This window comes from Anabrus simplex, chromosome 4, assembly GCF_040414725.1.
Source record: "Anabrus simplex isolate iqAnaSimp1 chromosome 4, ASM4041472v1, whole genome shotgun sequence".
Classification (NCBI taxonomy): domain Eukaryota; kingdom Metazoa; phylum Arthropoda; class Insecta; order Orthoptera; family Tettigoniidae; genus Anabrus; species Anabrus simplex.
The window spans coordinates 69,421,168-69,493,256 of NC_090268.1; the positions used below are offsets into that span (position 1 = coordinate 69,421,168).

The window sequence follows — 72,089 nt, forward strand, 5'->3', positions numbered from 1 at the left end:
ACAGATTGCATCTTACATGAAATCTGTAGAGAACTACAGGTCCAGCAAAAACAATCTACCACTTTCAATGGTTGGTAGCATGTAAGGCCCTGCAATGGGGATAAAAATGAGCAGGGTAGCGTTTAGTAGGAAGGATGCCATTTTAGTTACCATGGAGCATTGGAATGCGACGCATCACGCTTTTGTGATGGAAGCGTATTTCAAAAGTAGTGACAGTGTGGTAGATACGCAGCGGAAGTTTCGACAGCAATTCAACATTGGGAGACATGTAAGAGTATCAGAAAGGCACACAATTCGGAGGTGGGTTGAGAAGTTTTGTGCTACTGCAAGTGCCATGAATAAGAAGCCACCAGGAAAGCCAAGGACAATGCAGACCCCAGAAAAACATTGAGAGAGTACGGAATGCTATTGACAGGAGTCCTAGGTGTTCAGTAAACAAACATGCTGCAGTTTTACACATGTCAGACAGAAGTGTGTGCCGCATTCTCCATAATGATTTAGCTTTTCATCTGTACAAAATGCAGGTGACTCATAAGTTATCGCAGTGTGGCTATGCCTCCCGGAAACAATTCTGTACCAAATTTATCAAGTTATTGGATGAGAATAGGGATATTCTTCTCAACCTGATAATGTCGGATGAGGTAGACTTTGAACTGACAGGCTATGTCAACAAGCAAAACATGTGATACTGGAGTAATGTGAATCCACAAGAACTCTATGAAAAACCACTCCATAGTGCAAAGGTCACGGTTTGGTGCAGTGTTTAGCCTTTCTAGATTATTGGACCATATTTTTTCAGGATCAACATGGAAATGCAGTCACAGTGAATTCAGAATATTATCGAGGCCTACTGATGACCTTCCTGAGTCCTGAATTAATTTGACATAATTCTGTTTCCAGCAAGATAGGGTAACTGGACATGCCGCTTGAGACATGATGGCAATGTTATGTACGGTGTTCGCGGGAAGAATTATCTCACGTTTCAGGGACATACCACAGCCGGTCAGACCCCTGATTTGAGTGTTTGCGATTTTTTTCTGTGGGGGTTCCTTAAGAGCCAAGAGTTTACATCACATATCCACAACTTAGAGACTCTGAGGCGATGCATTCATGAAAAGGTTCAGACAGTTCCATCTGAAATGCTGGTAAAAGTAATGGACAGCTTTGTTCATCAACTCCATGCTGCATCGCAAGGGACAGTGGTTATCTAAAAGATGTGCTTTCAAAAAAATGAAAATAAAACATGACTTGTGTTATTGTGTCATAAAATGGCATTATGTTACCTATCAATTACCCCTCTAGTCGTTTACATTCCCTATTTAGTGTTACTGTAGGACCTATACTAAAATGGTAAGATTGTTTATGCCAGACCCTGTATTCACAAACTTCTTGGAAGCTGCTGTCAGAATACAAAGGAATGGGATGTAGAACTCTCTCAAAAGAGAATGGGGTAGTGTAGACATCACTTGTACCAACAAGATACTGCGAAACAAATTTTGCTTTTAGGGGATGGTCAACATTTTAATTCTTGTCACCTTTCTGTCACTAGAAAATGTATACTGAAGTTGCTTTGTGAGAGTGTGTGCCCTATTCAGTTCATTTATTTTTAGCTATTATGTGAGTAGTTCATATTCAACATGCCAAAACATAAGTCTTTGAAACCAAGTCTGATATGGCAGTGGACTGAGGAAGGCACAAATTTCACTCATCATCATGTACTAAAGGCAAAGCCTTGTAACTGCAACCATTCTCCTCTCCCCTATGCCACTCTCTTCACTTTCTTGTAATTCCTGAACTTCAGATCTTCGAAGTATGATTTTCTGGATTGTCCTCCCTTTCTCTCTGTCTTTGTGAGGAACTTACAGTTTCTCAGCAGATGGCCTAGAAGTTTTATTTTCCTCTTTTCTTCCTTTCCATCTCTTTGATGTCTGGTTTTCATTAACCTCTTTTGAAATTTCAAGGTTTGATTTCTTATCACTCCAGCTCATTCTGGTGTCCTCCTTCACATCAACATCTCCATTATATCTAGTTGAGCTCTCCCCTTTTTCCCGACTTTCCAGCTTTCACAGCTATTCAATAATATAGTCCAAATGAAGGATTTTGCAAAATTCTTCCTTGTCTTAATGCTTAATGTGTCGGCTAGTCAAAATATTTTTCTTGGCCTATATTTAGTGACAATGTTTCCCAAGTAATATAAATTTTTTTTCCAAGTTGCTTTATGTCATATCGATGCAGATAGGTCTTATGGTGACGATGGGATAGGAAAGGGCTAGTAGTGGGAAGAAAGAAGCTGTAACCTTAATTAAGGTACATCGCCAGCATTAGCTAGTGTGAAAATGAGGGCTGTCAACAGTGGGGTTAGAACCCTTTATCTTCAGAATGCAAGCTCACAGCTGTGTGCCCCTAACCGCATGACTAACTTCCTTAGTAGCAGAATATTTACTGGTTATATTTTCAGTGGTTCTTGGTGTACTTAAGTTCACTATTAGGATCTTTGTTTTCTGAGCATCAGTTTTTAGTTTGTACTTTCTGAGTGCAGCTGCCAGCTCTTCCAACATCCTACTATGTCTTTGAATTTGTGACCAGTGCAATGCCATCAGCAAGTCAGATGCAGTGGATCTGTTATCTGTTTACTTTTATTCCTTCAGTCTTTTCTTTCACAGTACTATGTTGGATTGTACCCCCAAGGACTTTATTTGCTAATAGATAGCACCATCATTATATATCTATTTGAATGGCTACATACAGTTTATAAAATGCAATAAAAGTTTAATGTAATTTTGTGATGATAATAATAATAATAATAATAATAATAATAATAATAATAATAATAATAATAATAATAATAATAATAATAATAATAATAATAATAATAATCGTATGGCCTCAGTTACTGTGTGCAGACATATCAATTTGACTCCATCTGGCTGTCTGCTCGTCATTTCGACGTTCCGTTTTACTCTAGGCCTACTCGATGGCAGACCGAGTAAACTGAAACTCTCTTGGGTGTTTATGACTGAGATTTAATGAATTTTGTCAGGTAAACACCAAATGTGTCACCAGAGATCTTTTACGTGCCGACATCATACGACATGGAGTTTCGAGTGGACTTTTTTCTGCCCTTCAAAAATCCGACAACCTCTGCCGGGTTTTAACCTACTATCTTGGGATCTGGAGGCCGACACTCTACCACTGATCCACAGAGGCAGCTAATTAGAAATGGCTAATCTGTGGTAATAAAAGGCTAAAATTTATTTTATAAAATTCCAGGCCCTACATATCACTTATTACTATTATGGATAAAAGGGGTTACATATTTATCTAAATTGCAAAAAGAGATGATAATTAGCTTTCAGGACTTGCTTGGCAGTATTCCTGAAACAGTGCAGGTTAAGAACTTTCTGGTGGTGCTGTAGTAAAAAATGTACCATGAGCAAACAGACAGCATAATTGCAAATAAGCAATGTGGAAACCGTGGAGCAACACATGCCATCGATGTGAAAGGTGAATGTTGGCTTTGAAGGTGGAAGACTGACATGTTACAGTACAGCAGTTCACCATAAAATGAACCAGAGAGCTACTAGACTTGTGTTTAAAATGACAGTTTAGCAGACTTATGTATGGGGCTCCAAAAGCAAACAAATGATCCTTGCACTTACGCTAACAAAAGTGCATCAGTGAAAAGCACAGCATTATTAGAATTAGTCTTCTGATGATTGGCAAAGAGTTGCCTTCACTGACGAGTCCTGTTTTCTGTTTCAATGAACGGGTGAATGTTACGTGTCAGGCGAGAAACAGTGGAGAACTAATATCCTGAAATCATTGCTGGAAGAACATAAGCTGGTAGCAGGGTTAAGGTCTGGGAATGCTTTCATGGCAGTCTCTGGAACCACTCATCTATGTAGAAGGCACTCTCGATTGATTTGCTTATGAAACCATTTTTGCAGATTGGGTTCAACTGTACATGCTGACTATTGTCCATAGTATATGATACCTGAAGCCATCTCTTTTCAGTTTTGACTCAGTTAACTGATAACTGTTAGGATCTTCAGTCAGCCAAAACTTTGAATAAATAAATTTATAAATTACCAGAAAAAGAAAACATAATAATATTGTCTTTCAGCAACTGTTTTGGCAAACTGAAGAACCTAACAGTTATAAATTGTTTTCCATAGGGCAGATGGGATCTTCCAGCAAGACGATGCAACATGTCATACAGCTAGAAATGTCCGATAGTGGTTGGAAGAGCATGGGCAAGAATTTCAGGTATTTCCCAGACCCACTAATTCCACAGTGACATGTGGAGGATCTTTGCACAAACAGATATCTCATCATTTACCAATAGAAATGGGCAAAAGAATCAATATACTATATTGAATAGAGTCTGGGTGCAATACTGAAGATGAGTGGAGACATTGGTAGACACATGTGTCCGTAGTGGTTTAGTCTGCTTAGTTGTAATCATATCCCAGGATAACTTAATTTTTTTTTTTTAAATTACAATTTTATATATATATCACACTGACATAGATAGGTTTTATGGCAATGAGGGGATAGGATAGGGCTGGGAGTGGGAAGGAAGCAAATATGGCTTCAGTTAAGGTACAGCCCCAGTACTTGCCTGGTGTGCAAATGGGAAACAATGGAAAACCATCTTCAGGGCTCGACAGTGGGGTTCAAACCCACCATCTCCTAAACGGAAGCTGATAGCTACATGACCTAAATCTTACACTCACTTGCTTGGTCCAGGATGATTTGATATCCCACATTGCCACAAAGGCTATATACAAAACAAGACTACATAACTGGGACTTCTGCATTTCTCCTAACACCCAGTAGAGCAGGCTTCCACTGAACAGTGGCATCTTTTACAAACCTTGCAGCTCTACATTTAGGAGGGTGAGGGGGTGGTCCCCATCATCGGCTGTCCTGAGAATGGTTTTCCATTCTCCTGCACTAAGGTGAATGCTGGGACAGTTCCTATTATAGGCCACAGCCGCACCCACCTCACCTTCTTCACATGACACAAATCTCCCTGGCCTGAGAGATGGCATTACCATCTAAAAGATCCACCATATCCCATAAGAGTACAGAATGAAAACATTTTTATAGTAGTAGTTTCCCTAATTGTGGTTATGAATCTTCTTTCTATACCATAAACCACAGCTTGTCTGAATGTCCTTTCTGCTCATACCAGTCATCGAGAGAAGACTTTGTAGATGATCCTGGACCATTAGTCCAATGAAAAAAAATGAAATGGCATATCGCTTTTAGTGCCGGGAGTGTCCGAGGTCATGTTTGGCTCGCCTGGTGCAGGTCTTTCTATTTGACTCCCTCGGGCGACCTGCGCAACATGATGAGGATGAAATGATGATGAAGACGACACATACACCCAGTCCCCATGCCAGGGAAATTAACCAATGATGGTTAAAATTCCCGACCCTGCCGGGAATTGAACCCGGGACCCCTGTGACCAAAGGCCAGCAAGCTAACCATTTAGCCATGAAGCCGGACATTAGTCCAATGATTGAATCATTTAAAAATGTTAACATGCAACTGTTCTTGCAAGAAATGAAATTGCCGGGCTGAGTGGCTCAGACGGTTAAGGCGCTGGCCTTCTAACCCCAACTTGGCAGGTTCGATCCTGGCTCAGTCCGGTGGTATTTGAAGGTGCTCAAATACGACAGCCCCGTGTCGGTAGATTTACTGGCACGTAAAAGAACTCCTGCGGGACTAAATTCCGGCACCTCGGCGTCTCCGAAGACCTTAAAAAGTAGTTAGTGGGATGTAAAGCAAATCATATTATTATTATTAGAAATGAAATTCATATTTCAAGTTCCATATTGACTGTGGTAAGTTGAAGTATTAAGATTTCCACCTATTCAATACTATACATTATAATCTTATAGATTATTTAATCAACATTATATTTAAAAGTAGACATGTTTTGTTTCAGTTGAGCTATCATCAGCACTGGTAAGACATAAAATGGTTTTTACTTATTGAATAAAACATCTCATAGCAATACGAAATTGATATACTTAAAAATATATGTCTGTTAGGTCTCTGGTGAGAACGTATTGTACTCTTACACAATGTTCTACCAGACCATGAGGTGAGTAGACATTTAATACCACCACACATTCTGCAACATACAATTAATCATTTTCAATATTACATTTTTCATTCTTAGGTCTATTACATAAATATCTGAGGATCCTGTCCCAGACTTCTACTACTAAGAAGAAATGAAACAGCATAGGGTTTTCAGTGCTGGCAGTGTCCAAGGACATGTTCGGCTCACCAGGTGCAGATCTTTGGATATGACACCTGAATGCGACCAGTGCATTGTGATGAAGTTGAAATGATGATGAAGACGATACATATACCCATCCCCCGTGCCAGCGAAATTAACCAATGATGGATAAAATTCCCAACCCTGAAAGGAATCGAACCCAGGACCCCTGTGATAAAAGGCCAGCATGTTAACCATTTATCCATGGAGCCGGACTACTAGAAGAATAATCATTAGGCACCATTTCAATCCCATATTGACTACGGTAGATACAAGACAGTGTCAATACTACATCTATTCTTGAAACAAAAAGATTTTGGTGGATGGAACCAACAATTTGTACAATATTTTAATGTCATTTTCATCATATTTTATCTGTGCTGTCCTGAACACATGTTTTACAATAAGTTCTCAGCAGAGACCTAATTAACAGACATGTATTTTGAAGTATATCAATATCGTATTGTTATGAGATGTTTTATTCAATAAGCAAAAACCATTTTATGCCTTACCAGTGCTGATGATAGCTCAATTGAGCCAAAACATGTAAACTTTTAAATATAATGTTGATTAATATCTATACCATTATAATATGTAGTACTGAGTAGATGGAAAACTTAATAATTGAACTTAAATGCAACTGTTCCACATTCAGAAGTTGGAAAAGGGATATTTCCTTGTTACGTTTTGTATGAATCATGGCTGAATTCATCATCATCATCATCATCATCATCGGTTTGCCCTTCCAGCAAGCCGGGTACGGTGTTTGAAAACGAGTGTCTTCCAAAGTTGCCTATTCAAAAACATTTCATTGTCCAAGACAGATTCCCAATTCCATCCTCTTCTCTCCACGTCTTCCCTCAGTTGGTCCATCCATCTTCTTCTTGGTCTTGTACATGTTATTCTCTTTTCCAAATAAGCACATGGTAACCTTGTGCTATTCATTCATTTTACATGCCCAAACCGTTTAAGTCTAGATGACCTAAGTCATCGATTCATTTAGACCTAGGTTAGATCGGATCTCATAATTTTTCACATGATCAAGTCGGGTCTTTTGGAGGGCAGTTCTAAGAAATTTCATTTCACAGGCTTGAATCCTACTACAATCCTTTGATGTTAGTGTGCAGGTTTCCAGAGAATGTGTAAGGATGGGAATGAAATATGACTTGTACAGGGTCATTTTTGTCCTTTGTGTGATCTTCTCATCCCATAGTAGGTGTCTAACGATACTGTAAAAGTTAGAGCCTTTGGTTACTCTGTTTGTTATTTCTATCTCAGCTCTGTTATTACTAGCCATTACACTTCCTAAATAACTGAATTGGTGTACTACTTCAACTTGGTGGTCCTGTATTTTTATGTTGCATTCTCTATTATGTCTGCTGATTTTCAATGCTACTGTTTTTGATGGGTTCAATTTCATTCCATAATCATCAAACTTCTTACACCATGCATTCAGATTATTTTGCATTTCCTTCTCTGTTTCATCCCATATTGCCACATTGTCTGCAAACACCAGAGCCTGAAGATCTTTATTAGCTTTTCCTTTTAGTTCCTTTAGAATGGTATCCATAACTGCTATGAATAGAAGAGGTGGTAAGGCACTTCCCTGTTGTACTCCTTTGGTTGTATTGAACCATTCAGAGTGACCATCTCCAATTCTGACACAGATTTTAGAATTAGTATACAGCATTTGAATCTTCTTAATAAGGTACTCCAGTACACCAAGTTTTCTAAGATTTTTCCAAATAGTTGATCTAGGAACATTACCATATGCCTTTTCAAGGTCCATAAACACAATAATTAGGTCTTTTCCTCTTTCCCAGTGTTTCTCTGCCAACATCCTCAAAGCAAATATCAGATCTGTTGTGCTTCTTCTAGTCCTAAAGCCATGTTGTTCCTCTTCTAAGATAGGCTCTAGTATATCCCTTACTCTGGCTTCAATGATCTTCTCCATAATTTTAAGGCCGTGTGATAGGAGGGTAATGCCTCTGTAATTTTCACTTTTTCTTCTACTCCCTTTCTGAAAGGTAGGAACTATCACTCCTTTTGTCCAATCTTCAGGTATTTCGTTATCCTTCCATATTGTTCTGCGGACTCTATACAGCCAGTATTCCTGGCGGACCAGCAGCTTTAATCATATCAGCTGTAATTTCATCAGCTCCTGCTGACTTACCACTTCTCATCCTATGGAGAGTTTGCTCTACTTCTGACCATGTAATTGGGATATCTTCCTCTATTGTTTTCTGTGCTACATCCTCAACAGAGATCTCTTTAGGGCCATTTAGGAGCTTGTCAAAATACTGCCCCATTGTATCCGTGATATCTTTCATATTGTGAACTATATTCCCAACTGCTGTCTCCAGAGCTGTAATTGCTTCTTTATCTGATCTTTCACTTTTAACTATTCCATATATCATTTTCATATTCCCTTTCCTGTCTTCTTCCAGTTTAGTTGTAAATTCTTTCCAACTTTTCTCTTTTTCTTCCCGTACAATTCTCTTGACTTCCAACTTTCTGTATCTATATTCCTTTGCCATCTCTTCCAATTTATTGTTGTCTATTGGGTTGCTGTTGATTCTTCTGACAGACTTAGCCACATCAAGAACTCTTTTGACTTTATTCCTTTTCATTATGGCTTCTTTCACTTCGTCATTCCACCAAGATGTTATTTTCTCTCTCACTTTTCTGCTTGTCCTTCCATATATTTTATCTGCGCTACCAACCAGACTTGCCTTAAAATCATTCCATTCTTCATTACCTTTCTTTGTGACTGAATTCATTTAGCATATTACCATGTTCTTTTCTAGTATTTCAATATGTTCTCCTGTCTATATTTATGTTATGCCATGTACTAAACAAATAAAGAGAAAAATAATCATTTGAAATTGTAGACGAATATTTTGAGTTGAAAACGCATACGATTGTTCAAGATTTGAACCTAAATTTACCCAGTGGTACCTAGTTAGGGACAAGAGACCAGTGTAATTTTGCCAAGAGAACTAACTTTCAAAAGTATAGTCAGTTAAGTAAATGAAGCACTAAGTCGTGAAAAAGATCATCGGTCAATTGGCCCACAATGAAATGTCCAGTAGCAAAAATGTCCTTTGATATACAATGTCCAATTGCAAAAATGTGCACCAGTATTAAATGTCATGAAATGTCAAAGAAAATACAAATTACAAAATATTCCAGAATTTAATGGAGTTTTCTAATTTTCTTCTGCATCAGGATCAGCATGTATCTTCATAGGATAGGAAAGTGCTTGCAGATGGGAGTACACTCTCTTCATTTTGCTTTTGAGTTGTTTCTTATGTGTTATTTATTGGGTACCTTACATTTACATGGACATTTTAAATTTGATTATTGCTGTACCGGGAGGTACAACTCAACTCCGTTCATTTAAATAACTGCCTTAATAAACTCCTCTATCGATCCAAAAGTGAAACTAATAACACAAAAAGTTGGAACTTTAATCAGAAGATGTCTCTACTGAAATATTAAGTAATTTGGTTATTGTGAAATTTCCTAAACTGACTGAATTTCTCCTTGTTTTGTTTGCTATACATCAAGAAGTTTGAACACTTTTCCATAGATGACACTACCAAAAAACTCTGATCATGCACTCTGGTGCAAGGTGAAAGAACTTATAACTTAAAGACGTTTCGTATTCCTAGGTTTTCCATAACTGAATCTGTGTTCATTTATTTTTGGGTTGGCAACACTTCTTTTTCTTCCTGCCAGTTTTGAATCTAGCCAATCAGGAATTTTTGTAATTTATTTTCAACCAATCCCACATTTCTTGTTCACTTTGAATCTGCCAATAAATTTTGAGAGGGTGTGGCCAGTTTAATCTTGAATTCTCTCAAACCTTCCCTGAGGGTATATAAGCTGCGGCTTTTCATGTTTCCTTGTCAATTGATCACCGTCTCTCTCTTTCTTCGGTCGGCAGAACATCTACAAGGTAATGGCCACATAAAATTCTATCTTTCTTGCTGTCTCCGCAACTTCATCTGAGGGGAAGGTCCGAATCTCTAACTATTTAACATACTTTTCTAAAATGTAAATTTTCTTTCGGCTAATGTAAAACTTCATAAAGTCTTTAACTGTAAATCGGGGATAGAGAGTGAGTTACCCTCTCGAGCTCCCCTTCATCTTGGTTTGAGGCGACTACGTTTTCGTAACTGTGTTCTCCTGTAATGTGTTAAAGTAATTTCCATGCGAGCCACCTCAGTAGTTTGAGAATAGCCCCTGTTTCATCGGTCTAGAGCCCTGTAGGTTTTTAATTTTTTCATTATCTTGGAACACTGTGTACGCCTCCATTCAGTTTGTGTTTGGGCCGTCTACTTAACCTGTTCTTTTTCACAAAGGCCCTGTAGGCTGGGTACTAGATACCCCTGTTAATAACCAGTTCAATTTGTAAATTGTGGCTTGCGAGGCCAGAGATTGTAAATTTTGATATAATGTTGCCTTGAGTGGGCCGTAAGAAACTGAGAGCCTGTTAGCTCTTCTTCAAAGTTTTTTAAGAGTAACGAGTGCCTCTGGAAGGCTAGATGTTGTATTTTGGGAGCAAGTGCTCTTGACTTCAGGGATTTCTGCCCTAAGCTAAATAATCCCACTTTCAATTGTAAATTTGTAACCTAGGGGCTTGTAGCCCCTGTGGGTGGGGGCAGTAGAATAACACCCATGGTATCCCCTGCCTGTCATAAGAGGTGACTAAAAGGGGCCCCAGGGGCTCTGAACTTTGGAGCGTGGGTTGGCGACCACGGGGTCCTTAGCTGAGTCCTGGCATTGCTTCCACTTACTAGTGGCAGGCTCCTCACTTTCATCTATCCTATCAGACCTCTCTTGGTCAGCCCTTGTTCTTTTCCAACGCCGACGGTATTACGTATGGAGGCCTAGGGAGTCTTTCATTTTCACGCCCTTCATGGCCCTTGTCTTCCTTTGGCCGATACCTTCATTTTTCGAAGTGTCTGATCCCCTCCATTTCTTCTCTCTGATTAATGTTATATAGAGGATGGTTGCCTAGTTGTACTTCCTCTTAAAACAATAATCACCACCACCACCACTTGTAGCCCAGAATTGTCAAGGTCTGAATCTTGAATTTTCCAATTTTTGAAATTTTCATTGTACCTGATGTTTCATTGTTATGTTCATTCAGTGAAAAATTGTTAAGTTTGAAGTTTTTAAAAGAAATACAACCTTTAGTGCAAGTTTTAAATTAATTTTGATATTGTAGATAGACCCATTCACCCTGGCACTTTCTTTAACCTCTTTCTGCTCCAAGGGTATTCCCGTAACAATTGCATTCTCAGTTTTATTTTGTACCTTACAGACCTTGTATAAAAATCTCCAAATACTTACATGGCATCCAGAAATCTTCAACTATGTTGTTGGTTCTGTGGCTTCCTTGTAATGTTGTATCGTAAGAAATCCACAAAGGTGGATCATGGTGGTGTGACTCTGTGACACCCTTGTGCTCGATGGCCAGTGACATATATATGGCAATATAGTCCATGAAATGTCCTTTCAATGTCATCCAATAGGATGAAAGGCAGAGCTAAAGGTTCTTTCATTTTTCTCTTCATTGGGTCTACAATTTTTCGATTCTAAAGAAACAATGTTTCTGCAAACCAGTTGAGTAATATGAAATAGATAGCCTTTAATATTACTGTTAGGGAAACTACAATGTGCAGTGTTTAAACTGGCTGGTTCAAAATCCATCATTACATCATTCGATTCAAGTTGGCTACCTTGCTGAATGGCATTAGTCTTTAAAATCCCATGGATATGGCTGTATCTTACGTTTTCTTGGTGATAATAGCAAATATGAGTGGAAATGCAATGTTATGTATCAAGCCCTGTAATGTTATTCATATGAACTGAGGAGGGACTACCTTAAAGTTACCATCTGTATAAATGCATTTTGAATTACAAAGACGTGTAATGTTCGTAACTGTTAAGAATATTATCACCCTGTTTTTATCATCTTGCCAGGAATCAAACATCAAGAACCTTTCTTCCCATTGTGTGATGTCATAAGGTGGATATATTTCAAGATCTCTAACATTTCTGATATTTAGATGAAAACAGTTCTGTTCTCTGTTTATTTTCTTTACTAAATTATTCCACTCAGGTAGGTTTGTGAGAACCTCTTGATTTCTCATGACTGTTGTTTTTTCTCCTACTAAAAGAGATGGATTTCCATTCAGCTGATTCATTATCCATTCACTTACAGAACTAGTCATTATTTTTGCTTCAATTGCAGCTGCATTGATATCGTGTGTATGTTCCTTCATACAAATAAAAAAAATTCAATTAAAATGCTATCTAAGCTGTTGTTGGTTGTACAATGAGCTTTAAAAATTTGCCTTTTTGGCATTGCCAGTAAAATTTGTTACCATTTTTAAAATGATGACGATTACATAAAGGAATCACTCACCAAATTTTTTTTCCTCTTCTGAAAATTTATCACATACTGGTACACCATAATTTATATGAAATTTGATTACCATGGACACATAAACTAAATATATATGGTAATAATGTAACTGTTACAGACATTTCTTTTAACTTGTGGAATTATTTTCTATAACTCTGTTTTATATGTGGGATTTTTTGTATGTTGGACATTCTTGTACACTGGACTATTCTGTTTATTGGACATTTTGTACATTGGACTTTCTGACGGCCTTCATTGATTGGACATTTTTGTTATACACTTTGTACATCTTGGACATTATACTCTGGACCAACTGACCTGGAATGGTGAAAAAAAAGGACAAACTATACAGTATGGTATGAATAATTAAAACAACATGGTGGAGAAATTCGTGAATTTCATTATAAGGAAAGGAAGAGAAGGATCTGATTTATGAATTCAGCATGAAATACTTTTTTGCATAGTTGAAAATGATTCCAAGTTGTATCCTTGGTGAATACTAATCTTTCCTATTATTGTATGAAATGGAATTAAGCTCAATTATGATACATCAACTTATTGTCACAGTAACATCAGTAAAAAAATAGTTCATTAATAAACATAATTATCACCATCATTTTGTGAAGGATTTGGATGCATTCTAACAATAGATTCAACATTAATAGGAAATACTCTTGATTTCTCAATCATATTTTTTCTTGATGGCATCTCCGGTTGGGACAGGTTTTTGAAAGTAAACTGAACAGTCTTATTTAGTTTTGGCCAAGACGAGCTATATTCCACTTCTGGTACTGAATTTCCATCATCTTGTAATCTTAGTTCTTCATAGGCATCAATCATCTTCAAGTCTGTAAGCAGAAAAAATCAAAAAGTTGCTAGCATGAAACTACAAAATCATTGGTAGAAGTTAGGTTAAGTATAGTGTTATTTTGATAGTTGCCAGTCAGTAGATAATTTCATAATATTTGGTATCTGGCTTCATGGCTAAATGGTTAGCATGCTAGCCTTTGGTTCCTGGGGTACCGGGTTTGATTCCCGGTCGGGTCAGGGATTTTAACTTTAATTCCTATGGCTCAGGGGCTGGGTGTTTGTGATGTTTTCAGCATTAGATTTCATCTTAGATAGGGCCTCATCCCCATAGACAAGCAGGTCACCTATACAGCATCAAATCAAAAGACCTGCACCAGACCTATCTGGAGACTACACGCCATTATTATTATTATTATTATAATATTTGGTTAATGTGGTATTCATATCTTAACCTTTTAAACACTTGATTTAAAAATCGGACAGCAATAGAACCAGCTTTTGGGTTGTTAAGCCATGTGCGTTTGCGGAGTTTCACTCAGACATGCCATTTGGGTTCATCAGTTGGGCTGGTTATAAACATGTGGGATCAATCCCTATACTGAATTTTTCCTTTTCACTTTCAGTGAAACTAATAACTGTTTGCAAATCAATATGGTGCAATCAGTAGCAGGAGCTCCAGGCATGGTTATACAATCTACATGAAAGTTGTATAGCCTACTGTATATCATTCATTAACATCACCAAAAGACACAGCAAAGACAGTTTTTTTGTTTTTTTGTTTGTTTAATTTTACTATTTGCTTTACGTCGCACCGACACAGATAGGTTTTATGGTGACAATGGGATAGGAAAGGGCTAGGAGTGGGAAGGAAGAGACTGTGGCCTTGACTAAGGTTCAGCCCCAGCATTTGCCTGGTGTGAAAATGGGAAACCACCGAAAACCTTATTCAGGGCTGCCGACAGTGGGGTTTGAATCCAGTATCTCTTGAATGCAAGAGAAAGACAAATGATGTTGAATGTTGTATTATGGATATGCACAGCAAGAAAGCAATACTTATCTAGGTCCTCTAATAGGTAGAGTAACAGAGAGGCCTGATGCAGGTCTTTTGATTTGACTCCGTATAGGCAACCTTTGTGTCTCTTAAGATGGGGCCCTATTTAAGAGAAATCTAATGCTGAATATGTCACAAACACCCACCTCCCAAGCCATACGAATTAACTAATGAAAAGTTAAAATCCCCAACTCAACAGGGAATCGAACATGGAACCCCTTGAACCAAAGGTCAGTATGCTAACTGTTTAGCCATGGAGTGGGACAACTTATTGGTATGGGCATAGGAATTAAAGAAGTAAAACTGGATATATTTCTACAACTGTATTTTTACTAGTAATTTTAAATTCATAAATAGAATTGACAAAAGGTTTTATAGTCTCACTATTTAAAAAGGGGAACCATGCATGAATTCAGCAAATACAGGGGAATTAGCCAACAATTTTGTTGCATGGACTGAAAAAAGAACTGAAAGAATACTGGAAGTGAGATTGAAAATTATCATTGCAGCACTGCTTGAGGAGAAGCAGTATAATTTTAGAAACAAAAGAGCAAGAACTGACTTAATATTTGCAGTCAAAACGATTATGGAGAAATATAATGAGGAAAAGATGTTGCCTTTGTTTTCCTAGATAATGAGAATCTTTTGACAACATATACAGGAATAGGTTATAGGAATGTCTTGTAGATAGAAATGTAACACACTGTTAATGAGTAAGTTATTATTATTTCATATGGCAAAAGGATACAAGTTTACAAACAATGTTAAAAAAATATTTACAACTATATACGTATTTGAGTAGTCTTAACCCTTTTCTGTCACATGTTCCAACAATCTGGTCCAAAATAATTTTGCACATTTTTACCTTGTCAGATTAAATTTGGAACTTTTATCAGTAACTATAATTATATTATTATTATTATTAACACGTCATCACACGCCCCCTTATTTTTACATGAGAGCACGCCCCACGGCAATTTGCTCACGCATGTTATATATTGTTGCTCTGATTTTAAAATGAAGAAAACAAACCTAAAACGTTAACAACATTGTAAGAAAGAGAATTTACTTACCAAAACATCATATTTATAATTGTAAATCATTATTAGTAATTTAAAATATTGTACAACACGAGAACACGCAATGTTAGCAAACTGCTTCAATTCCAAGGCTGTGACCTTACATCATAGCACGCCCCGTTAGCAAATTGCCGCATACTATATTTTAGGCAATTTCAAATAAGTTGCATTATCAGTGGCCAACAGTGCTTGTAATTACCAACTTCGGGTGTACAAAGAATGACTTTGGAGCGGCTCTTCACTGGATTTCGTTTGGCGTCATCGGCCATGATACTACGGTGTAGAAGGCAATGAAAAACCACCACATTACCTTACCAAGAGAATCCTCGATGGATATGGCTGCTGCAGAAAGCAGCCTTACTGAACTTGATAACTGCAGTCGCTTAAGTGTGGCCAGTATCCAGTATTCGGGAGATATTGGGTTCGAACCCCACTGTCAGCAGCCCTGAGGATGGTTTCGCTGAGAGCCTACTGAAAGGTTCAGTCCCTCTTCGTTGGACGGTGGGGTGTGTTGTTCGTTACCAACCTCACACGGTTGCATTGTTTCTTCTGAAACACTCTCCTCTGAGTCACTATTAACATGCTCTAAAATATCTGTTTCATCAACGTCACTATAATCAGAAGTATCTTCACCTAATTCACTTGAATTACATTCTGGAACGCTGTCCACTAAATCTCTCACTGTAGCTTATTGTACGTCGTACGGATCTGTTTCCAGATAATGGCGCAAACAATAAAACAGAAATATTACAACTGTATCATATAAAATATACGCGAGAACTCGCCCGTTAGCAATATGCTCACTTATGTTTGTACGCGATAGCACGCACGTTAGCAATCTGCTCACACAACGTGACACCACCAACACAAATGTGAACTGTCGTAGAGGGGAGACAGCGACAAACTGGATTAGGCTACGGTCGTTATACATAGATGTGGGGGGAGGAATACCTGACAGCCTGCTCATTCTTGGAGACAACAAAGGAAGATATTAGCATTATTGTTCAAACGCGGCAAATTGCCGCGGGAGCGTGTGATGACGTGTTATTATTATATTCTATAAACATGAGTCTAGTGAGTTATTTACATCTTTACACAAAAGTCATCAGTGCAGGAGTGAAAAATAACATAAAGAACTGAAGTGAAGTGATGCAGCTAGGAGGAACCTGCAGTTTTCTGACCTGATGAATAACTTAGTCTAGGAGGCTCACTGTCATGAAATGTTACATTCCGGTAAACACTATTGTCGTTTCCATTCCCATTTGTATGTGCAGATGTATTTTCAGCATCACTGTTACTCAAATTATCAACACTGATCTGAGAAGCATCATTACCATGTGCCGTACCCCCTCCTCCTCCCCCCGGCCCATTACCTTCGCGCGTCTTCTTGCTTTTGTAGCAGTCACTGGATCTTCAGAAATAGCATATGATAGTCCAGGATCATTCCGTGCTTTTTTAAGCACAGGTCCAGTCGCTGAAGTTTCACTTACAATGCTGCAGTTCACTACACTTTGGTCTTCACTTGACAGTTCTCTAAACTCTCCGCCTAATTCAAATAAATAATAATCGTCACTGCTGTCTAAATAAACATGCATACATATTTCTTCTTCATTCATACTTGCCGCTTTTATATCGCAAATTCAACTGAGACAATTCGCATTCACAGATGAACACACCTAGTACAACACACATGCAGCACTACTCAATGTAAACACAGGTGACAGGCCGTGGGTAACCATGACGATACACAGCTACATATGTCTCATATTATTTCCATGGAAATAACAGAATGACTTCCTTTGTGCACAAAAATTTGCTCTAGAAACTCAGAGCAAAGAACCTCAATAAATAACTTCTGAAGCAGAACAAAACATAATGTTGAGGTGATCTCAACACTGGACCAGTTACAATAACCATGATGTCGAGGTCACCTCGATGTTGGACCGGAAAAGGTTAAAAAATACAGAATGAGACTTAGATCACATGATGTAGCAGTGTCAGAAATGAATGTCCAACATGCTTAACTGTTTTACAACTTCTTCAGTGGCCTCCTGGATGTCCTGCATTGTTCTGTTGATCTTCTGGAGTGGGCAATCCATAGCATAATGTTGGAGAATCTGGGGCACGTCGGCACAGTCACAGTAAGGGTTCATAGTTACCTTCTACTTATGCTTCTAGTATTGACATCTGCCATGTTGGGTTCTTATTCGATTTAATGACGTCCAGATTTTTCTGGGTAGGTCAAAACCAGGAGGACGGTTAACTGGATCCAGGATTAAGCCTAGTTTGTCTGGGTTTGAAGAGAACAACATATTGCACCATGTTTGATTCACGTTAAATTCTTCTTGGATCAGTCTCTCACCTAGTATCCATGATGGTTTCCTTGAATTTAACCTGAGCCATTGATATGAGCAGTCCTTATGTATTGGCAGATGAGAATTTTTACGGCATTTAAACCATTCTTTTTTCAGTGCCATTTGTCTTCTAAGATGAGGGAGAGGAATGTTAAAAAGTACTGGTAGCCATTTCAAAGCTGTAGACTGGATGGTCCCTGATATAGTCCTCATTGTGTCATTCAGCTGAGTGTCGATTTTCTTTGTGTGAGTACTATTAAGCCATACTGGACTGCAATACTCAGCTGCTGGGTAAACTAAAGCAAGAGCTGTTGTTCTTATGGTAGATGCAGTTTGCTACTATTTTGGTTCTTTTGAGTATAGACGGGAGTCTTCCATCCCGTAATGTTGCTGGAAAATATGGCAAGCCATTTAATTGTACATGAACCAAAATGCACTAGAAATTCCAGATATTTTCCATCAAGCCCAGCTGCTTTCCCCAGCTTAATTTCTTTTAATCCAGCTGAGATCTCATCAGCTGTGTATTCGAATGAGAATTGAGAGGCTGTTTCAGCGTGAGACAACATGGACTTTAGTTCCAGCTATATTTTGTTATCTTTGTTTTCTTGTCAGGCCAACTAACCTAATTTCCATCTTGTCTGCCTTTATCTTGGAATCCTTGCAGCTGAATATTGGTGTGCTGCTACCAAGTTTTCTTAAAAGTGACCATGCTTTTCTGCTCGAATGTTGGAAGTTCATGTTTTCCATGAGATAATTCCTTTCCTCTTTCCTGGCTGTATCCAGGGATTGTAATGTCCACAGGTTTAACCTTAAAGAACCCTACACATGATCCCTGGGTGGTGCTAAGAAAGCAACAACATTGGTTGCTGGACCTAAAACTCTGCTTTTGGATATCCCAGCAATTAGAGGATACACTGCTATGAAGGAGTAAAGTCAAAATGTTATTCAGACATTGGCAAAGTTGTGTCCAATGTAGGTGATAGATATTCAGAACGGTTTGATACCAGATGGAGGTATACAAGGCCATTGACTACTGCCTCTTTTATTCATGAGTTAACAGTTACACAGTTCTTGTCTTTGCAGATGGTACTAGGGATCATGGTGAAGAAAGCTGAACATATGGAATAATATGTTTAAACAAATTGACATCCAAACAAGGGTACTGACCATAATCAAAAAAAATAAAATAAAAAAAGGAACATACTAATCGGCATAACTTAATACTGGAAAGCCTAACTCACTTTTTATATTTAGGCAGCATGGTAACAGAAAAAAATTGACCCTATGCTGAAATCGCAGATGAAGTAACAGAGAAGAGCAAATTTTTACCATTTACAATAAGTCAGAAAACTCCTCAGGGATAAGCAAGTGCCAATAAAATCAAACTTAGCACTCCTAAAAAGCTTTATCTTCACCATTTGCCATGTATAGCCTACTAAACTGTACCCCTCGAGTACAGGTATAAGTGAGCCCCAAGCTGTTAAGATGAACCTCTTAATAACAGTGATACAGAAAGCAAAGGGATACAATCCTAAATGAAGTGCTTTTGGCACCAAGCACATACAGAGCAAGTGATTTCTGAAATTCAGCCAAAACTAGATTGAAAAGATTTGGCTATGTGAAGAGAAGTCAGGAAGAAATAAGCTGTCCAGATAAAACACAACTTCAAAGTATGAGGGGTTTGTGCAGCAAGATATCCAGCATGGAAGATTCAAAGGGCAAAGAAGGAGGACAGGTATGATTCAAGTAATATTACTGGAAACATTATAAAGACTGTTACTTATTGAAATTTACACAAAATAGAAAAAAGTATTATGACTATTTCAAATAATAGTACAAACATGGTTGACATCATCATCATCATCATCATCATCATCATCATCATCATCATCATCAACTGGATCCAGTAGGCCAGGTGATGCAAATGAACACTCTATACTTTTCTCTGCCCCGGTGTACTTATTCATGTTGGATCGCTTGCTGCACAAACCCCTTGTATTTCAAAGTCGTATTTTATCTGGGCACTCTATTCCACCCCATTGCCTTTAGTATATCCCCAGAAATCCTATCAGATCTACTGAGAGTTTTTAGACAAGGAAGCTGGAACATTTGTTAGAGATGTGAAAGTGCTGCCAGGAGAAAGTTTAGGTAGTGATCACAAGTTGCTAGTAACCACTTTAGAAAACATTATGGTAAAAAAAAAAGATAAATACCAGGCATAAACCCAAGATAAAACCAGATAAGAGGTCTGAATACCAGATGAAAGTTAGAGTATGAAGTGGGAACAGCAGAAGAAGAACAGCTGATTTAAGAAAACCCTTGTTGGCAAAACAAGTAGCAGAGTAAGAGAAAACGAAACCCCATGGTGGAATGAAACTGTCTGAACTGCAATAAAGAAGAGAAACGAAATGAGAAACCGAAGAGATAAAGAATGCCAGAAAGGTGTGGCAAGGAATGAAGTGAAATTAGAACAACTCAATCAGCTGTACCGAGACCAGAAACTTAAATTGAAAAGAATAATTTGGAATGAGAAAGAAAAAACCTGGACTGAATTTGCATAGAAACTAGAAAAGGACAACAAGAACAACAAGAAACTATTATATCAATCAAGTAGTGAAAAGCAAGAAAAGCAACTATGAAGAAATAAAGGCGTTGGAGAAAGAAGATCACTTGGCATGACAAAGAGATAAGAGATGAGAGGAGACTATTTTGAAAAATTATATAATAATGAAAATTTAAATACCAAACAGGAGACCACAGTGACAGACAATATTCAAAACAAGGAGCCTTATATAACATGGATGGCAGTGGAAAATGCCCTAAAGAACTTGAGTAAAGCCAAGGCAACAGGCATAGGTGAGGTAAGCATTAACATGATCAAGGCTGCTGGAGTGCAAGGATTGCAGTGGTTGTTTAGAGCCCTAAACACCATTTGGAAAGAATAAAAACTACCTGAAAACAGGACTAAAGGCATCATCGTCTCTCTATTTAAAAAGGGAGACAGATGGAAACTCAGCTACTACAGGGGCATCACTCTTCTATCTCATGGACTCAAAATAATGGAACGAATCATAGAACAGAGATTAAGAACCATCACTGAACCACAGCTTGAAGACGAGCAGTCTGGTTTTAAAAGGAATAGGTCAACAACAGATCTGATATTTTCTGTAAGGATGATCATGGAGAAACACTGGGAGAAAGGAAAAGATGTCTTCTTTATTTTCCTATATATTATGGCAGTGTACAGAGACAAAAATCTGGGAATGCACTGAGAATAGATCTGTACCATGTGCTTTAATTAGTAGTCAAAATGTTGTATGAACATTACCAGAGTTGTTTCCAAATAGGGGATGGATATTTGGAGTGGTTTGAGACTACGCAGGGTGTACAACAATGCAGCACATTTATTCATCATTGTAATGGATGAAATAATTAAAAGAGTTAAGAGACACAGTAACAACCCTGAGTTTAAAGCTTTGCAGATTATATTGTAATATGGGGTGATAGTGAGGCTGAAGTACAACAGAATCTGAATGACTGGAATGCTATATTCAGGCAATTCGCTCTCAAAATAAGCAAGTTCAAAATGTCAGTGTTCCCTGTGAGTCAACAGAACATCAATACTAACATCACCCTAGATGGATTAAAGTTGGAACAAGTACATCAGTTCCCTTATCTTGGTAGTGTAGTAACAATAGATAGCCCACCATCTACAGACATCACTAGTAGAGTACAGAATGGAGCACAGTTTTATCACCTTGTGAGCAAACTTCTTTGAGATAAGCAAGTTCCATTAAGATCAAAATTAACACTACAGGAGCTTCTTTGTACCTCATGCAGTCTAGAAACCTGCATCCAAACCAACAGAAATATCAGCAAACTAAAAACAGTGGAAATAAATTTCTTAAGAACTATGATTCAGAAAACAAGGAGGGCAAAATAAGAAACGACAAGATACGCCATCTTGTCTAAGCGAAAAAACCCTTTAGTGAGATCTGTGTTGAAGCCAAGCTGAAATGGTTTGGTCATCTCAAAAGAATGGACCCACAAAGAACAGCTTGAGCGTTGTTTGATAAGGAACTTAAAGGCAAAAGATCAAGAGATTGGCCAAGGAAGAGATGGATCGATCTGATCAGAAATGATCTAGCTGGACAAGGTCTGGATTTGCAGCACGTTATGGAAGACATCTACAGTACATGACCAGAAGTAAATGAGGAGTGCTCATTCACCACACCCAGGAAACTGGAGCTAGTTCAAGATGATGACGATGTATCTCTATGTAAATATCTTTGTTACTGTATGTAAATTTCAGTCCTTTGCTAGTACAGGGTGATTTATATAAACCGGGTGGTTTTCAAAAGATCGCATTTCTGTCCGACAGCACACAGGAAGACGTGATTGCTTTCTAAATGTGAAGAAACTCTAGGATATTCACTCACAAACATTTGCATTCATTTATAGGACAAGGAGTAAGGATTGTAATACATTATCAAGGGAAATGTTTGATAAATTTCTGAGTTCTTTGAAAACGTTTAAAAAAATTCTAGGTAAACAATTGATAGGGAATCTGCCACCTAGACGACAGCCCTAAATGAAGATTATTGATGACTGATTGACTGCCAACAATATGCAAGTTATTCTTTCTTAGGCGTCAATTGATTCCACAATTTTGCCTTTTGCTGGCTTGCTTGTTGTTTTAACGTACATTCGTTCAACATGCAATAAACATTGCCTCAGCTTGTGTTTCAGTGAAAAATTATTGTATTATGAAGTCCATGATAGCCATGCAAAGGGTGTTCAGCGGAGAGTATGGTATGTGTGATCTTTCTAAGAGAGACGCAATATTGACTGTAATGGGAAAATTGGAAACAAGTGGGTCTTTTTCGAGTAAGTCTGGCAAGCATTGGTTTGGTAGATGTGGCAGATGATGTTCAGTTCACGAGTTTCAGGAGCCAGATAAGGAAAAATGAGTCAATTACTGCATGAAGTTCTTGGATTTTATGAATGGCTACCAGGAATTGTGAACGTCACTTGGTTCACAGATGATGCCTGGTTCCATTTGACTGGTTACATGAATTCTCAAAATATCTGCATTTGGGCCACACACAACCCACACAGGATTTATGAAAGACCCCTGCACCCACACAAGGTCAGAGTTTGGTTAGCAGTCTCAGCAATCCAAATATTGGATCCATTCTTCTTCTTGTATAAGATGAACACACTCTGGTGAATGGATATTTTCCTGCAATTTGTTGAGCAACTAGATGACACTGAACTAACTCAGGGTTATTTTAAGCAAGACGGTGTGACATGCCACATGTCAACTGATTCTATCACTCTGATCAGCAGCTTCCTTGAGGACACAGTAATCTCCGAGAATTTGTGCCTGCCAAGATCATGGACTTCATGACACTAGATTATTTCCTGTCTGGTTATCTCAAGTATAAAAGGTATCATAAATCGACCATGAATACTTGAAGACCAACATCAACAATTGAATAAAACAATGCTGATGGTTGTATAGTTATTATTAAAATTAGACAGTTGTGTGCTGAAACAATTGTCGTCTAATTATAATAATAATAATAATAATAATAATAATAATAATAATAATAATAATAATAATAATAATAATAATCATCATCATCATCATTATCATCATCAACAATGAAATAGATGTGACATGCCAGGCATGTCTACAGGAAGATGGAGGCCATTTCCAACATCTGCAGTGATGGTAAGATCTCTCCCACAGTTTCTTCATATACAGAACATAGTTGCGTTTTCCTATCTGCTACTAGACAGAAATGGAGTTGTTTTGACAACCACCTAGTTCATATAAATCACCCTGTATTAGTCACCTCCTCTACCTGGATATTATCCTCATGTCCAACTGATTAACTACTTCTGTAAATCTTCACACATACACTCCTCTTGCTCTTTTATGATCCTTGGAATGTCCTCCCTGAAACCTGTTCATGCCTAAAGTACCTATACATACCCTCCCATTTTTTGGTAAAATTCATATGACTGTTAATTCTGCCTCCCTTACTTAGCTTAGCTTAACTTACGTTTCTGATAAATTCAATTTCCCAGTAAGTTCTTTAATAGTCCAAGCAGTAGAGGGTTTTACCTGCAAATGTTAAGGATGAGAAACATGAAATTCTAGATGTAAGGTTCATCTCTAGCTTGATGTTTTGGGGTGTACAGATCTTGGAAGGCATGACAATGATGTATTAGTAGTTAAAAATAAATGTGGTAAAGGAAGATTTTAAAATTAGGACTATTAAACAGTACCATATGGTTGATGAGAGGTACGAGCAAATTAAAAAAAAAGTATGTTCGGTTGAAAATGGTGAATGAAAATGGAAACAACTTATGGAATGGGTATAAACCAGTTCCATCCTATCTCTACGATGTACATTTCAGTTCCAGGAGAAAATTTCTGCATCCATAATATCATTTCTCAGCCATGACTGAATTCCTATTACAATATCTGATATATATTTATATTAAATTACTTCATTCTGTACATTTCCTTACAATATTTCCACAACTCTATGTCATCCTATTTGACTTCCAGCTTCCTTTAGGCTACCCTCATCACTGCTCCCTATTCCACCTGTTTCACTGAGTGTTCCTTCCTATAACCCTTCTAAACAAACCCCCTAACATATACATACCCCATGTGTTTTAAGTGAAGGCCATCTGAGCTCAGATCCTTCCCTTCTACTCACCCATTAGGATCTGAAAATCTCAATCCCAGTCCAACGTACCCACTCCATAGTCTTATTTACATTCCAGTCAGTATCCTACTGGTACAAGTCTACACTCCTTTAAACCTCTCCCAGATCCCATGCATCCCCAACTATGTTGGTACCTATTGCTGCTTGCCTTATGTTGTTGGTACTGATGTGAAAACCTACAATCTTCTTCTCCTTTCTTTCTTTCAACAACATCTGAGTTAACCTAATTCCTTGGATAACATTGGACCCATGTTCTCTTTCCTCCCAACATTTTCCATAACTTTCCTCTGCTATTCTACCAGTAGTGGATAACCATCCTTTAAGAATGGAGTGTCTACGTAACAGTTGCATAACTTATAGGACAATTAAAGGTCTGTAGGATTACCTGCTTTTACTACAGATATGGTTTTCTCATCTTCAGGGTTTGATTTTCCTTTGGTTTCATTTTCCCTTTCTTTGATATCTCTTTTCGAGGACAACAATATCTTGCTCAAAATACTTCCTTGAGAAAGACTCTTTAAAGAGCTTTCCAATGGTTTCTTGTGTCCTGGCCATGAAGAGCTATATTTGTCAAGTTCTGGTCCTGATTCTTTAAATTCACTGTCATAGAAACTTATATCTTCATTGACAGAAGAAATGTCCAAATCTGAAAATGTGTATCATGTATTAATAATTCATAAACAATTTATTTAATTAAAATTATGACCTTCATTCAAAATATGAATTGTGAGAGCATGTACATCCTTGTCATTACTAACTTAAACTCTGTTGCAATGAAGTGAGAGTTAAGTATCTATAAACAAAAAAGAAATATTATTTTTAAATTCTAAAATAAGAATACAGGATTCATAATTTATGGATGTTCTATTATGTGTCATTTCACATAAGAAAAGTTCAATAGAGTCTCCCATATCCAGAGCCTGAACTCCACCCACCTCATTAGACCCTCCCCTCCTGGCCTTCCTTATCTTTCCTTACAGCTGCAGAACCTACTTACTCCTCCTTTTTCTTCCTCTCAAGACACTGTTCCACCTCCTTCTTCCTATTCTCTACTCTCCATTTCCCTTCCCTTTAGCCTCCCCCACTCTTCTGTAACAGTACTCTGTTGCCTATCTTTCCTCTGCTATTCTACCAGCAGTGAATCACCATCCTTTCAAGAATGCAATGTCTACGTAACAGTTACATAACTTATAGCACAATTAATGGTCTGTAGGATTACCTGCTTTTACTACAGATATGGTTTTCTCATCTTCAGGGTTTGATTTTTCTTTGGTTTCATTTTTCCTTTCTTTGATATCGCTTTCCAAGGACAACAATATCTTGCTCATAATACTTCCTTCAGAAAGGCTCTTTAAAGAGCTTTCCAATGGTTTCTTGTGTCCTGGCCAAGAAGAGCTATATTTGTCAAGTTCTGGTCCTGATTCTTTAAATTCACTGTCATAGAAACTTACATCTTCATTGACAGAAGAAATGTCCAAATCTGAAAATGTGTATCATGTATTAATAATTCATAAACAATTTATTAAATTAAAATTATGACCTTCATTCAAAATATGAATTGTGAGAGCATGTACATCCTTGTCATTACTAACTTAAACTCTGTTGCAATGAAGTGAGAGTTAAGTATCTATAAACAAAAAAGAAATATTATTTTAAATTCTAAAATAAGAATACAGGATTCATCATTTATGGATGTTCTATTATGTGTCATTTCACATAAGAAAATTTCAATAGAGTCCCCCATATCCAGAGCCTGAACTCCACACACCTCATTAGACCCTCCCCTCCTGGCCTCCCTTATCTTTGCTTACAGCTGCGGAACCTACTTCCTCCACCTTTTACTCCGTCTCAAGATACTGTTCCACCTCCTTCTTCCTATTCTCTACTCTCCATTTCCATTATCTTTAACCTCTTCCCCTCTTCTGTAACACTTCTCTGTTGCCCATCTTTCCTCGTCTATTCTACAAGTAGTGGATCACCATCCTTTCAAGAATGCAATGTCTGTATAACAGTTGCATAACTTATAGGACAATTAAAGTTCTGTAGGATTACCTGCTTTTACTATAGATATGGTTTTCTCACCTTCAGGGTTTGATTTTTCTTTTGTTTCACTTTCTCTTTCTTTGATATCCCTTTTCAAGGACAACAATATCTTGCTCAAAATACTTCCTTGAGAAAGACTCTTTAAAGAGCTTTCCAATGGTTTCTTGTGTCCTGGCAAAGAAGAGCTATATTTGTCAAGTTCTGGTCCTGATTCTTTAAATTCACTTTCATAGAAACTTGTATCTTCATTGACAGAAGAAATGTCCAAATCTGAAAATGTGTATCATGTATTAATAATTCATAAACAATTTATTAAATTAAAATTATGACCTTCATTCAAAATATGAATTGTGAGAGCATGTACATCCTTGTCATTACTAACTTAAACTCTGTTGCAATGAAGTGAGAGTTAAGTATCTATAAACAAAAAAGAAATATTATTTTAAATTCTAAAATAAGAATACAGGATTCATCATTTATGGATGTTCTATTATGTGTCATTTCACATAAGAAAATTTCAATAGAGTCCCCCATATCCAGAGCCTGAACTCCACACACCTCATTAGACCCTCCCCTCCTGGCCTCCCTTATCTTTGCTTACAGCTGCGGAACCTACTTCCTCCACCTTTTACTCCGTCTCAAGATACTGTTCCACCTCCTTCTTCCTATTCTCTACTCTCCATTTCCATTATCTTTAACCTCTTCCCCTCTTCTGTAACACTTCTCTGTTGCCCATCTTTCCTCTTCTATTCTACCAGTAGTGGATTACCATCCTTTCAAGAATGCAATGTCTACGTAACAGTTGCATAACTTATAGGTCAAATAATGGTCTGTAGGATTACCTGCTTTTACTATAGATAAGGTTTTCTCATCTTCAGGGTTTGATTTGTCTTTGGTTTCATTTTCCCTTTCTTTGATATCGCTTTTCAAGTACAACAATGTCTTGCTCATAATACTTCCTTGAGAAAGGCTCTGTAAAGAGCTTTCCAATGGTTTCTTGTGTCCTGGCCAAGAAGAGCTATATTTGTCAAGTTCTGGTCTTGATTCTTTAAATTCACTATCATAGAAACTTATATCTTCATTGACAGAAGAAATGTCCAAATCTGGAAACGTGCATCATGTATCAATAATTCATAAACAATTTATTAAATTAAAATTATGACTTTCATCCAAAAGATATGGATTGTGAGAGCATACTTCCTTGTCATTACTAACTTAAACTCTATTGCAATCAAGTGAGAGTTAAGTGTCCATAAACAGAAAAGAAATATTATTATATTAAAATTCTAAAATAGGAATACAGGATTCATCATTTATGGATGTTCTATTATGTCATTTCACATAAGAAAATTTATGTTATGGTACAACAAATTCAATATTAAAGAAATAATTTACTCTTAGACAAAGTTTTTCATACTATTTTCTAGTAGCAATACACTGTATAATTTATACTGTGCAAAAATGTATATGTCATTGTTATATTTGGTATCTTTTGTATATTTTTACCTTTCATAATAAAATTGATCCTGCATCAAGAAGGTACTTCAATTGGCATTTATTACAATAATAGTTGTAAAAGGTAATATTAATGTTTACATAATTTTATTTAGTTATGGATTATAAATTACATTACATAAATTGATGAAGGATATAAATAACCTTATTCCAAAGGCAAAAGGCATGGTTTGAGGGAGCATGCTTCCCTTCGCGTTACTACCTTAAACTCTGTTGCAATTAAAAGATAGGAAGCTAGGAGAGAGAAAAGGGACATACACAAAGAGAAACACAGTGACGGTTTAGCATGGGTAGAGACAGCAAGAGATACAAAAGAGAGAAGGCAAACCTGAAAATACAACATGGCAGAGACAAACTATACATCTTCACACACTGTTTGTTCTTCCAGATTTCTCAACCCATAACAGCAGTGAACATGGTACTGTGTGAAGGTGTTAAGTTTGTCTTTGTATCCCCTTTCTGTTGTTCCCTCTTTCTGATTGAGTCTGTCATGTTTATCCTTGTGTGTGACCCTATCTGATCCTATCCTTCCTCTCTTTAATTATTTATTTTTATACTCTTGTGCTCCATTTTCATTACATCAAATCTGTATGTACTTTTCCACCTGTGTTCCTTGTCCTTGATCACATATAGGCCTATTACCTTCTTTTTTTTTCTTTCCCTTAAGCTTTTCATATTTCTGGTATTTATCTGACTTTCCACATCAAGACCAAAGAATTCTCAAATGTGTTCCCTTATATATGTGTGTGGATGCCCACCCACTTTTGATGAAACTGGGAAGCATAAACAAGTTCATTGGGGGCTAAATAGATCTGGAAAAACATGGCTTGATTATGGGAGAGCCTGCCTATGATGACAACAGTATGAGGTGAGGAGGTATGGAATTTACCCTTGCCTCTCCTTTCTGTTGCTCCCTCTACCTGCACTAGTCGTTTTAGTCTATCCTTGTGTGTGATCCTCCTTCCTACTTTGTGATCTTTGATTTTCGTGCATACATCTGATGCATATAAATTAATTGATTTTTTACCAGAGGTACACCCGCCCGGCGCACTTAAATAAGCGCCTTGGAGAATGCCATCTGAAATATAAACCTTGCAACTAGTAGTACAAGAAGTTTGAACATTTCTCAACAGATGTCGCTGCTATAAACTTATGTTGTGCCCTCTGGTATAAAGATGAACTATTAAAATTCTAGATACATTTTGTACGTAAAGGTTTCCTAAACTGGAATGTTTAGTGTTTGTTTATGATGTTCAAAAGTTATCAACACTTCTGTCTCTTCCCGCCAACTTAAGGCGTTGGCCAATCAGAACCTTTGTACTTTTATTTATTCACCAATGACAAAATTTTGATATTTATTTGATTATCCAATGAGAATTGGGGGTGTGTCGGTCCCTTGGCCCAGAGTTTTCTGGAACCTTCCCCTCTGCTATAAAAGCTGGCACCTTTCGAACCACGTTGTCTTAGTGATCGCTCCAGTCTAGTGTGTTTGTAACAGAGGCGGGGGCCGCCTCATCCATCTTCGGGAGGTCCACCAGCTGAAGGTAATGGTAGATCCAGTTTAAAATATGATAGTCTTTCAAAGCTTATAAATGAATGAATGAATGAATGAATGAATGAATGAATGAATAAATAAATAAATAAATAAATGCTATTGGTTTAGGATACAGATACAAAAGATATATCACATCATACCAATGTGATCATCATTGTGTGACTTCCATTCTTGAGAGAGTGTGGTGCACCTTTTACTGCTCTTCACTGAACTTAAAAACTGGGGATCAAGAAGAGCACATATTTGGAGACTTTGAATAGTTTGTGTAGAAGAGCCAGAATCTCCATTTAAATAATATTTCTGAAACAAAAATATAATATTTAATTCACATAAAAAATTATAGAAAGAAATGAAGAAAATATCATAGAAATAATTTCTTGGAAGAATTTTTCATATGATGTATGAGATATCACTTCAGCAGTTTGAAGAAAATCATGGACCAACTCATTTTTATAAACACTCTGGTCAAGAAGTTGAAAACAATTTTAATTGTTAGATATGAACCTACATTCTTTTAACCTTTTTTTTCCATTATGAATACAACTATGTCATCATTTTCATCCAGTCATCAATAAGTATTAAATAACTTCATATATAAAAATTAATAACATTTAAAATCGATGAAAATATATAGATATAAACATCTCAAAAAATGTTTGGAATATTGTGGGATTGGGCATGTTATGTGGTAGGGTGTGTGTATTCTTGTTGTAAATGGTAGAAAGCACTGTATACACACAAGTAATTCAATTGATTGTTTACAATACAGCAGATGTCTCTGCCTAATGGTTTGTGTTGAGCCTGGGGTGAACTATGCCATTTCAGGTGAAGACTGGTAGTAGTGTATACAGTACAGTACGAGGTTCAGCTAGTGTATACATTTCATGTGCAATGCATATTTTCCAGTTTGACAGAGCCAGAATTGTGGTACTGATTCAAGGTCGACATACACAAGCGGCAGTATCACACATAACAGTGGTTATTATTCTGACTATTTTTTTGGACTTTTTTGGTTCATATTGACTTTTACCTAACAATCTCATTACAGTGAAAAACAGGAGATGATACGAGTCCGCCTTGTCAATACTACAGAAAAATGGGATACGTGAACACCCGTAAAGTGGCGGAGGTCCTGGTTTGCACCAGTCCATGCCCTGTTCATCATGGCCTCTGGCCAGTGTAATATTCTCTCTACAGCTATGCAAGTTTCAGCGTAATTCTACATTCCTGCCTTCTGCTGTCGCTTCTCTTTTCGATTGCTGTGCTGCTGCCTTCACAACGTACTGCCTTGCTTATCTGCTGTAACTTCCACCCAAGGTCATGTGACTGTGACGTCATTGTTCTGGAAAACGCTGGCTCTCACTTACCTCTGCTTCGAGATTTTTCCACGGTGCTATATAATCCAGACTCCACCCCTCACAAGTTGGTCTCGCATCGTTACGGAGTGGTGGAGCACCGAGAACCTGTATGCCATCTTATAATTTGGACATTACCATCTTGGCCTTTTTTTTACATCGTCCAACTTGATGAGCAAGAAAAACATAATACTATTTTGAGTTTGGACTTTTCCTTGGCCCATCTGGCCTTATTTCCCTTTTTAACACCTGGCTTCTTATGTACTTTTTCATTCAGCCAGCTAGTCTCAGTGTTCACATTCAAGATGCAAGATTTATCTTTTTCAACTTAAGTTGCTACCGGCCAGAACTATACTCTGGACAGGGGAACATTAATTGGAATCACCTATTTACGTGTTTGTGATACCCGCTGGTTGTTCAACACTCGTATTTCTCATACAAATATAGCTACCCGGCGAAGAATCTCTTCCTCCTAGTATCCATCTTTACTCCCTTCTCCCCTTCCCCTTTTCCTCATCATATCATTCCGCTTCTTTCGTTTTACCTTTTTTTTTCTTTTTTTGAGTTTCTTCACTATTTTGTATTGATTTTGTAATTATATCTGTGTTACGACTAAATATTTATATATACTTCGGATGTATTTCTACAATCTATGTGACATTGTAAATGTGGCATATTCTTACTTCGTAACTATTCATCTCAGAGCTGTTCCTACTATTTTCATTGTTTGCCTTTATTATGTTGGTGTCCTAATCTTAACAAAAATGTATATTTCTTGTTGATTATTAAATATATATTAATTATTTGTTCTGTTAATATTCTGGTTCTCTCTATTCTAACACTTTTTATCCTCTGAGGCCCATCATCTTCTCTCTGTGTATTTGTTTACTATGCCATTATTCTACTAAGTACACCACCAAAGCTACTACACCAGATGTCCATCCTTTCCATTTTCCTTTCTTCCACAAGCTTTTTCCAGCTTTGCGTAGAAGGTAAGGGTAATTTGAATCTCATATCTTCGATTAGAAAGGACTCCCTGGTTAGCTTATAGACGATTCTAGAGCGTGTACATTAAGACTCGCTTTCGCTCGTTGGGGGCTCTGCCCCCAAACCCCCAATTCCTCTATGTTAGAAGTGGTCATTTGGAAAATTAATCTGACGAACCAGTATGTCGTTACGAGAAACAGATAGCGCTACCAGACAGCCCATTTATTCGCGTACATGTTTCATCCTATAATATTTTCTCGTACAGTATATTCACGATTTTTAGCAAAGATAGATGTAAACGTTTTGACCTGGTGCAAATTACGTATGATTCTCACAAGATGAGAAATTCTTTTCCTAACCTAATGGGCAGCTATAGTCTTGAAACGTGGTAGATGTATGGTGGTTGAAATGTTCTACATTTTTGTTGCTAGATGTTTTGTCGTATCTGCATCGGGTACACCGTAGATTGGTTTAGAATCTTAGATTAGGAGTACAGTGTCCACATATTCCTTTCGTTTTTCCATTCTTACACAGTGCTAGAATCATGCATTTTGCTGACATATGACCCACGGACGTTTCAATGAGCCTGCCAAAGATTCTGTCGGTCTTATAAGTGTGTAAAACAGTAAAATTAATTATGGAAAATGTAAAAAATTGACGTAAAATATGAATATGTAGCTCTATCTAAGGCATAAGGGATCAAGATATGACTAAAAGTCACGGGACCAAAGTTGTCGATTTCTTCATGGTGGGTTCTGAATGTCTTGTCCATTTGGCGGTACAACTTACCATTTAGCCACAAAAAAACCTCGAAAAGATGGTCTGCACCATCATGAAAAATGCCTCCACTTTTCAATAATTTTTGGAGGTAAAAAGTTAAACACTAGAACTTTATGGAATTTTTCTGTCAATTGCAGGTCAGGAGCTATAACTGTGCCAAATTTTAATTTTCTGGCGCACTGCAACATATCGTCCTCCATTTAGTTTAGGGGAAGGGAAGTAAAAATAACAAAAAATTGAACATTTGGAACTTTTCTATAGGTTACAGCCTAATAGCTATCACACTGACAAATTTCAAGTTCCCACCTCATCTGGAAGTGGTCAGTCTTTAATGTCAGTCAGTCAGCCGTAAGGTTTTATATAATATAGATAAGCATTGAAGATGTGCGCATTTATAAGTGCAGACCTTCATTTGGAAATTTACTGTGGCAGAACGGTTGGTAGTATTGACAAGTGGATTGCGGCATAAGACGGCCCCTTTAGTTTTTTTTCTTTTTGCAAGTTGCTTTACATCGCATCAACACAGATAGGTCTTATGGCGACGATGGGATAGGAAGGGGCTAGAAGTGGGAAAGATGCGGCCGTGGCCTTATTTAAGGTACAGCCCCAGCATTGGCCTGGTGTGAAAATGGGAAACAACGGCCCCTTTAGTAGCCTACATTTTTGGTCCTAAGACATTTTCTTGTATCTTGGCTATTTATGGCATAGGTAAAGGTAAATGTTTCAATCTAGGTCAAATTTTGTACGTTGTTCACAAGTTGAGAAATAATTTTGCCAACTTACCAGATAGCTATAGTCTTTAAACTTGGCAGGAATAACAACCATGAAACGATCTGTAATTTTGGTTCTTTGACGGTTTGTCGTATCACTGTCAGCTTCACCTTAGATTGCTTTAGAAACATAAATAAGGCTGAAATTTGAGTAGTGTTTCCACATATTGCTTCGTTTTCCCATAGCTACATGGCGGCAGGAATAATGAAAGTCAGTTTGCATATGACCAATGGATGTGGCAAGGGGCCTGCTGAATTTCATGATCCTACGTGTCCTATAAAGTGTTTCAAGCAGTAAAATAATATATGGAAAAGAAACAAAATTCACCCAAAATCGGAAAATGAAGTTCAATGTAAGGTAGAAGCTGTTGAGATATGACAAAAAGTCATAGGATCAAAGTTGTAGAACTCTTCATTCCAGGGACAAAAAGCACTATCCATTTTTTGATAGGAATTGCAATTTAGGCACAAAATACCTCGAAAGGAAGGTCTGCACTGGCATGAAAATTGCCTCGAAATTTCAATATTTTTGGGGGGGTAAAATGTTAAACATTGGAATTTTTTATAATTTCTCCATTGGTTACAGGGTAACAGCTATAATTTTGCCTCATTTCAATTTTCTAGCACACCTGAAATTTGAGTCCGCCATTTTGTTTTGGGGGGATAATATGAAAAATCTGAACTTTTTGGAATTTTTCCTTGGATTACAGCCTAATAGCTATCAGATTGCCAATTTCAAATTTCTAGCTCATCTGGAAATGGGTAAACATTAATGTCAGTCAGTTAGTTAGTTAGTCAGTCAGTCAGTTAGCTTTCTGGCTTTATATAATACAGATATTTCTAGATTTTATGGAACCTAGTTACCTATAAATCACTCTTAACCTATGTTTTATTTTGGTACTAAGTTAGAAGATACTGAACTGTTAACATTTAACTTAATTTGCTGTAGGTGATCAACACACTCTAAAGTCAGCCGGGTCAAACCTGCAAACTGTCGATATTCTGTTGGTGAATTCATAGAGAGAAGAGTTGGGTGCCCAGATGGTGTGCTTTGACCATCAAGTATCTTCATGGCAACCATATTGTTAACTATTGGCCTTAGCATCATATTTAATTTAAGAACTGGTAACTGGAAGATTCAGTTTCCAGTCTTGCAGTTATATTTGCTGAGTGGTCATAAGTTTGTCAGTTGGTGAGTGATTTAATGATTAGTAACAGTAATTGTTGCAGAATAAGTGCCTATAAAGTGCCTATTTGCATAGTAAAAAAACAGTAAAAGACTGGACTGTTTATGAAAATCAAACAAATTCCAAAACTAGAATTATTTTTTTAAGAAATCAGAGCCAAAAAATTTGTCCTACCAACCTGGTACTTCAATGTCCATTGCTTCTGATAATATGAGGGTTGGGGCAAAAGTCATGGCAACAAATGTTTTTCTTGAAGATACCAGTCCGGTTGGAAAATGTGACATATACAGACGAAAGGACAAGGTGTTAACTACATGTGTGGAGAATGAACAGCACTGAAATATCATAACACACTCATTTATTATGGTAGTATTCAGGGAAATATGGCCTTTCCAGCACAAAAGAATGACAACACAGTACACATAAAGTTGACATGACAAACCTGGGCCTAAAGACCCTCAAAGTAGTCCCCTGCTACTGACACCACACGCTGCCAACGATGTGGGAGGCACTGAATACCATCTGCCTCAGCATTTGCCGCACCATGTGTGAATCGGGTCACCTGTTGGCGTACAACATTGGCAATGTCCTCTCGTGTTGCAAACCGCCTACCATGTAGTGGATACTTAATCTTTTGAATGATATCAAAGTCACAGGGTGAAATGCCAGGGGAGTACATCCCCAACGTCGCAGTAGCTGCCTTACACACTCTGCTTTATGTGGTTTTGCATTGTCGTGCATGATTATTGCACTGTCCACAAGATCCAGACGTTTCTCCTGAACGCCATGTCATACCTGTTGCACCAGGAAGTCCCTGTAGTACTGTGCGGTCACTGTTCTGCCATGTGGAACAAAGTGGCAAAAAATGACACCCCTGACGTCATATGCGACAATCACCATCAATTTGACTGGGGAAGGATTCTGACGGACCTTCTGCCTCCTTGGTGATCCACCATGTCGCCACTCTGCGGACTGACGTTTCAGTTCTGGTTCGTATGCCCTGGTCCAAAATTCATCGATGGTGATTATTCGTGACAAGAATTGATCACCGTCCTGTTGCCAGCGTGCAAGGTGGTCAGAGCATATTGTATAGCGCACCCACCTTTGAACTTCCATCAGTGCATGCGGTATCACCGCGATGCGAATTTACGCAGTTGCAGCTCATTATGCAATATCATGTGGATGGTGCGTTTCTTGATGCCACTTGCCCTCTCTAACTCCAGTAGCGTCCATCATCTGTCTTCATCCAGGAGCTGCTCGATGATGGCACATTTTGCGTCGGTCCGCACACTGACAGGTCGTCCCAAACGTTGCTCATCATTGGTTGACATACGTCCTTGCTGAAACTTTCCTATCCACTGTGCTACTGTATGGTATGGTACGGCATTATTCCCAAGGGCTTCCACTAATTCACTGTGACATTCCATCGCATTTCTCCCTCGGAAAACGGCTATTTTGATGTAAGCGCGCTGCTCAACACAGGTTACTTCCATCTCGCACGACACTCACCAACTGACTGATTTCACAGCCCTCGCTGTGCTACTACCAGCTATCACAGAGCCATCTGTTGTTCTGCATACACACTATGCCTGCAGAACTTCCACATGACACATATATGTTTGTGATCCATTCACATATCTACAAGAAAAAAAAAAAAAAAAAAAAAATAGTTGCCATGACTTTTGCCCCAATCCTTGTGTTTTAAATACAGATGCAGTGAAGAGCATGGGTAATTCTTTGCCAGTTAATGACAGTGACATTTTATTTCTTTCCAAAACTGTGAGTAACAAACCTGTTCTATGGATTATAAAATACATTACACATGATTATGTTACAAAACATGGTGTTGTGCAGAATAAACATGATCAGGATTTCACAACCTCAAAACGAAGTTATGGAACCGTAATTAAATATTTGACAAAAAAAGTGTTTGTAGTACGCAGTCAATTGTGAGAAGGCAAGGGGAGATTACTTAATATACCTCAAAAGTACTAGTTCAGTGTTTTGTGCCACATTTAGACTATTTGGTGGGACTTCAATGCTTGCCATGCAAGAAATCATGTGACTGGAAACATGCACGTAGTCGCATTAGTGGTCATGAAAATTACCTTAGGGGAATGTCTGCCGGGCATTGTATAATAGTTTACAAGCACAAATTAAGTCAGTCAGTGGCTTTGTTTGCCTCCCCTGCACTGCTCTCTTTTTGAACCTAGTTGGCCAATGTGCAGCAGAATGTTGCAAAGAAGCTTGTACCTTGTTTTTACTCTCTTCAGAGTCACTATGCCTCCACCCACCTTTGAGATGTATGTATGTTCAGTCCATCAGCGATGCCGCTGGTGGGATCCTCAACAGCTCTGCCATCAGCTGTCATAGATGGAAATGAGGAGTGAGGTAGTTTCCTGTTGCTTTCCTCACTGAGCCAGAGTTACTATTACATATCAGTCTGCCAAGCCCACTAAAATGCATACACCAACCGACCCTATGAGCAACATTTTCACACCATTCATAGCAGGGACTGGCTGCATAAGGATTGGCATTACTAGCATCGCTCATACCTCAGTCACTTTCATATTGTCAAAGTCAAGGATAAGACGGAGACAGATCTACGAAAGTAACAAAATTGCTCTAGCCTATACCAGAAGACATAGTGCACTGTAAACACTAGGTCCTGCCAGCAAAGGCAGACCTTTGAGATGTTCTAAGAAAATTTTTGCCAACATCAGACCATCTACCTTAAAAACAACTCTCTGATACACTTTGTTCTGCGAGAGAAGGAGAATGTTGTAGAACTGGGAAGAACTAGAATAAAGTGACGTCTGCCCTAAGAACGATACAGGATGACTTGGAAAAGCAAATTACTGTACAAGACCGGAAGCTATGTCGTCATATGTGCAAGGTAAGTATGGTAATATTCTTAATTACCAGTACGTTTGAAGATGAATGTGTTTGATAGCAGTAGTTTAGCTATATTAAAATATGCAATGCCTTTAGTGCTTGTAGCACTACAGCTCTGAAAACTGCACTCCATACTCTTGTCATTATAGCTGTTTCCATCCTTTCTAACCTATCAATAATCCTTTAGCTATCTGTGAAAGTAGATTTTGACACTGGAATAGAGTTATATGCTTCATTTAATTGATTTAGTTAGTTACCAATTCTTATGACATATTTGACTTTTACAAAGAAGTTTCCATAAATAAGTTCAGGTTATTGCAATATGAGCGCCGGCGCCATGGTGTAGGGGTAGCATGCCTGCCTCTCGCCCGGATGCCCCGGGTTCGATTCCCGGCCAGGTCAGGGATTTTTCTCTTGACCTGAGGGCTGGTTCGAGGTCCACTCACCACTCAGCCTACGTAATTAGAACTGAGGAGCTATCTGACGATGAGATGGCGGCCCCGGTCTTGACAGCCCAGAATAACGGCCGAGAGGACGCATCGTGCTGACCACACGGCCCCTCGTAATCTGCAGGCCTTCAGGCTGAGCAGCGGTCACTGGGCAGGCCAAAGCCCTTTCAAGGGCGTTAAGGACCATGGGGTTTGGTTGTTTTTTTATTTATTTATTGCAATATGAGGACACAGTGAAGTAAAAAATTAAAAGTAAAATGCAAAGTGATGAATCCTTGAAAGTTACTGAAGTAGACACAAGAGAAATAACAGGTCGTAAACAGTTTTGAGTTAAAATGAGTGCTTTAGTTGGAAAAAAAAAAAAAAAAAAAAATGGAGAGCTCTCCTTCACTTCAAAAGTGCCCATATTGGTTGATACTGCAGGTTCCTTTAATTGATCTGGCTTGCAGCATGCTGTCTTGTTTGCTGATTACCTTCCTGCCATCAACCATGAATTTACATGAGGAACTGGATTCAATTTCTTAATTTTTTAATGAAATATCCAGGATCATTAGGGACATTCCAAACAACATTTTTTACAATAATAATGTTATTGTTTTTACGTTTCGCTAACTACTTTCATGGTTTTCAGACACACTGAGATGCCGGAATTTAGTCCTGTATGAGTTCTTTTATATGCCAGCAAATCTACCGACACAAGGCTGATGTATTTGAGCACCTTCAAATACTACCAGACTGAGCCTGGATCGAACCTGCCAAGTTCGGGTCAGAAGCACCTCAACCGTCTGAGCCACTCAGCCTGGTAATATTTTTATTGAAATCATTGATGGTCTCTCTCACTCAAAACCTATAAGGCAGAATATCGGATCCTGGAGGGCAACCCTTTGAATCCCCTTTTATTCATAATAGCCACAGCAGATATTATCCAGTCTGTGTATTCAGAGAATCCAAAAAAGCTGCAAATGTATGTCTACCTGAATATGGTAACGTCTAAATCACAAGAAATGTTTCAAATAATCTTCAATCAACCGACAGACTGGGCAGAAATAAATAAACTCCTTCTAAATGAGGGAAAACCATGTCAGTGGCCTGTAGATGACAGTCTTTCTCCATAAGTCACATCTGATATCTACTGTGACTAATTTTAAGTACCTAGGCATAACATTTCAAAGCCTGGGCAATGTATTCATCCTACACATGAAAGACAAGGTAAATGCAGCGATACAATCAATGAATGACATATAGCAGCTCAACAAACTATTCCTGGGAACGGTTATTAAGCTGTTCAATTTAAAGCTATCACCCATCATTGCATATGCTCTAGAAAACATCGGGATACATCTCACAAATAAAAAATTATTAGACATCGAAAAGGTAAAATAAACTTTTCTCAAAAAAGGTCCTTTGCTTGTCAAAATCTACACCATCCCTTCTTGTATATGTGTTAGCCAGGAAAAAACTACATAGAGGAGCTACGGTTCAAGCTGCTACTTCCAGCTACTTCCAATGATATGAATGCTCTGGAAGATTTATCGACAAAGAGGGCGGAAATCTGGGACGACTTCTTTACCACTGATGCTATGATCTCGCAAGACTGGAAATGTGAGCAAATTACAAGCTATGGCATTCAGTGACTAGATTCGCTGTGCATGGTTTCCAGCATAAGTTATGCAGAAGATTAACGTTTCATCACTCTGATTTAGACAGTGCATTCCCTCATTACATACCACGCCATTTCCTCTAGTTAGAGACATGGATCATTGACAAAGTTTTGTTTGACAGAATGATAAGACTTCCTTATATTACTTGTATTTATATGGCCAATACAATTAAACATTCATCATAAAATATGAAATAATTTTAAATAAAACTTTTATGTGGCAACAGTTTAGCTTTGAACCAACTAAAGCACTGGTCTCCTAATCATGGATCAACTGAAGGTAGAACTGGAGAAAAAAAAAGAAGCTTATCAAAAATTCCATGACAAGTTTTAGAGTATTTCTCCCCTCAGTATTGTTTGGTCACGTGAAATCAGGTTGTCGTAAAAGATTTTCATAGGAGTGATTTTGTTTCTTCAATAACTGCTTGAAGTATTCATTGTGATAATATAAGTGATAATAAGTTGGTGGAAGTGTTATTTTAGAGTAGATTAATCATTTTCTAGTTAATTTCTAACCAGTAAAACTTAGGGATCTTAGTAGTTATAAGTTCTAAGAATACTCGTCAAAGAGCGGTAACTGCTCTTGCATGGAATAAAATGAGTATATATTTATAAAGCTTACATCACTAGATAGTGTGAGAGTGTTAGTAATATCAAATATATGGTGTGTGAAACAATTCACATCTATTTAAACTAGTATGTGAGTGTGTAGAGAGCTGCTTTATTTCAGGTCCGAAAAAAAAAAAAGAATTTCAGAAGTGACGACAGAAATTCATCTGGTAAAAGCTAAGTCAACAGATGAGTGACGGGCGTACCCAACAGATATTACATGTTATAATTCTCATGTTTTGGTTCGTATTGAAATGTACAATGAAGTCAAATAAATATTAAAATTTATTTATTCCACCTATTCAATACATAAATAGAGATTTTAATTAAGAAATTAAATCTTGAATAAAATTATAGGGACATGTTTCGCCCTTTAATTAAGGGCATCTTCAGCCTTAATCTCAATCTGAAAGGTAATTTTTTTTTGCTAGGGGCTTTACGTCGCACCGACACAGATAGGTCTTATGGCGACGATGGTATAGGAAAGGCCTAGGAGTTGGAAGGAAGCGGCCGTGGCCTTAATTAAGGTACAGCCCCAGCATTTGCCTGGTGTGAAAATGGGAAACCACGGAAAACCATCTTCAGGGCTGCCGATAGTGGGATTCGAACCTACTATCTCCCGGATGCAAGCTCACAGCCGCGCGCCTCTACGCGCACGGCCAACTCGCCCGGTGAAAGGTAATTAATCAGGTACCTGATTGTATTAAAATTACATATGAATGTGAGGATGATGTTGGAAATGTGCTTCAAATGGTGAGCAAATGGTAAACAAGAGTTATGATATTCTTAAAATGAAGCCTTAATAAAGTCTTAAAAAAACAAATAGTCGTAAATTTATACACTTTCTTGAAAGTCCTTGTTTAAAAATTGGTAACAAATTGTATACTGGTAATTTTATAAGAACGTAAATTGATACGTTAAACCTTGTAAAATGGCGTCCTGTGGAGGTTGAGGGCGTTAGAATAATGATAAAAGAAAAAAAAAATGTAGTTGATAATTCCAAATGGAGTATTAAAACATATTAAAGTTAGTAAAGAGATGTTACCGTTGCTCACTTCAAGTGAAGTTTATAATAAAATTGTTAAGTTGGAACAAGTAAAGCGGGGCCTTGTGAAGGATGAGGGTGTTCGATAAAATTATCGGGTTTTGAACAGTTCAAGCGTCAGGAATAATGATGAAGAATGTAGTTAATAACTCCGAGTGGAGTTTAAACACAATTTTTAAAATAGTAAAGAGACGTTTCTGCTGCTTAGAACAAGTGGGGTTTATAATAATATAAAAATGGTTAGAATGTTGTAACTCTCGTGCGAAGAGATAAAACTGTAGTCTTCTGAAAGCCCGAGTGAAGAAGAGTGCTTGATGGTAAGCAGCTGTGTTAAATATTAGCTGGAAGGAACGATTGAAGTCTCTTGTATATAGTCAAAAGGGAAATTTTGAAGTCTGTAACAATAGGAGAAATAAGTGTTAAAGAATGAGTTTGATGAAAGGAGAGTTCAAAGAGAAATTGAAGTGTGTAAAAACGCTTACCTCTTTATTAATGTTGAAATTGGTTAACGTAAAGATGAGTTGGAGATAAAACGTTGTGTGTAATTTCATTTATTTTTAATTGTAATAGTGTTAAATAGTTTTTATGGTAGCATTGAAATGACTGATATTTAAGTTACTGGCGTTACAGAAGATGTGAGATTAATGGAGGAGAGGGTTGAAGCAGTGTGTCAAGTTTATAAGTTATTGGTCATGGCGGGTAGCGAGAAAAGAGTTCAATTCTTAGAACAATATAAAGAGAAACGATATCATCAGTATCAAGTGGATTTCAAATAAAAGTTAGAGCCAGCCTATAGTTAATCCTTTGTGAGGAGAACTACGGTGCGGGAGCGAGGGAAAGTGTGACAGTAATCATCTATAATTATAAAGTTCTATAAGAACTCAGTTAATATCACTAAAAGGTGTTCTGTAAAGGGTTGAGGGTATAAGAAATCAAATTGTAGTATTAATAGTTTGGCGAAGCAAAGAATTATTTTTTTGGTGAGTATGGATGGAACAAGGTCAATGAGGTTTGGTCCAGGTTCGAGGCACTAATAAATTACCATTTCTGTCCTTGTTGGAAGCATCAAACACTGGCCTAATCTTTGTAGTACCACTGTCTTTCAGCACAGCTTGGTAAGGCAGATAATGCGTAGGTCCATCCGAAACCTCATTTGAAACGCCTTCAATGACCCCCTTTCTTTCCCATTTTTGAAACACTTAATCATAATCCTGAAATTTCTGCATTCCTCGCAACTTTCTTGAAGTGTTCAACAATCGTTTCTCAGTAACTTCACGATTTGATTCCAGAGAAGCACAACCGTCAATCCAAGGCAGTTTAACAATGTAGCGTCCAGATGCTTCTTCTCTCTTCAGAGTCTTATCAAAGAACATCTTGACCCGTTGTTCCCTCTCTTCCTTTTTGATCTGTTCGCCAGGATCTTTTATACCCATAGCTTCAATTTCCCACAAATCCGCTACTCTTGTTGATTGAGTCTAAGCAGAGTGTAAGACGAGGCAGTTGGTGAGGTGGTCTCAGAAGGGCCCGTAAGTGTCCACCCCAAACAAGTTCTCACAGCCACCAGATTCTTGTATACGTGCACAAAGTCTGACGTGATTATCTGAGCCTAGACATCAGCTCCTAACAATACCTGTATTTCACTAGCATTGTTATCATCACACTGTCTAACATCAGTAAGTTCAACTCCCTTATCCTTCAGTAAATTAAACAAGTCAGCATCAACTAGGGAAGCACTATGACAAATACAGTCAGAGCCTAACACAGTAACCTCACATCTCCTTTCCTCGTTCATACCCAACAGGGTTATCTGATAGGACTCGAAGCTAACAGGTGCTGTTTTCCTACCTCCAAATAATTCTTGACTTAGGATTACCTTTCCGGTTTGTTTCAACTCTAATTTCTTAGCACAAGACTTCTTAACGTAGCTTTTCTGCGATCCACTGTCGCAAAGCTCGCTCTGTGAGTGGATCCACCAACAACTATCTTAGCAACTATAGTCTGCAGATAGGTTACTTGTCCTTCGTTACTACCTGCTATCATGCTAACTGTATTTGAAACTGAATCATCTTTAGGTTCATCTGAGGCTGTCTTCACACACATCAAAGTGTAATGTTTCCCTTTGCAAAATGGACACTTCACAAGCATCTTACACTTAGCACTGACATGCCCCTGTCGTAGACACCTAAAACAAGTTCCCTTTTTCTTTAACATCCCTTGGCATTCTTCTAAAAAACAATCAATAGCTACAGCACAGTCTTGGGAGGGATGTGTGGTTCTGCTACAAAACACGCATGTTAGTTCTCTGTTGTTCTTGTTTCCCTTACCAACCGAAACATCCTCTACTGAAACTAAAGCAGCTGCTGAAGGCACTTCCCTCTTCTTAATCTTGATTCTATCATCTTGCTTAACATGATCTACCCTCTCATTACCTTCAAAAGAACCTTGCCTTAGCTTAAGTCGTTCATCCCCTTCAACCTCAGTCTTTAAGAAGGCTAACAGTTCTGTCAAGCAACAGTCAGGTTCCTTGGTAGACGTTTCTTTCGATACACGGTACCTGTGCCTGGTTTTAAACATAACCTCTGGTAAGACACTCTCCACAAGGGGAAATAACATTGCTGCGTATTTCTCCTTTGTCACTCCTAAAGAATCAAGCGCTCTCAACTGTCCTTCCAGACTGTCGTACAGTTGTGCTATGGATCTTAAGCTGTCTTTCTTTAACACCAAGGATAAAAGTTCCCTAACATAGTATTCAATAAATAACTCATCCTTCCCATACCTAGACTTCAACAAATCTATAGCCTTTTTATAGTTTTCCTTGGAAGGAGGAAAATTTTCTACCAGTTTCTGAGCAGGTGAACCAGGTTCCCTACATTGAATCAAATAAACAAATTTGTCTTCATCTTTACGGCTGCCATCTTCATGTATTTTAGTAAATTGTGCCCAAAACCCAATCCAACCTTTCACATTCCCATCAAACCTTTTGAGCTCTAGTTTCGGCAGTCATAATAATCTCTGATTGGAAGAACGTGAACAGTTACTACTGACTTCTGAAACTGCTTGATCTGCAACTTGTAAGGCCTGCACCTTCTCTCTAACCTTAAAAAATTTCAGTTTGTACTCACTGCAATTGTCAATCTCTGTTTCAAGCACGATGTCTTCTAGGTTTTCTCTTTGCAGCAATTCATTGTAGACTTCATCATCAATACGTTTTAACTCGTATCTTTCCACAAGTGAAGCATACCTGCTACAAATTTCTATGTGGTCACAATCGGCAAGATTCAGTAGTTCTTCAAGCTTATTCACTTCGCGAGTAAACACGCCGCGTAATACTCATCGTTCGGTCATCGTTGTTCTAATTCATATAGATGTTGAAATTGCCTGTAGTCCTGTCATGGTCGCCAAATGTTCTATACAATAACAAATCATTTACTTTACACAATTTTATTAATACAATTCAACACCATCTTCAAAACTTCAAGCAAGGAAACTACATAACAGCATAGAACAAAACACTGTCTTTCTTCTGATGGAAATCGATTACTCTCAGAAGGTATAACTTGTGTTCTCCACAACCACCTTCTCCATCCCCTCCTCCCTCTCTTCTACTTTCCTCAACATCTGCCTCAACCTAGTTCCTAGATAACACTCTACCCTGGTTCCCTTTCCTCCACACACTTTCTCCACATGTCTAACGATGAGATCCCCCATGACCAGAGCATCAACCCTACCCACCTCATTTGATCCCTGCCCCTCCTGGTCAGCCCTATCTTTCCTGATAGCTGCAGAAGCTACTTCCTCCTCCCTTTTCTCTTACCCATGACTTTGTTCCACCTGACTTTTCCTATCCTATACTCTACATTTCCCATTCCTACCTTTTCCCTTCCTCCTACTTCCACACATCTCAGCAACAGTTCCCTGCTCCTCATCTTCCCTCTGTTGCTCTACCTGGAGTGGCTCGTACCGATTTTGCAGACACCTGTCCTGAATTCTTATCCTGAATAGCACCCTTAGCCTGTAATATCCTTCCCCTTAGAACATTAGACCACCTGTCTTTTCAATAAACATGAAGATCCTCCTCTGGAACACCAAAGGATTGAAAAACGCCTTAGACTTTCCCCAAAAAGCATAATAGAAAATATATGGACATCTTAATTGCCACCAAAACTTTCCTCTTGGAACCGATAGCTTTGCATGGTTTTTACGGACACCATCTATATGCTGTACCAACAGCAGGAAGACCAGCTAGGGGAGTAACCTGTTTCTTCAAGGCAACAGCAGGGCATGTGAAGAGAGTGCTCAAAAAAGAAAGTGCCATCATCATTAAACACCCTATATCACTGTTATAGGAATTTACATGTCTCCTGATAAATCAACAGAAGATGTAACAGAAGCGATTCTAAGTGCGATAGAAGAGACATCACAAGAAGAAATTGTGATAATTGCTGGCGATCTCAACTGTAGGATCGATCAACCAAACTCCAAATTTGACATTGTCATCGACGCTCTAAGGGAAGAAGGTTTTTGACTGATCAACAGGAACTAAAAATATACTTAGCACCCAATGGAACCAGTACAATAGACTTGGTGTTCTATAAAGGAGAAAATATAAAAGTACTGAAGCAGGTAAGCCTATGGACGTCGGGAGCAGCCCCCATCAGAAAACGCCATCCCAATACTAACAGAAATAGAACTGAGAGGAACATCGAAAACCTATATCAATACAACAGATGATTCAAAGCTTTCAAGACTGTTCGACATAGACATAATAAAGAACTCAGATGAAATTGAGAAAGCAAGGAATGTAATACATCAGGGTCAAATAAACGAGGCAATGAATGTAGCGACATCCCTAATAGATGGGGCCACATTCTTGATAAAGAAACAAAGAGCCCAAATATAGTTCGACAGCGAATGCTGATGATGTGATGATGCTTGTTGTTTAAAGGGGCCTAACATCGAGGTCATCAGCCCCTAATGGTATGAAATGAAATAACAAAAAATTCAAATTCATCCACTGACTAAAATAAAATAAAAAAATCATGAAGAATGAATGGATGGACATGAACCCTACAAAAAAACAAAAACAAACAAAAACAGTGGATCAGACTAAAAAAGAAGGTAGTTAATTAGAGTATTAATGACCAAGGGACCATTTACAAAGAACAATGATGCTTGATGTCTGAAGGGGTGCTAAATTCACGTCTAAGGCCCCACAGAATGGTACATGTTGCGAGTAAAGTAGAACCACGGTATTTGTCATTTTGGGGTACTGATCAAAAGTAGCGAAGACTCACGGTGGTCCACACAAGATGGTACTACTCACAAGTATTGCAATTCATACAGGGAACGCAGACCTATGGTGTTTCTCACACAATGGTGCCACTCTCAGCCAACGCAAACCGGTAAGGTTCCTCACCTAGGTGTACTAGTCACGGGCGCCGGTATTCCCGCGGTGTTCCTCACATAGTGGGTACCAATCACCAGCAATGCTGACCCACGGTGCCGCTCATATAGCGGTACTACTCACAGGCTACGCCCAGACCCGCGGTGTTGCTCACATGGATTCAATGTACGGGTACTGGAATCCACCAGGCCAGGCTTTTTACTGCAACTAATCACAAACCTATTTCGTACCAATTTAGTGATACTACTCGCAAGTACATGCAACCCATGGTGTTCCCCGCATGATGGTACGAATCAAGAGTAGTTTCATGGTCCTAATTCAATCATCCCTTGGTCGTCCCTTGTAGTCGCCTCTTACGACAGGCGGAGGATACCGCGGGCGTATTCTATATGTGCATCCCCCACCCGCAGAGGGTAGTGTGTTTGGTCCGGGAGAGGTATTTTATTTCCCTCAAGTCCGCCGGCAAGCCGGTTAGGACCCCCCTATCCGCCAGCTGGGACGCGCCACGTGGGAGTATCACCTCTCCCCCTGCTACGCCTGCGTAGCAGGTTCGTGGCAGCGAATACAAGGTCAAAAAAAAGATCAAGCTACAAGATACAAGCTAGAACAAGCTGAAGATTTGAAGACCTATGCAGCAAGGAGAAAAGAATACAGAACACTGTTGAGAAACAAGAGAGCAACACATATTGAAGATCTGGCCAAGATCGGAAGCTAAAACAGACTCTTTTGCCGTCCTGCAAAGAAAAAAACTGTGAAAATCACAGAAATACCCATGGAAAGTTGGGAAAAACATTTCACAACAGTGCTCAAAAGAGAAAATAAAGAAAGAACGATAACACGATCACCAATAACATCTACACTCAGCTTGGAAATAATAAAAGAAGAAATAAAACAGACAATCGATGATGGAAAAAACAAAAAAGCAGCAGGACTGGACAAAATTTATATAGAACACTTAAAAGCAACACAATGTGACCTCATTCCAATATGGACAGAATTGTTTAATTACTGCCTACGGACAGCAACAATCCCAGATGCATGGAGAACTGCAACTTTGAAAATGCTTTATAAAGGAAAAAGAAGCACCGACAACCCAAGCTCCTATAGAGGAATAGCTTTAGGAAGTAATGTGTACAAAATGTTCACAAAGATAATAATAAATCATCTCACTGAAATAGTCTATCCACTCATTCCGGAATGCCAATTCGGATTCTGGAAAGGAAGGAGTACAACTCAAGTTGTGGAATTCCTCAAAGATAAAATAGAAGAAGCCCTACAAAATAAAAATGGGAAATACTACATCATTTTTGTGGTCTACGCAAAAGCTTTCGACTTCATCGACAGGGACTTACTGAAATTAAAACTGAAGAAGTTGATCAGAAATCACTAACTTTGAAACATCATAGACACGATCTTAGACTACAATCTCCTGGAAATAAATGACAGTATAACCAAATCTAAGAAATTGCTGCAAATGAATGGAGTCCCACAGGGAGATCCTCTAAGTCCACTTCTATTCAATGTTATGACTGCAGGCATAACAAACGTTATAGGATACATGCCATCGACCTTGCTGATAATGTATGCCAATGATATAGCCATAGGATCCACATCCAAAGAGGACCTCCAAAAAACCCTGACAAGGCTAAAGGATTGGGCCATGGAAAACAAACTAATGATAAACCAAAATAAAACTGTGCAAATGGTTTTCAGAAGGAGGAAAAGTGGCTAAAGACGCAGCTTTAAAATTAGGGAATGAATCGCTAGAAATTGTGAACAAATTTAAATATCTGGGAATCATACTCCAACCAACAATGACTTCCTTCAGCAATCATATTCAAGATAGAACATCAACACCAATCAAAGCCATGTACAATATAAAATTGATCAGCTTATCAATCGAAACAGCAATGGCACTTTTTTGAACTGTGATTACCCCTATCGCCACCTATGGAATTGACATCGTATGGGAGAAATTAACAACAAATGACCTACAAAGAATTGAAAAAGTGAAAGCGAGATATCTCAGAAGAGCTACCGGGGTAGGGATTTCAGCTCTATCAAGATTGGTATACCACCTCACAAAGGAGACTTTCTTCTTTGAGGACATACGTCTCAGCCTACTACTACCAGCTACCCACCAATATCAGGAAGCGTATCAGATACTGTCAGAAAAATCAAAGGAAATCGACCCCTAGTTTTTTGCTACGGACGTGATGATAGATCAAAATAGGACCAAGGAGCTTCAGGAGCAAAGACATGTGATAACCAGATATGCAATTCATGGTTTCCACCATAAGATTTGCACAACAAAGATTTTTCACTTCCTGAATAAAGACAGTGTGTGCTCTTTGTGTGGGAACAGATGTGAACAATATCACCTCCTTAAGTGCAAAAACAGAACGAAATCTGTGACTCAGTATAGCATAGACTGATCTTAGATTTACTTTATACTCTTTTGAGTGATCCTTATTACTATTATTAATGACAAGTTTTAGTTCTTGACAAAGATTATAGTTAGAGCTTTAATACATGAACAAGAAATGCAAGGAGTGTATCCTGACTCTGAAATCACCATCAGGATATTCCTTTGCATTCTTGCCACCAACTGCACTGCAGAATGATTCTTCTTAGTGCTTCAACGAGTGAAGAATTACCGTTCATCGACGTCCAATGACTGTCTAAACCTTGTGGCCGTACTCTGCATGTTTTCCAAACTGGTAAGTGGTACACAGCATGCCATTATAAACAAGTTCGTGGCTGGGTGAGCTTGGTAGAAGGCAAATTGATTTAATAGGTACCTACATTTAAATTAATTTATAAAAATATTAGATAATTTCATTTGAATAGCTTGTTTTTTGTTGAGATTTAGGATTATTCTGAAATAGGAATCCTTGCTTATGAGCAGGCAGGTAATTATGAACAGGTAATTGTTGGGTGGGCATGATTAACATGAATATAGGCATGTGAAATGATGATAATAATAATAATAATAATAATAATAATAATAATAATAATAATAATAATAATAATAATAATAATAATAATAATAATAATAATAATAATAATAATAATAATAATAATTTTGTGTCTCTATTTCTAGCCGAGTGCAGCCCTTGTAAGGCAGACCCTCCAATGAGGGTGGGCGGCATATGCCATGTGTAGGTAACTGCGTGTTATTGTGCTGGAGGATAGTGTTATGTGTGGTGTGTGAGTTGCAGGGGCGTTGGGGACAGCACAATCACCCAGCCCCGAGCCACTGGAATTAACTAATGAAGGTTAAAATTCCTGACCTGGCCGGGAATCGAACCCGGGATCCTCTGAACCGAAGGCCAGTACACTGATCATTCAGCCAATGAGTCGGATATGTGAAATGATGAACAACTATTAATGCAAACATTCCTATATATTAACAATATTCACCAAAAATATGAAAAACGGAACAATAATACAGCTTGTCTCACAAATACATTTTTGAACCAGTCTTTTGTGTGACGTTTTAAATAATATTCAATAGTAGGCAGAAAAATAGAACTTGATTCATAAATATATATTTTGAAGGTATGTCCTATGTATGAAGCTATCAAAAATGATCACAAGTAAAAACAATAGAACTTGTTTCATAAATTCCTGCATGTTCTGAATAAATGTACTATTACTGTATAAGTAATTGTTCCATGATACGGAAAAACCATTAGAAGTACCACCTGAACAGTCTCCATTGGGAAATGTAGTTCTCTGAAGAAACACCCACTTTCTAATCTCATTTCTTGGTACAAAATCATCTGCCACCTTCTCCAGATTTAACACACTAGCAGCCTCCTTGTATAGGCCTATATGCACAAGGCTCAATGAATTTAATCTCTGCTGTCCTGTAGTTGTATGGAAATAAGCCTCAAGTCTTTTAAGGCCCGAGAAAGACCTCTCAGCTGTTGAAGTTGTCACAGATATTGTCATCACTGTTTTTAAAAACTTGAACAGTTCTGAGAGCAAATCCTTGAGATAATAATGGTGTACAACCTCCAGGGAGGCCTGGTGCAGGTCTAGTAAATGGCCTATAGGCCTGCACGTCTGTGAAGATGGGGCCCTACCTAAGATGGTTTCTAATGATGAAAACGGCAAACATACCCATATCCGAGCCAGATGAATTAACAAATTAAAGTTAAAATTCCTGACCTGGCCGAGAATCGAACCCACTACCCTCTGGAATACTAACCATTTAGCCATTGAGCCAGACATTCTTAAGATTAACTACTTTCTTGGGGTGATTAGTAATGTTTTCAATTATTGTTCCTTCATTCAACGACTCATGAAACATTCCTCTGTGAAAGCAAAAGACAATCAGAGTCTACATCATCTACATGGGGTTGTAAAAGTAGAAACTATTTGAATTCAAATAAGAATTTGTGAGATAAAGTGTCAAGACAGAAAGCCAACGGTTATCTTTGGTATCTATGATAGCAGTCCACCTCTGTGGGGTAGTGGTTAGTGTGATTAGCTGCCAATCCTGGGGGCCCGGGTTCGATTCCCGGCTCTGCCACAAAATTTGAAAAATGGTATGAGGACTGGAACAGGGTCCACTCAGCCTCAGGAGAACTACTAAGTAGAGAGGGTTTGTGGTTTCCCACTTCTTCACCAGGCAAATGTTGGGATGGTACCTAACTTAAGGCCACGGCCGCTTCCTTCCCTCTACCTTAGATATCCCTTCCAATCTTCCCATCCCTCACAAGGTCCCTGTTCAGCAGGTGAGGCCACCTGGGCGAGGTACTGCTTCATCTCCCCAGTTGTATCCCCGACCAAATGTCTCATGCTCCAGGACACTGTCCTTGAGGCAGTAGAGCTGGGATCCCTCGCTGAATCAGGAAAAACCAACCCTGGAGGGTAAATGGATTAAATAAATAGAAAAATTTACGATGGCAAAAAGTGGACACCCGTCCCTTTGTTCAACTGAATCAAACTACTCTGCTGAATTATCTTCAGAATCGTCATGCAGTTTGGGAATCTTTCTCCATCTAGGTAGAATGGATGAATGAACTTCTGCAACCTCAAAGGATGTTCACATATCTTGTCATGCACCCTTCTTTCTACACTGTCTGAAATTAATTCTGGTTTGATCATATGACATGGTTCGTGATTGTAAGACTCACATAACAGAAAGTTACTACCACTGAACATGTCTAGCTTGAATACTTCTACTTCTGACCACGCTGTGCTAACTCACACTTGATGATGATGATGATGGTGATGCTTGTTGTTTAAAGGAGCCTAACATCTAGGTCATCGGCCCCTAATGGTACAAAATGAGGCAAAATCGTATGACAATTTAAAAATCCATAATCGTCCACTGACCAGAATTTGAAAACATGAGGATGAAGGATGAATGGATATGAAGTTAAAACAATCAGTGTATCCGACCCAGAATGCCCCACATTCTGAGAAACTTAGTGTTAAACTATAGTATTACTGACCAAGGGACAGCTTCTAAAGCACAATACTGACTCGATGATGCTTGTAGTCAAAACGGGTCCAAAATCCAGGTCATCAGCACCTCATAATGGTACTTATCGCTAGGAAAATAGAACCATGCTAAGTGTCATGTTGCGGTACTAATCAGAAGTAGCGTAGACTCGCGGTATTCCACACAGTATGGTACTATGCACAGGTAATAAAATTCGCACATGTAACACAGACCTATGATGTTTCGCATATTGCGGTGCTACTTACAGGCAACACAAACCTATACAAGCAATGCAAACCTATGGTGTTCCTCACATAAGTGGGCTAAACACAGGGACCTGCACTATCCCATGGTGTTCCTCACAGAGTGGGTACTAAGCATAGGCAAAGCAGAACCATGGTGATGCTAATCCCATGGTGTTGCTCATATAGGGGTACAAATCACAAGTACTGTAAAAGCCGCCAACACACTCTATTGCTACTAATCACAAACTTATTGTGTACCTAACATAGTGGTACTACGCGCAAGTATAAGCGACCCATGGTGTTCCCTGCGTGGTGGTACTAATTACAAGTAGTATTATGGTTCTAATTTTATCATCCCTTGGTCGCCCCTTTTAGTCGCCTCTTACGACAGGCAGGGGATATCGTGGGTGTATTCTTCGTCTGCATCCCCCACCCACAGGGGGTTGTGTGTTTGGTCCATGAGAGGTATTTTATTTCCTTCAAGTCCACCGGCAAACCGGTTAGGACCCCACTATCCACCACCTGGGAGTATCACCTCTCCCCCTGCTACGCTAGCGTAGTAGGTTCATGGTAACTCACACATACAATGCTTATATTTTCCTGTAACTCACAAATCTGCACCTCTTTTGACTGTACATGGATAACATATTAATTGCAGTGATTACTTCTACGGAAACTCCAGGGAGTCCAGGTAGCCATTGTAGCTGTCAGTCAACTCGAGTCACCCATCAATTCATCGCTCAACCAATGTTTCAAGTGGAGAACCCCACTCTCTTCCCAAACCCATTAGCGAGAGCTCACTGGACTGTCTAGGTATAATAACCCAATCAGTGCAGCTCAACCCATCCTGAAGCAGACCTGAGAGAGCCAGACTTGGGACTTTCTTTCTAAATCTTGGTACACTGTAATTCTCAACTCAGAGCTCCGAAGATTACTGAACTCCATGTCTTATGGGGACTTAACATCTAGGATACTTTTTTGGGGAGGCAAAATGCACTTTACCCCTCCTCCCCCCCAAGTACATTTGGTGGTGGTGGTGGGGGACCTAAAACGTCTTGCCTCCCAAAGTCAGCGCCACTGCTTATGAGGTTTGCTTTGAAATTAGTCGCGTAAGGAACAGGGAGCGGTAAAATAACGGCTGCCTTGGGTGGCAGAATGTCGACATATGACCGTGACCGTAATAATGAATATTAATTTTGATATAGGCCCAACCGTAATTTCAAGAGTTGATACAATAATACAGAGATTTTCAAAGGACAGAAAATAGGAAATATGATTTTATTTTCTAGGTATAAATCCATTTCATTTTGTCACAGTCCTCACATTTTGTCCCGAACATCTATATTAACTCATTTCTCTCTCTTCTAGATAGGTCTATACTAATACCTATCCCAATTCTTGCTGTTAATTAAACACAATTTTAACTTGAACTTTGATATTAATTGCACTAAACCACGAACCTGCTACGCAAGCGTAGCAGGGGGAGAGGTGATACTCCCACATGGTGCGTCCCAGGTGGCGGATAGGGGGGTCCTAACCGGCTTGCCGGCAGACTTGAGGGAAATAAAATACCTCTCACGGACCAAACACACACCCCCTGTGGGTGGGGGAGGCAGACGAAGAATTCGCCCATGGTATCCCCTGCCTGTCGTAAGAGTCGACTGAAAGGGGCGACCAAGGGATGATTGAATTAGAACCATGAAAACTCCTTTTGATTCGTACCGTCATGCGGGGAACAACATGGGTTGCCCGTACTTGCGAGTAGTACCACTAAATTAGGTATGAAGTAGGTTTGTGACTAGTAGCAGTAAAGAGCCTGGCTGGGTGGTTTCCAGTACCCTTGCGTCGTGCCCATGTGAGCAACACCATGGGTCTGGGCGTAGCCTGTGAGTTGTACCGCTATATGAGCGGCACCGTGGGTCAGCGTTGCCTGTGATCGGTACCCACTATGTTGAGGAACACCACGGGATAATGCGAGTCCCTGTGGTTAGTACACTCGGTGAGGAACCTTATCGGTTTGTGTTGGCTATGAGCGGTGCCGTGGGTCAGCGTTGCCTGTGATTGGTACCCACTATGTTGAGGAACACCACGGAATAGTGCGAGTCCCTGTGGTTAGTACACTCGGTGAGGAACACCACGGGATAGTGCGAGTCCCTGCGGTTAGTACACTCCGTGAGGAACCTTATCGGTTTGCGTTGGCTATGAGCGGCGCTGTGGGTCAGTGTTGCCTGTGATTGGTACCCACTATGTTGAGGAACACCACGGGATAGTGCGAGTCCCTGTGGTTAGTACACTCGGTAAGGAACCTTATCGGTTTACGTTGGCTATGAGCAGCGCCGTGGGTCAGCGTTGCCTGTGATTGGTACCCACTATGTTGAGGAACACCATGGGATAGTGCGAGTCCCTGTGGTTAGTATACTCTGTGAGGAACCTTTTCGGTTTGCGTTGGCTATGCGCGGTGCCATGGGTCAGCGTTGCCTGTGATTGGTACCCACTATGTTGAGGAACACCATGGGATAGTGCGAGTCCCTGTGGTTAGTACACTCGGTGAGGAACCTTATTGGTTTGCGTTGGCTATGAGTGGCGCCATTGTGTTAGAAACACCATAGGTCTGCATTACTTGTACAATGTACAATACTTGTGAGTAGTACCATCTTGTGTGGAACACCGTGAGTCTTCGCTACTTTTGATTAGTACCCCAACATGACAAATACCATGGTTCTACTTTACTCGCGACATGTACCATTCTGTGGGGCCTTAGATGTGGATTTTGCACCCCTTTAGTCATCAAGCATCATTGTGCTTTCTAAGTGATCCCTTGGTCTGTAATACTATTATTTACGATCTTTTTTTGCGTCTGATCCACTGTTTTTCCTTTCCTTTTTTTTGGGGGGGGGGAGCGGGGTTCATGTCCATCCATTCATTCTTCATGACATGTTTTTATATTTTATTTAGGTCAGTGGATGAATTTGAAATTTTCGTTATTTCATTTCGTACCATTATGGGCCGATGACCTCGATGTTAGGCCCCTTTAAACAACAAGCATCATCATCATCATCATCATCATCATCATCATCAATTGCAGTAAATGATAATGGCGTGTGGCCTCCAGAGCGGCCTCCTACAGGTCTTTCGAGTTGACACCCTTCGACGACCTCGAGTCTGTAAAGATGGGGTCCTACCTAGGATGAAATCTAATGTCGAAGACGGCACAAACATCCAGTCTCCGAAGCAGAGAAAATAACCAATTGAGGTTAAAATCCGCGACCCGTCGGAAATCGAACCCGGGTCCTCTGAACCGAAAGTCAGAAAGCTGGCCTTCCGTTCACCCAAGTGGTGATGAGAAGAGAAGATCTTTTCAATGAATGTAAGGACCTCATTTCTGGTACCTAGTCTTCTTGATAAACGGATATTTTTCATCGGACCACTGATACCAATTGGTATAAATTTTAATATTATATTTACAGCAATACATTTCCTACAGAAAAGGGGAATTCTTTTACTTTTAGTGGGAAATAAATATTGACCATATGGCAACACTGCCAACCCCCTCCCAAAAAGTCTTCACTGGATCTGTATCTGCTATCAATTGCTATCAACCATGAAAAAACTCGGAATCCACTGGAGTTCAGTGTAGACTGTAGACCTAGACTATCACGATCTTCAGCGGAAATTTGAATAAATCCCAACCCTTTACAGTCAAATGTTGGAATTGTTAACAGGCTTCACACTTCCCTACGTAAGCGTCCACAGACAATCATCCACCGATTTTAGCAAGTGGTACTGTACGGCGACGGAAACTGGCCATCTTAAACTTGTAGGACAAGCCACAAAATTCTTTCCACAAGAAAAGATGGCTGTAGACTATGGGTATAAGAACAACAGATGTCTAGCTTGTAATGCCGTATCGAGTTGAGCAGAGCGATGTTTTCTATTCTACGCCTAGTTATTATCCTTATCGCGAAGAGTATGTATGCAATTTTAACCCGTAATTTTGATATGTTAGGAATTACGTTATCATACGGTAATACTTGACATACAAATTGAATTGATTGAAATACTCAACACAAACCTTATTTTTCATTTGCTGCATATCCATTCAGACTATACTATATGGTATTCATTAAAACATAAAGAGTTCATTGAATTTGAAAACAAACATAACTTTGAAAATACTTAGGGAAGAAAACTTCCAAACTTATCACCGATCACCTGCTTCTGGTTTTCGATACCTACTGCAAAGCAAGCAAAAGGAAGGCAAAGGAGACTGATGTAACAAAGAAAAAACAAATATTCTTATGACGTTACGAGTGACGTCAGAAAGAAAGAGACCATTGTCAAGGCTTCATAACCACAGCCTGCCAAATTTCACTATAAACGAACCTAGGATCAAAGAGTAATCTAGTACTGTACTGATTCTATTGGACGACACCCATTATCCGTCCAAGCAGTAGTATGCTGCAATAGGCGCTCAAGCTTCATTGGTAATCGCATTAAAGTGGAGTTCATGTTAAGACTGCATCATGGTAGATCCTTATTACAGGCCTACCGGTATATCTATTTCAGCAAGAGATCAGCATTTGACGATCGTGTGTAGGTTCTAACATTTAATAATGATGGGAATTAATCAAATCTGATATTTATTTATAATAATACAAACCAAACCAAACCAAACCCCATGGCACTACAGCCCTTGAAGGGCCTTGGCCTACCAAGCGACCGCAGCTCAGCCCGAAAGCCTGCAGATTATGAAGTGTCGTGTGGTCAGCACTACGAATCCTCTCGGCCGTTATTCTTGGTTTTCTAGACCGGGGCCGCTACCTCACCGTCAATAGCTCCTCAATTCTAATCACGTAGGCTGAGTGGACCTCGAACCAGCCCTCAGGTCTTGGTAAAAATCCCTGACCTGGGCGGTAATCGAACCCGGGGCCTCTGGGTAAGAGGCAGGCACACCACCCCTACACCACAGGGCCGGTTTATAATAATACCGCACACTCAATATCATACTGGTGTACAGAGTACCGTATAACTTTTCAAACTTTTCAAATTTGAAGACGAAAGTAATATTTCTGCTCTTTCACCTATTGTATCGGCCCGAATACAAGACGAGGATTTTTACATTTGCGTTTTTACGTTAAAATGTCCATCACCCGGTAAACGTAAGTTGGAGCTTCTCTTCCGTAAGTTAATCAAGGAAATCCTCTGATACCCATCCCGCATGATTGAATTTATAGAAAAAGTTGTTTTACGATACCTATCCGAAGCAGCAGATAAGATAGATCCTTCCTTTCACCTTGCCAGGGACCCACTAACCCGCCACAAGAAGTATTCTTACTTGGCTATAGTTGATAGAAAAAATTCCCCTGTGGGTGGGGGCGGTAGAGTAACACCCACGGTATCCCCCATCTGTCGTACGAGGCCCCAAATACTCTTAACACCGGGCGAGTTGGCCGTGCGCGTAGAGGCGCGCGGCTGTGAGCTTGCATCCGGGAGATAGTAGGTTCGAATCCCACTATCGGCAGCCCTGAAGATGGTTTTCCGTGGTTTCCCATTTTCACACCAGGCAAATGCTGGGGGCTGTACCTTAATTAAGGCCACGGCCGCTTCTTTCCAACTCCTAGGCCTTTCCCATCCCATCGTCGCCATAAGACCTATCTGTGTCGGTGCGACGTAAAGCCCCTAGCAAAAAAAAAAAACTCTTAACTTGGGAGCGCGGGTTGGCGACCACTGGGCTCTCAGCTGAGTCCTGGCTGAAGTGCCAGGCTCCTCACTTGCATCTATCGTATCCGACGTCCCTTGGTCAACTCTTGTTCTTTTCCGACCTCGACGGTATTAGGGCACTCGATGCCTTCGTGACCCTTGTCTTTCTTTGGCCGATGTCTTCATTTTTCGAAGTCGGATCCCTTCCATTTTTCTCTCTGATTAGTGCTATATAGAGAATGGTTGCCTAGTTATACTTCCTCTTAAAGCAATAATCACCACCACTACCTTATTTATTATTTATTTATTTATTTATTTATTTATTTATTTATTTATTCCAACCGAGCTCGATAGCTGCAGTCGCTTAAATGCGGCCAGTATCCAGTATTCGGGAGATAGTGCGTTCGAACCCCACTGTCGGCAGCCTTGAATATGGTTTTCCGTGGTTTATCATTTTCACACCAGGAAATGCTGGGCTGTACCTTAATTAAGGCCACGGCTGCTTCCTTCCCACCCTCAGCGCTTTCCTGTCCCATCGTCGCCATAAGACCTATCTGTGGCGGTGCAACGTAAAGCAAATTGAAAAAAAAAAAACGAAAGAAAGAAAATATTAATTCCAACGAGCCAAAGACTCATATACAGGAATTGTACAATACAATTTGTTTAGCGTCTAAAATTAATATAATACATTTATACATTGGCTGCAAATAAATAAATGCGTTATAATGAATGTTACTCTATTATTCCAATACCGTATTTCCTTTACGTTACAATTACACAAAGTCTTCTCAAAAAATTCGTCTACTTACTTAGGTACAGATTCCATAGCACTTTCTTTAACTTCATTTTGAAAGATGACAGATTGGAAATGGATTTTAAATCTCTTGAAAAATGATTATGCGGTATGATTGAATGGCTTGTCTCCTATAGAGTTCACATCATGTGTGGCCGACCACGGTGTTCTCGAATTTAACGAAAATAAGAAAACAGCGAAGTTTGAAACTGTCATATCGTGTGTTAGTTGCGATCGGTCTATCTCAGTGGCGAAGCGTGTGCGTGATACTGTTTTGTAGAGTATGCTGAGGCTTAATGAATCTCAAAAGTAAAAAGACGGGCTCATTTCCTTAAGGTAGTTCTTCACCCAGAATTTTCTTTTGATAGGTGTCCAAACTTCCAGAGTTTAGGTGGTACAGAATACGTACAAAGGAAATGAGTGTCCTTGTATGCAGTTAAGAGTGGTGGATTCGTGCGGATTCCGGAAGCTAATAGTAATCTTCTTCTTCTTCTTCCTATTTTCCCACATCTGTGGGGTTGCGGGTGCGAACTGTGTCGCACATGCGGATTTGACCCTGTTTTACAGCTGGATGCCCTTCCCGACGCCAACTCTATATGGAGGAATGTAATCAATGCTGTGTGTTTCTTTGGTGGTTGGTAGTGTAGTATGTTGTCTGAATATGGAGAAGAAAGTGTTGGGGAAAACACCCAGTTCCCGAGCCAGAAGAATTAATCAGACGCTATTAAAATCCCCGACCCGGCCGGGAATCGAACCCGGGACTCTCTGAACCTTAGGCCTCAACACTAATCATTCGGCCCATGGGTCAGACTCCGGAAGAAAATAGTAATATGCATTATATATAAAATGCTTAATAAAAGTACATTCGTTAAAACTCCTGGGGTGTCTGGACTCCTTGGACGATAATCCCCCCTCTCCGCCAACCTCTGTTACTTCCATCCCAACATAACTGCAGCATTTCATATATTCCGAGTATAAGTGAAATGAATGCAAGAATAAACAGTTTGAGTAAAGATGCAATATTCTGGTTTAGAATAAATACAGGAATTTTATTATAATAATGGCCATGTGGTAAGCTGTTAAGAAGTGACATTTTATGCAAATACTGCGCCAAAGAAATACACACACACACACGTGCGCGTCAAATAAAGGTTTCTCGCCCTTCTTGTCCATGGCTAGATGATGAAACAAAGAGAATGACGGCCCACCGTGACTCGTTATTTCGACATTATAAACAAACCCTAGATGACACAGACTTCGAATCTTACCGCATCTTAAGAAATCGCACAAAGCATTTAACCAGAAATTTAAAACATGTACATATTTACTGAATTTAGCTAACAACTTAAATTCTAATCGCGTATGGGACCAACTTAGAGCTCTGGGAATAGCAAAACATCAACAGACAGACAACTCCTGACATTCCACTTGACGAATTGAACGATTACATTAGTAGAATCAATATTCAGCCTACCCCAATTAACTGCACAGACTCACCGCCCTCCCCTCCAGCCAATCAACAATTCACATTTCGCAGTCTCACAGAAAATCAGGCTAAAAAGGCTTTATACTCGATTAAATCAAAGGCTGCAGGTGTAGACGATATTCCTATTACTTTTATACATAATATTATGGGTGCTGACCTGCCTATACTGACGCACATACTGAACTACTGTTTACTAAACGGAACTTTCTCTACTGTCTGGAAAACAGCCAATATTATACTGGTACCTAAGAGTTTAGACCCACAATCACCCTCTGACTACCGTCCTGTATCCATACTCCCTGAGCTTTCTAAAGCCTTTGAACGTTTAGTATAGAGCAAGTTCTGGAATAACTACAATAAAATGCTCTTTTAGGTCCTTTGTAATCTGGATTTAGGAAGGGTCACAGTACCGCGACAGCACTTGCGAAGGTTACTGATGACATTAGAAACGCTATGGACACACGACTGCTCACTATACTTATCCATATTGACTTCAGTAGCGCCTTTGACACTATAGAAATTCCGACTATGATAAAGAAAATAGAAGTGCTAAATTTCGACCTGGCTGCGTTTAATATTTTTAATTCTTATTTGAGTAACCATAAACAGCGAGTAACAGTAATCGACAAAGCCTCTAAATGGGAAATGAAACTTAGTGGGGCCCTTGCTTTTCTGTATTTATATAAATGACGTACCATTCGTGACAGGAAATAACACACACACACACACACACACACACACACACACACACACACACACACACACACACACACACACACACACACACCCTCTATGCTGACGATCTTCAAATATATCGACACTGCAAGACAAGATATTAACAATGACCTCCGACGACTCAGTATATATGCACAACGAAATTCTCTTAAACTAAACGCCACGAGATCTCAGGAAATCATAATTGGATCACGAAAATGACTGAGCTGCTCAAACAATGTCGCAATCCCGCCTATCCTACTGAATGGTAACATTATTCCCTACAGTAAAACGGTTAAATATCTCGGCGTAATTGTGAATGAAACACTTGATTGGCCTGATCACACGAAAGAAATACGTAAAAAGATTTTTGAAGTGCTTCGCCCTCTTAAACGGCAGAGGGATGTATTTCCATTTGAGCTAAAGGCCAAACTAATACAGACACTCATTCTCCGTATTCTTGATTATTGTGACGTCGTTTTAGTTGACATGACGAGAAAAGAAACACTTCGACGAGCACTGAATTCATGCCTGCGATTTATTTACAATATCGGGTACGATGTTCATATCACCCCATACTATCAGGCTGTCTCATGGCTGAAGCATGATAAACGTCGGCAGGTACACACTTTAACGATGGTGTTTAGAGTGTTAGCTTAAAGTCAGCCACTGTATATTTCTTCCAAACTCACCTTTTTATCATCATTTCACAACTTAAATACATGTTCTAGATCTTTTCTTTCTATTCCACTGCACCGCACAAATAAAATTAATAGATCATTTGTGGTGACCGGCGCCAGATTATGGAATTCCCTGCCAGCTCAGGAAGGAGGAACTAGCTCTTTATCAAGATTTAAGGTCACCTGCAGATACTACCTGCTAAGGACAGCTGACCGAATGGCTGAAGTATGAATGTGTGCGTGCCTGAGGATTAGTTACATTTAAGAGTGTTTAATATTAATTAGTTTTAATATTTAGTTAGTAATTTATTTAAATATATTTTCAATTCTATTAATTTATGTAGTTTGAACTATTTTAAGTACCTCAGTATTTTATGTAAGATTTTGATTAGTATGTGGTGAAGTGGTCCACCTCTGCGGTGTAGTGATTAGTGTTATTAGCTGCCACCCTCGGAGGCCCGCGTTCGAATCTCGGCTCTGCCACGAAATTTGGAAAGTGGTACGAGGTCTGGAACGGGGTTCACTCAGCATCGGGAGGTCAAATGCGTAGAGGTGGGTTCGATCCCCACCTCAGCCATCCTGGAAGTGGTTTTCCGTGGTTTCCCACTTCCCCTCCAGGAAAATGCCGGGATGGTATCTAACTTAAGGCCAAGGCCGCTTCCTTCCCTCTTCCTTGTCTATCCCTTCCAATCTTCCTATCTCCCACAAGGCCCCTGTTCAGCATAGCAGGTGAGACCGCCTGGGCGAAATACTGGTCGTTCTCCCCAGTTGTATACCCCGAACGAATGTCTCACGCTCCAGAACACTGCCCCTGAGGCGGTAGAGGTGGGATTCCTCGCTCAGTCCGAGGGAAAAACCAACCCTGGAGGGTAAACAGATTAAGAAAGAAAGAAAATGTGGTTAAGTGTACGAGAGGGCCTCAAGCCCTAACTTCGCCACTGTAAAAAGGAATAAATAAATAAATAAATAAATAAATAAATAAATAAATAAATAAATAAATAAATAAATAAATAAATAAATAAATAAATAAATAGAGGAGGGTAATGAACAACAACATACTTTGCACATTGCGGGCGGAGCCAGCGGGAAACACACACACACACACACACACACACACACACACACACACACACACACACACACACACACACAAACTAATTAGTAAACACATAATTTATTTCACTAAGTTCACATGTTCAACCTACTCCCTGCAAAGTTTTTTAATTGAGCCATCTTGTATATTTGAATTTTACGTCCATCTTCCCGTGAAACACAAATGTGTCCATCATGAGTCCATCATGTCTGCATTCCCCATGAATCCCTTGCCTTTTTAAGGATGTTTTTCTCACACTTGTGACAGACTCAGTTAGCATGAGTCCACTGCCCTTCAAAGCTCGCTTCGCGCGCCACACTCGATCACGATCATGGTATCGAAGGAACTTGATAATGATCGTTCGATTTCCATGTGAGACCACCACGGCAGACGTCCGATTACGGCGGCCCAGCCTGTGGCAGCGATCCACGCCCAGAAATGAAAGTTCAATTGAGAGTTTATTTTTTAGTGTCTCTAGCATTTTGATGTAAACGTCCTCGGACGGTTGTTCCGGCACACCATGCAATAACAGGCAGTCCGGCGACTGTACTGTTCGGCCTCATCCAAAACGTCGTCTTGTTTTTGAAACCGATTTTCCAGAGCCTTCAACTCCCCTTTAAGCTTAGAGATGTCTTCGTTGGCCTGTTTCTTGAATGCCTGGACCTCGCCGGCAAGCGCTTGGAGCACGTTCGGTGGGTTGGCGGTACTGACTGCTGAGTCTAGGCGATCTTGAAAGTATTTCATGGAATCTTCAAAAGCCGATATCTGCTTAGCTACTTCCTTCAGAGACATGGTGTTTACTTTTTAAGGAAGAAGGCACCTGACAATATAACTTACTACACACGGATCAGCTTTTCTAAAACTTAACTTTCTATTTACCCAGGGTATAGCAAGAGCAACTTTACTCGAACATCTCATTTGCCGCCATGACATAAAAATGACATAAAAATGGTCAACTGTAGAAGCATTGTAATAAAGGAATCGAATTAAGTGATTTAATAGATATATGATTACCAGATATTGTAATAGGAGTTGAATCATGGCTGAGAAATGATATAATGGATGCAGAAATATTCTCACGGAACTGGAGAGTGTATCGTAGAGAGAGGATAGGAATGGTAGGAGGGGGAGTATTCATTCTGGTGAAAGAAGGATTTGTAAACTACGAAAAAGTTGAGGATGAAAAACATGAAATTCTGGGTGTAAGATTCATCTCTAAAGATAATAGGCAACTTGGTGTCTTTGGAGTGTACAGACCGGGAAAGGGTAGCGCTGACGCTGATTCAGAATTATTTGATAAGATAATCAGCTATGTTGGAAATGATATGGAAAGGAATGTGATAGTAGCAGGGGATCTCAATTTACCAAATGTCAATTAGGAAGGTAATGCTAATGACAGGAAGCATGAACAACAAATGGCAAATAAGTTAATATGGGAAGGGCAGCTGATTCAGAAAGTGATGGAACAAACTAGAGGGAGGAATATTTTGGATGTGGTGCTGATAAAACCAGATGAGCTCTATAGAGAAACCGAAGTAATAGATCGTATTAGTGATCACGAAGCTGTTTTTGTCGTTAAAAATAAATTTGAAAGAAAGGAGAGTGTTGAAATTAGGACTATTAGGCAGTACCATATGGCTGATAAAACAGGCATGAGGGAGTTTAAAAAAAGTAACTATGATCGATGGAAAACGGTAAACAAAAATGTAAACAGACTCTGGGATGGGTTTAAAGCAACTGTTGAGGACTGTGAAGATAGGTTTGTACCTTTAAAGGTGGTAAGGAATGGTAAATATCCACAATATTATAACAGAGAATTAAAGAGACTAAGAAGGAGGTGCAGGTTGAAACGAAATAGAGTTAGAAATGGTTATGGAATTAAGGAGAAATTGAAGGAACTTACTAGGAAATTGAATCTAACAAGGAAGTCAGCTAAGGATAACATGATGGCAAGCTTAATTGGTCCCACAAATTTTAGTGATAAATGGAAGAGTATCTATAGGTACTTTAAGGCAGAAACGGGTTCAAAGGAGGACATTCCAGGAATCATTAATGAACAAGGGGAGTGTGTATGCCAGGATCTTCAAAAGGCAGAAGTATTCAGTCAGCAGTATGTAAAGATTGTTGGTTACAAGAATAATGTCCAGATAGGGGAGGTGAGTAATACTAAAGAAATATTAAAATTTACCTATGAGAACAATTACATTTACAATAAGCTACAAAAGTTGAAAACTAGAAAATCAGCCGGAATAGATGAGATTTCCGGGGATATTCTGAAGGCAATGGGTTGGGATATAGAACCATATCTGAAATACTTATTTGATTATTGTTTGGTTGAAGGAGCTATACTAAATGAATGAAGAGTTGCTATAGAAGCCCCTGTGTATAAAGGAAAGGGTGACAGACATAAAGCTGAAAATTACAGGCCAATCAGTTTGACATGCATTGCATGTAAGCTTTGGGAAAGCATTCTTTCTGATTATATTAGATATGTTTGCGAAATTAATAACTTGTTTGACAGAAGGCAGTTTGGGTTTAGGAAAGTTATTTTCACTGAAGCTCAGCTTGTAGGATTCCAGCAAGATATAGCAGATATCGTGGATTCAGGAGGCCAAATGGACTGTATTGCGATTGACCTATCTAAGGCATTTGATAGGGTAGACCATGGAAGACTACTGTCAGAAATGAGTGCTATTGGACTAGAAAAAATTGACTGAATGGGTGGCTATATTTCTAGAAAATAGAACTCAGAGAATTAGAGTAGGCGAAGCTTTATTTGACCCTGTAATAATTAAGAGGGGAATTCCTCAAGGGGGTATTATTGGACCTTTATGTTTTCTTATATATATATATATATATATATATATATATATATATATATATATATATTGTACCGGGAACACCGCTACGAGAGAAGTTCGAAGTATGTTTGTTGAACTTCGCGCGAGATGGAAGGTAGGCAGCCCGCCGAACGCAGTGACGTACCCAGCGAGTGACGTGGCCGCCGTAAGCCAGGTCTCCGCTACCATATATGGTAATGATCCAGCTCGTCCTCAAAAGTACATCTTTGAGCTAATTTATCGCTATTTTGACACTGCCATCTTAAAGGCCCTTACAATAGACATCATCTGTTCAGATTTCAAGAAAATCCACCGAGTATTATAGAAGTTATAAGGGTAGATAGTACCCGAGTTCTAGACACTTCCATGCGAACGTGTATAAAAGGAAGACCACCCGACCTACGAATTCAGTGTCTGTCACTCCGCCGTCTCTGTGACACGGGTGACAAGAGAAGTCTTGTGTGTGTCGAACTTCTAGTCGACAGTCTGCGAAATCCAAGTTCGGTATTTCTCTAAGTGTTGTATCAGGACTTTGACATATTCTTGAAGTGCCTGAATGGGACTTTGTTTTCTGCGAGCATCGTATTGGAACTTTGTCATATTGACACATTGGGACTTTGTTTTTTTTGTCGTGTGTCGTGATTGGACTTTGTTTTTTTCTTAAAGTGCCATATAAGAACTTTGTTTTTTTTTTCTGAAGCGTCTCATTGAAACAGTTATTTTCGCCAAGTGTCGCGATAAGACTTTATTATTTTCTTAAGGTGACATACTGGGACATTGTCATCGAAACTTTATTTTCTTCGAGTGTCGTGTTGGGACTTTAAAATTTCGACACGTTGGAACTTTATTTTCTTCGAGTGTCGTGTTGGGACTTTAACATTTCGGCACATTGGAACTTTGTTATTTCTACACATTGGAACTTTGTTTTTTTTGAAGTGCCACATAAGGACTTACTTATTCGACGACGATTGAATTTTCACGTGTGTTGTGTATCACATTGAACTTACGCGAACTTATATTTTTGAATCAATTTCTGGAACATTGAACTTAGGGGACATTAAACATTACGTTTAATTGTTAAATATGCAATGCTTTCCAAGTGCTGCACAGGGACTTATGTTTTGATTCTTAAAGACTGTGACAATTCGGAATACGCATATCGCATTTCCCGAAAGCCTAGAACTTTCCAGTATTTTGAGTGATCCATAATTTATGAAGTCAGACTTTTTCTTTCAAATATTACTTTCTTTAATGGCTATTCACTTCGCTTATTAATGCAACAGGACAGTTTCCGAGTGCTACTTATTCAGTTCATTGCCAATATGTTTTAAACCTTCAGAACTGTGCATTTAGGGCTGCAGTAACAGTAATCCTCTAGAACATCCTGACTTACAGTGAGCTTGCCTTATGAACTTGCATTTCTACCAGTACTTGTTCTTCGAGTGATTATTCTAGAACGTTTTTGCAGTAATCATAATTAAAAAAGTCATAGTGCCCTGAATGTGTGGAGTGCCGTACAGGAAATTCAGGTGTGAATTACGTCTCGAATCGAACCCAGGAGCACGTACCAATCTTCGGGACATTCCAGAACGTCGGGACATTCCAGAACGTCGAGACACTTCCAGAACCTCCAGACGTTCCAGAATTCCTCATCCGAGCAGGTGTGGTCCCTGCCCAGTCGCTGTCCAGCACCATCCCAGGACTTGGAGGTACCAACCAGCCACGACATTTCCACGCTGCCGTATGAAGGTGACATGAACTTGCTTTTGATGATAAATAAACTCAATTTATCAAAATAATCTCTCAATTTGATAACTATACCTCTCTCTGTACCAGCTCCAATGATAAAGCCACAACAGAGATTAAGCCTCATGCTCGTTCATTTAATATCAAGCGCCTTAAAGATATGAACACATTTTTACGGGTACAATATATATATATATATATATATATATATAAATGACATGAATAAAGAAGTGGAATCAGAGATAAGGCTGTTTGCAGATGATGTTATTCTGTACAGAATAGTAAATAAGTTACAAGATTGTGAGCGGCTGCAGGGTGACCTCAATAGTGTTGTGAGTTGGACGGTGGGCAATGGTATGATGATAAACGGGGTTGAAGGTCACGTTGTGAGTTTCAAAAATAGGAGAAGTCCTCTCAGTTTTACTGTAATTACTATGTTGATGGGGTGAAAGTTCCTTTTGGGGATCATTGTAAGTACCTAGGTGTTAATATAAGAAAAGATCTTCATTGGGCTAATCACATAAATATGATTGTAAATAAAGGGTACAGATCTCTGGACATGGTTTTGAGGGTATTTAGGGGTTGTAGTAAGGATGTAAAGCAGAGGGCATATAAGTCTCTGGTAAGACCCCAACTAGAGTATAGTTCCAGTGTATGGGACCCTCACCAGGATTACTTGATTCAAGAACTGAAAAAAATCCAAAGAAAAGCAGCTCGATTTGTTCTGGGTGATTTCCGACAAAAGAGTAGCGTTACAAAAATGTTGCAAAGTTTTGGCTGGGAAGACTTGGGAGAAAGGAGACGAGCTGCTCGATTAAGTGATATGTTCCGAGCTGTCAGTGGAGAGATGGCGTGGAATGATATTAGTAGACGAATTAGTTTGAGTGGTGTCTTGCGAAGTAGGAAAGATATCAATATGAAGATAACGTTGGAATTCAAGAGGACAAATTGGGGAAAATATTCGTTTATAGGAAGGGGAGTTAGGGATTGGAATAACTTACCAGGGGAGATGTTCAATCATTTTCAAATTTCTTTGCGATCATTTAAGAAAAGGCTAGAAGTACAACAGATAGGGAATCTGCCACTTGGGCGACTGCCCTAAATGCAGATCAGTAGTGATTGGAAGTGATTGATTGATATATGTATTTACTGGAGAAAAGACGTTTCAGAAGTGATGGATGAATTATTGATAATTCAAATTGAGAAACCACGAACCTACTACGATGGCGTAGCAGGGGGAGAGGTGATACTCCCACGTGGCGCATTCCAGGTGGCGGATAGGGGGGTCCTAACCGGCTTGCCGGCGGACTTGAGGGAAATAAAATATCTCCCGCGGACCAAACACACTACCCCCTGCGGGTGGGGGACACACATGTAGAATACACCCGCGGTATCCCCTGCCTGTCGTAAGAGGCGACAAAAAGAGGCGACCTTGGCGCGGACATGGCTTGCGGTTTGGTTTAATGTGTTGAACCTCCAGTGGATGGGAGCGGCTGAATACATCCATAGGTAATCCCTGCCTGTCGTAGAAGGCGACTTAAAGGGTCATGTGGCCATGGTCCCCTCTTTATTTTATTATTGTTTTTTTGAGAGTTAGATGTAGACCATTCAAAATTATGGATGTGCGTGCTGCTCGGCAATGGAGCTCCTATGTGTGCGACTACGCTCGAAAGCCCGTGCCAGCAACCACCTAAGACGCGGCGGGTGGGAGTGTCATGTACCCGGGCAGTAGTATCCACCTGACAACGCAGGTCCCCGCACAGCCGAATGCCAGAAGGACATATTATTATTAATTAATTTTATTTATTTTTTCTTATTTTTAGTGCTCTGTACACGCTATAGGGTACATGCTATTGCGGCTGACTGGAGGAAGGGAGTCTTAGTGCTCGTTGCCTCAGTCATCCCGTATTAGGCATCGTCCAACATCGGACCCCGGGCAGTACCTGCTATGACCAGGTGGGTATTGCCTTGGCTGCTTGGTTCGGCTACAGAGACCCCTGATCGGAGTGGGTGGCATTCGGGGAGGAAGCTATCGGGCATGGCTTCCAAACGAAGTCGGCTCTCTCAAGGTGGTCCCCCACCTAAGTCTTTAACTTTAGCTTCCCTGAGAGGATCAACTCCCTGGGAACATGCGCAGCGTGAAGGAATGAGATCCATCTTCCCTAGGTTTCTGGTCGCTACCAGAACCGATGGGCACGATTTTAAGCTGGGGAAGTCGATCCTGTTTAGTAGGCACATCGAAGGCGTCTATGGCGAACTGGAGGAACTTAAGAAAATGCGCAACGGTAGTTTGCTTCTAAAGACTCGTACAGCACTGCAAGCTGATCAGTTGCTTAAGTGCGAGCACTTTGGCGAAATCCACGTCAAAGTGGAGGAGCATAAGTCCTTGAACCTGGTTCGCGGAGTCATCTTTCACCGCGACCTTATTTTGAACACTGACGACGAGTTGATGGAAGACATGAAGAACCGTGGCGTGACACACGTCCGGCGCATTACGCGCAAGGTCAACGGTAAGACGTTGCCACTGGTGCCTTCATTGTCTCTTTCAAGTTGTCAGTGTTACCAGAGAATGTCAAGGTAACAACTTATCGTTGCGATGTGAGGCCGTACATCCCGCCTCCTATGCGATGCTATCAATGCCAGCGATTCGGACATATGGTATCTCGCTGTTCGAATCAGGCAGTATGTGGTACATTTGGACGAGTACATACATACATACATACATTTATTGAACATAACAGGCTACTTCGCCCCTATACATGTTCACATGCAGAGTAAAATGAATAATAATAATAATAATAATAATAATAATAATAATAATAATAATAATAATAATAATAATAATAATAATAATAATAATAATAATAATAATAATAATAATAATAATTAGCAGTCATTAGCTGTAGCAGTCACTCACTCAATGTTCATCCAGTGTCCTTATTATGCTCTGTACTTGCGTCACTTGGGTAGTATTTGGTCGGGTATTATTTACAGGTAAAGTTCAGAGTCAGCACTGGCTCGTAGAAAAATAAAATAAATATAATGTTAAGTTATGTACGTCAGTTACGTCATGAATTCAAAATCGGATACTAATATTTACAATTAATCACTGGACCTCTACGGTCCTCCTTGAAATCAAGTCCTTGAGACGACACCAATATCATTATGTTGTTAAGATTGCTCACTTTCATTATAAACCGAGGCTAAATAGATCTGAATAGACGTACAGTTAATCTGAAGTGAATGTAAGATCAACAAATAGATCTAAGCTTGAAAATAATTCTGAATTATAACTTCGAACTATATATCTCAATTATATTTGAATTATAAATAATATTTAAATTATACGTTGCAAATCATAAATCTGAACTCATTTATTTGTTCTTTCTTCAATGTTGCGCATGGCTAACGACTTACGCACTAAGGCATTTCTCCCTAGTGCCTGTTAAATCTGGCTCCTAGCCTATCATTTCCCTAACCATTACTCATTGAAAGAATGTAAATTCCAACAAATTCCGTCTCGGGATAAATAAGCTATCTATCTAACTTCAACATAAATTTTTGGTCGACATACACACGTATTTGAGGCTCAATGTGCCCTCTCTCTGTTATATTCCATAACATTTCTCGTTTAGGCAAGTTACTGAATTCATATGCGCCGTCGTAATGTAAATAATATGTATTTGTACTTGGGAATATATTACCGCATTTACAGGTATCATGAATGCATTTGGTCAAGATCACCGTCATAAAACATATCATAATATTCTCGTAATTGGAACAAAGCATCTACAATTGACATATAATCCCGTCATAAATTCAATTCTACTTCAATGAATTCCATCCATACCTTGGTTTTGCTCATCTCCGCGGTGTGGTCAATTTCACGTACCTGTATCCTTTCACATAATTCCTTCCCTATTATAAGTGTGGCATGGCATATCCTAAGCTGCAGGCACTCCTTGGCCTCTACGTAATACATTAATAAACCTTCGCATTTCATATACAACAACATACTTCGTCGAGTTACCACTATTGTAACCATATTTCCACTTTCACTTAACATCTTAATTATCATAGCCTCCATAACAACATGTCGCGATTATATTCACTTTACCATGTCAAAATGCCACAATTCCTTTCTCATAAACACATTTCAATATCGCTACTTATCATAACCCTAAAGCTGAGTTCAATGCACTTATTACGAAGCAAAGAGTACGTGATTCTATGCATTCATTACCACCGCGCATACCAAACGTGACGTAGACATATAGCATAACCAATATGAATTCATTGCAATTCC

At 39.2% G+C, this 72,089-nt stretch overlaps 1 protein-coding gene across 4 annotated transcripts; it reads right to left on the reverse strand.

The window, feature by feature from the left end:
- Positions 1 to 13,029: 13,029 nt before the first annotated feature.
- LOC136872401 (uncharacterized protein MCAP_0864) lies at positions 13,030 to 56,963 on the reverse strand. Of its 4 annotated transcripts, XM_067146216.2 has the most exons (7): positions 56,804 to 56,963; positions 30,028 to 30,187; positions 27,660 to 27,920; positions 26,857 to 27,087; positions 25,994 to 26,254; positions 25,160 to 25,420; positions 13,030 to 13,582 (listed from the first exon to the last, which is right to left on the reverse strand). In XM_067146216.2, exons 1-7 carry the CDS (start codon positions 56,828 to 56,830, stop codon positions 13,326 to 13,328), a joined length of 1,458 nt encoding a protein of 485 aa, XP_067002317.2. In that variant the 5' UTR covers positions 56,831 to 56,963; the 3' UTR covers positions 13,030 to 13,325. The 4 variants fall into 4 exon arrangements, with proteins under 4 accessions (XP_067002317.2, XP_067002318.2, XP_068083556.1 ...); XM_067146217.2 differs by lacking the exon at positions 27,660 to 27,920; XM_068227455.1 differs by lacking the exon at positions 26,857 to 27,087.
- Between the last annotated feature and the right edge of the window lie 15,126 nt (positions 56,964 to 72,089).

Bases quoted from the DNA above. Each gene is read 5' to 3' on its own strand.
- LOC136872401 (XM_067146216.2), bottom strand. From the start codon at position 56,830: ATGGATATGCAGCAAATGAAAAATAAG. The intron at 27,088-27,659 runs GTAATCCTACAG...ACACATTTTCAG, and splicing joins CTTATCTATAGTAAAAGCAG to ATTTGGACATTTCTTCTGTC. The intron at 25,421-25,993 runs GTAATCCTACAG...ACACATTTTCAG, and splicing joins CATATCTGTAGTAAAAGCAG to ATTTGGACATTTCTTCTGTC.